Here is a 72,089-nt window from a genome sequence, read left to right as displayed (position 1 = left end):
CAAATTGGCAAAGAGAAATTCTACAAGATAGAAATTCTTAGTGAGAGAGATAAGATTTATGGAGGAGTTAAGTAAAATATAATTTAGTAAAGAGATTATGTTCCATGTGGAAAGTGGAAAAAAAAAGAGGTGTCTTGAATTTAGTGGTTTTATCAAAGATAAGTGTGAATGAGAGAAAAGTATCCAAGAAAGTTTACTCTTTTGGAAAGAGAATAAAATTTAATGTGTTCGAAACTCCTAGTATGGTTTGAAGGCTTGATAAGAGGGGTTACAAGGTATTTGTTTTGGTGTAAAATAAAAATATCTAATGATCATGTGGGACTTTGGGACAATATGTATTAGATGGAAAGATAGCTTACATAGATGATTTGGTATGGAACTTTGTTTTAACACAAGAATCTGTTGTCGAAATAGAAGGTCGAGAAGGGATAAGCTAAAATGGAGTTACTAGTAGCAGTAGATGATTGAGAACTATTGACATGGTATGTTGAGGCTTCATTAGTTAAGAGGTAAATCATTGAGGGCATTAGTAAGATTTAAGGGATTTTGAGTGTATGCTAGTTGGAAACATGAATTAGAAAGACCATCAAGTTGATTGAGAAAAGAAAATAATCCAACTTGAGGTAGATAATAATGGTATATGCACAAAAGTAAGTAACTTGGATCTTTTGATATAAGCATTAGTATAAGGGATAAACTTGGCAATAAAGTTGAGTGGATAGTAAAAAGTTACTAAAAGTGGGTTTGGAGCATTATTAGATAGTATGTATTCTCTTACATGGACAATGAGTTAACTAGCTATAGGGAGTACGAGTAATCCAAGCTAGGACTTATGAATCAAGAAGGTTTTATCGTTAAACAATGAGTTAACTAGCTATAGGGAGTACGAGTAATCCAAGCTAGGACTTATGAATCAAGAAGGTTTTATCGTTAAAAAAAATGACTTCAAGTCAATGACGGTTATTACGAGGTTATGGAAATGTCTTATCAATTGACTGACACTTTAGCATATACGGACTTCAAAACCTTATTTTCAGAGAGAATTTTAGACTCATCCGCAACAGGGTCTAACTAATGATATGTGATTATTTTAAGGCTAAAGAATAATATGAGGATTGGCTCAAGCAAGTTTTATAGCCCATGACAGCATAGAGCCTCATGATGAGTTTCTCATGAATGTGAGACTTAATTAGACAGAGTTATTCTCAGAGATGTAGACCCTAGGAAAGACATCATAGTTGGTGCTTTTAGAGTAGAAGCAGTTTTCAATTAACTAGATTTGTTCTGGTACATATCTTCAAATGACGCATTATATAGTATGACCAGTTTCTTCACTACACATATGAAGTTTTCCCTTGACATGGTAAGCTCAGATATATGTTTTTAGTATATAAGACTTTCTTAACTTCATGACCGTTTTCATAGTTCTCAGCTCTGACGTGTAGAAGTGTTGCTGATTTTCAACATCTTAAGTTTCAAAGTTATTTATGGAAGGGGTTGTTACACCTCTTTTGGTACTAGTTTTAGCTATGTCAAACGATGACCCTCGTTTTGCATCTATTTTTTTATGAGTCTCCATTTAGCATTGGGTACTCGATTGGATTTTGGTACAATTTTTACCCACAGACTGATGGTCAAATAGAATGTCTGAACCAGATATTGGAAGATATGTTGTGTGCTTGTGCACTAGAGTTTTCTGGGATTTGGGACTCTCACTTGCATTTAATGGAATTTGCATATAATAATAGCTATCAGACTGCCACTGGCACTTTGCCATTTGAGGCCCTATATGGTAAGAGTTGCAGGTCCCCTGTGTGTTGGGATGAGGTAGGAGAGAGGAAATTGTTAGGACCTGATTTAGTGCAGACCACGAATGAGGCAATACAGAAGATCAGGGCTCATATGTAAACAGCTCAGAGCAGACAGAAGAGCTATGTCGATGTAAGACGTAAGGACCTAAAATTTGAGATTGGTGTGAAAGTGTTCTTAAAAGTGGCACCCATGAAAGGTATTCTGAGGTTTGGCAGGAATGGGAGGTTGAGTCCGAGATTCATTGGACATTTCGAGGTCTTGGAGCGAGTTGGCCCCGTAGCTTACCATTTGGCATTGCCCCCAGCACTGTCTTCAGTTCATAATGTCTTCCATGTGTCGATGCTAAGGAAGTATGTGATAGATTCGTCCCATGTAGTTGACTACGAGCCCTTACAGTTGAATAACAACTTGAGCTACGAGGAGAAGGCTATAGAGATCCTCGCCAGAGAGGTAAAAATATTGTGCCGCAAGGAAATTGCTTTTGTGAAAGTTCTATGGTAAAATCACCAGTTCAAGGAAGATATCTGGGAGCGAGAGGATGAAATGAAGGCTCAATACTCAGAGCTTTTTCAAGAATGAACTTCCGAGGATGAAAGTTCTTTAAGGAGGGAAGAATGTAACACCCCCGGAGTTTTTTTTTTAAGAATAAACTTTCGAGGACGAAAGTTCTTTAAGGAGGGAAGAATGTAACACCCCGCACATTTTTTTAGTAATAATGTAATTTCAACAACTTTATTATTTAGAATTTCAGTAATTTTCATTAGTTGGGGGGTTTTTTTGGAATTTTGGACTTCAAGTATAAGTGCGGGAATTTAAGTGTTGGCGTGAAAATTATTCAATTTTGAAATTCAATTTGAAAATTAATGGCAGAAATTAATTTTCTTTTGAAAAGCAAAGGAATTAAATAGTATAAAGTGGAATAAGGAAATGATTTAAATATAATTATACTATTTTCTTTTTAGTTATTATTATTATTATTTTATAAAATAAAAAGGGAACTTGTCTTCTTCCTCATGCACACCTCACGCACACCGAAACCCTTTCCCCCAAATTTTTCTTGCCGTTCACGCGCCCTTCAGCTCGCCGCCCCTACCCACGAGAGTTTCACTGCTGCCAGTCCGAGCCATCGAAGACCGTCGGTTCAAACTGCCTCCACCAGCTGTCAAAGCCCGTAGACCGCACGAACCAAGCCAGTCGCCCACGCCGTCACCGCTGCAGCTTTTGACCGCCGCGTGCCACACCAATCTCACCAATCGGAGGAGCCATCTGAGTCGCACCGCTCGATCCATCTAGTTCCGCTGCTGACTGTTCGCCATGCCGCTAGCCCAGCCGCCGATCTCCGTCGGTCACTACCTCCATTCGCCGCCGTTTGTCGGATTTTGGCTTGTGGTGAAGTTTTGGGTAAGATATGAGTCTTTTAGAATTTTCTTGAAGATTTTGGTTACTCAGTTGGTTTTGGCTAAAATTGTTAACACCCATTATGTTTGGGCCATAGATTCAAGCATTGAAGGAATTTTAAGGTCGAAGTGTGTTGTCAGGCATTGTGCAGGATTAAGTTGGGTTCACAAACGGATTTGAGTTTGAAACTAATTTTGGACCAAGCAACATTTTGGTAAGTATATTAAGTCTTGGAAGGATTGAATTAAAATGTTGTTGCTGGAATTTGTTTGAGGTTCTAACCATTATTATTGAATTGCTTAGATTAAGGCATTTATTTGAGAGACTGAAAACAATTTGGAACAAACTACACTTTGGGCTTTAGATTCAAGTTTTGGAGAAGTTTTGAATTTAGACGCAAACGACTTGAGTTTGATTCCAACAAAATTTTGGTGTTAGAACTTTGAAGTGATCTTGGTCAAACCACTTTTGGGTAAGTTGTGCTGGTAATTTAGGAATGATTTAATGTTTAAAAATTGGGCTTGAAGGTTAAGATCAATTTTTGTCCATGTTCTAGGATCTCATTAAAAAGTTGTGGAAAGCTAGAAAGGAGTTTGTTCGCTTGACTTAACTTTTGGACTTTATTTGAGGTGAGTAATCTTACTACTGGAACTGCCCACGGGCCAGGCTTTAGTTGTATGCTAGCATGATAAATGTATGTGGTAAAATGTTAGCAAGATAAATTTATAGTATGATCTGAATCAAAGTATGTTTTGGCACAAGATCTGAATTATCTAAATATGTACATAGACACTTAAATGCTAGTATGAGATGGTATGTGTTTCCATATGATTGTATCTGATCTGCTGATGTGAGGTATACATATATGTTGTAGAACTATGATGTTAAGGTTTACATGTTTGTTGTAGAACCATGCTGTTGAGGTATATGTGTATGTGGTAGAGCCATGGTATTGAGGATTACATGTATGTCATAGATTCGTACAATGATGATTTTGATGTTGAGACCGCGTGAATGTCCTTACTGATTAGTTAGATGCCCATTAGAATTTATGTCTCCTTCGAGATTCACCAGTTTGTGTTTCCTTCGGGATTCACCAGTTTATGTTTCCTTCGGGATTCACCAGTTTGTGTTTCCTTCGGGATTCACCAGTTTTTGTTTCCTTCGGGATTCACCAGTTTGTGTCTCCTTCGGAATTCACCAGAGGTAGTGGGCATACTTAACTACAGTAGGATAAGACTCTTTCTCCTTCTTGTTTCATGTGTATATGTGCCAAAGGTGGGTATCTAGAGGACATAGATGCCCAGCCTGACCCCAGTAGTGGGGTTATTTATTGAGTATTTTATACTCATTCTTTCTCATGTTGTTGTATCAGGTAAGGGTAGAGGTGCACCGACGATGGACAAACGGAATTCGTGACCGAGCCACTGGGACTAGTTTTTACGCTTCCGCATCATGAGATTTAGAGTTCTTTTCATGTTTCTCTTAATGTTAGTTTTGACATTTGAAACTTGTTAGTAAGAATTGTTTTTCATATTTATTTATTAACCTTTATGATTTATGGGTACCCTATTCTTATTTTTAACGTTTGCATTTAATAAAGAACTTTTGAACTTCCTTATCTATTTAGCATTTATTTCAACATAAAGAAGTGTCGTTTTAAGTGCCATGCATGCATGTATTTTAGTAACGGCCTAACTTAAGTCCTAGGGGGTCGGGTTGTTACAATGACGCTAAACGATGAGCTCGGATGCTAGACGATAAGTATAGACGCTAGACGATGCGTTAGGCGCGGGCGCTGGGCGATAGAAGCAAGCGCTACACGTGAGCGTGAGTGCTAGGTAAAGCGCTAGACAATTGGCATTGCACGATAGACGTAGATGCTGGGCGATGACGCTACACGATAAATGGATGCGCTAAACGATGGGCGTGATGCATTAGATGATAGGTGTCAGCGCTACACGATGGAGCTAAACGATAAGCGCAGGATTTATGCGATAGGCTATGCCTTAAACAATGAGCGTCAGCGAGATCGTTATCAGCGAGAGATACGCAATAGCGAAATTGTTGAAAGCGAGAGGTCACTAGACTATGGAACTGTGTGATGGGGCATGAGTGTTATGTGATGGGCTAAGCACTAGACGATTAGCAACAACGAGAGAGCTTGAGGATGCACGACAGCGAGAGGGTAAGATGTTAAGTGACAATAAGAGAATAACTAAACGATGGAGTGTAAGAGCTACACGATAGACTAGACGATGGGCCAAATGCTTAGGCGGTGTTGAGGCTTTTGTTATGCAAGGCTAATGAGTTCACCCAGATAATTGGCTGAACCGAGAAAAGGTTGAGCTTGAGTTAGTAGAAGCTGGACGAATAGAGTTTCATGCAAGGAGGATATATGCATGAGGAAGATAACTCAAACTCCATGCAAGCAGATGAGTGGCATGGAAGTAGGTGAATGGCAAGGAAGAAGGTGTTGGCAAAGCATGGTGCAAACACTCCAAAGTAGGAGGTGTCTTGTGTTAAAGTTTTTGTAAGATGAGAAGGATCGGTTCTTTTGGCCTATAAATACCACCACAGAGTGCCTCTTCAGTTCATAAACCTAAATCCTCTTGAAATACAGTAGGAAGAGTGTTCGAGGGAAGTTTTGGAGATAGCCATGCGTTGATCAAGAAGTTCCAAGAGGAGGAGATGTTGTCAGATAGTGAGGTTTAGAACTAGCATCAACTTGGGACGAGGAGTTCTTCCAGAATACTTGTGTGTTTTAAGTGATTCTAAAGCCACCTGAAAGCTGAGAGAAATCATTTCAAGTAAGGCTACTGGAGAAGAAGATCCAAGGAATCAGGCTGAAGGATGAAGAAAAGACAAAATGGTCGAGCTATCGGGTAAGCTTGGGCCAGTCTTGATGTTTTAAAGATATTGCCAAACCACGAGAAGTTCTGAGCTAATATTTCAAGGTAAGCTTCTTGAGACATTTAAGAACATGTTTTTAGAAGGAAGTATTCCAAAATAAGGCTTAGAACTATGAGTAATCTGAGTTTTAAAGTTGAATCTTGAATTTAGGATTCAAAAGGGAGCCGAGGTAATCAAGAAACTTCTAGAGAGGAAGGTTCCTACCTTACCAAGGTGAGTGGTTAATTTTCCTTTAAGTCTTAAGCATATCTTTATGAGTATATGTATATGGTTGTGTTGTGAGTGAGTAAATATTCGTGAGAATGAAGATATGTGAACGAGATGGTCAGGAGGTCAATAGACTTAGTTCCTGAGCCCGAAAGCAGAACCTTACGGGATGGTCAGGGGACCGAAAAGTCTAGTTCCTGAGCTTGTGGGAGGAACCTCATATGGGATAGTTAGAGGGGTGGCTGGCCTAGCTTCTGAGCCCATAGGAGGGAAATTATGTACACATAAGGTTATGAATGTTATAAATATGAAAATGTTAACTATCTAGAGCTTGAGAATAAACTCATTATGAGTAGTATCAGTTTAACTATCTACCATGCGTGTAGATAGAGTTGAGAACATACTCATTCAAGGCTGATGTTTGAGTATTAATCTCGTAGTTATGATATGCTTGTATTCTTTATGAGTTGAAATAGACTCTAGAAGTTGCTTACCAGTCACTGAGCTTTATGAAAATTCATTATTTTCTTTCATGTTTTTCTTCTCAGGTAGCGAAACGTGAGGAGTTTCAGGGTGCTGCTAAGGTCAAGGTCTGCCACAGCCACAGTCACACTTTCAGGTTTTTAGAATGGTTTATATAAATTTTGTTATTAAGCCTGAGAGTTATATAAACATTGTACTGGTTGTAATATAGGCCTTCTATCCATACAAAATTCTCTGCTTTTTGGTAGCTATCGATACCATATTAAACCAAAAGCAAATGAACTCAAGGGCCACCTCTGAGAGGATTGCCAAAGGGCGTTTGACAAAGTGAAGAAATATCTATTCAATCCTCCCCCGAGCACTCAGTGGATGAAGAGGAAAGCGTATCAGATCAATGAAAGGAGTGGCACAAAGTGTCGCTTCGGGAAACATGGGTATTGAAAATCTTAAAAACCAGTGGGTTCCCAATTTTAAAAGAATTCCTGCTCCATAACGAGTAGATACTTCCGCAGGAGCATAATCGATTTTCTGGAGCGGAAGCTCTCTCTGAGCTTAACCAATCAGTTGTTGTTTACATCTTTGACTTAAGTTTTATGAGAGTAAAGAGGTTCAGATGGGCAGTAGATATCACAAAATGGTGGTATCTGCGGTTCTTCACGCCTCCCCTTGGGCTCAAGAGGCGGGCTTGGGATGGGGTGTGACAATTTGGTCACTAAGTTGTTTTAAACATTTTAAATTTTTACGTTTAGAAAATGATGCTAAGTTTGAGCTAGTTAAATTGACCAACAAAAAGAATTAAAATGTTATTAACTTAGATTAGAGCTTTCAAACATATATAATTCTACACATATAACCTAAATAAATATAACTAAATAATTGTTTGGAATGACTTAGAAAAAAAATATCTTTCAACAATTCATTTTTAATTAAACCCTTTTGATAAAAACTCATTAAAATTAAAAAAAAAAAACATACATGTATTGCAATTCTTTCTTAACAGTGTTTTTATATACAAATTTGTCTAGTTTTATATACTAAGAGTATTTTTATTAATGTTTTTTAAGGTAGGTTCGTGGTAGTCATCGGAAGTGGTAGTCGAAGGGTGGTCAACGAAGCTGGTAGTCGGAATTTTGCCAATGTGGGGTGGGGGGGGGGGGGGGGGAAGGGGGGTTATTGGAGACTAGTCATTGGTGGTTGGAGTCGGCCAGTGGCGACCGGAGGTTGGCCGATGACGGTCACTAAGGTGGCGGCCAGAGTTGGCCAGTGGTGGCCAGAGTTAGCCAATGACGTCACAGGAGGTGGTGATTGAAGTTGGCCGGTGACAGTCATCAGAGGTAGCAGTTGGAGTTGGTCAGCGGCAGTCACCGAGGTGGTGTTGAAGTTGGTCGATGGCATTCATCTGAGGTGGCTACTGAAGTTGGCGTGATGGTCAGTGAAGGTGGTGTCGGAGGTTTGCCGACGTATGTCCTAGATTAAATTAGAGGAAAAAAAGGAGGAAGGTAACCCGTGGGTTTGAATAAAAACACTATTCAAACCAATGAGAAAAGGATGTAGGAATCCAAGTCTTCCTAAATCCATGCCTCAAAAAAGGGTTGGGCTTAGGATTTCTAACTCATCCAATCCCAACCTTTGAAACAAACACTCCTTAAAGTTTTTTTTCCACGTCTTCTTGTGTCTCCCTTTAAGTGGCACAACTAGAACAACTATTATCGATCACTATCCATGTTCATGAATCACCATTTTGGAAAGAAAAAAAAAAGACGACAAAATGGAGATTCTTAAAAATAATTAAAATGGAACAAAACTATTATAAACATCATAAGAATAAATGCACAATGTTTAGTGTCCAAAAAGTCATGTGCCATTTTTCATGTTGTCCATGTGCCTTGTAATAATTCATGTTTGGTGTCCATGTAAGTCCACATCCTACATGCCACTTTGCCTATAAATAGTGGCATTTGGTAGATTTTAAAAGAATGCATATTGGTGAGAATAAAAAGAAATTTTCATATATTTCTTATTTCCATAAAATCATATTTTCTATTCTATTATTTCTATTTTTCATAAAATTATAATTTTAGTTATTTATAATTTAGTTATATTATTATTATTATTATTATTATTATTATCATCATCATCATCTCTATATTTGTTGTGCTTCATTTCACAACAGGTTATCAGCACGAGCTTCTGTTGCTTCCATTGTTGAAGATAGGTCATTTTTTTCCTCTTTATTATAATTAATAAATTAAATATTATTTTTCATATTTAGTACATATTAAATTTCTAATATAAATATAATACTTTGTGATAGTGTTGCTATGACAAACCTTACAAAGTTAGAATTCGCAGCCCTTTACATTAATGGCAATAATTATTTATCATGGGTACTCGATGCCGAAATTCACTTGGATGCTATGAACTTAGGAGAAACAATTAAAGAAAAAAATACGACATCCAGCCAGGACAAAGCAAAAGCTATGATTTTTCTTTGTCATCATCTCCACGAGGGATTAAAAATGGAATATCTTACAATAAAAAATCCCCGTATCTTGTGGAAAAATTTGAAAGAAATGTATGATCATCAAAAGACCGTTATTCTTCCTAAAGCCTGTTATGAATGGATGTATTTGAGGCTATAATATTTTAAATTAGTAAGTGATTACATTCTGCTTTATTTAAAATCAGTTTAAAATTTTTGTTATGCGGAGAAAAAATTATTGATGCTGATATGTTAGAGAAGACATTTTCTACATTTCATGTCTCGAATATGCTCCTACAGCAGCAATATCGAGAGAAAGGTTTTAAACAGTATTCTAAATGATTTTCATGTCTTCTCGTGGCCGAACAAAATAACAAGTTATTGATGAAAAATCATGAATTTCGACTAATCAGAATGTCATTCTCTGAAGTGAATGTTGTAAATTTTAATAATAATCGTGGTTGAGGTCGTGACCGTAGAAGAGGAATAAATAATAATTATTTTTGTGGTGAACATTTTTAATCATTCAAATTTCAGAAAACACACAAAATGATGATCACAAAGGAAAAACTTCACAAGATAAGAGTTCAAAAAGTGTTGAAAAGAAATGCTTCTGATGCGTAATTACTGGGCATTCATCGCGTACTTGGCGTATGGCAAAACTCTTAGTTGACCTCTATCAAGCATCCCGGAAGGAAAAAGTAAAAAATGTGGAAGCAAATTTTGCATACCAGAATAATGATATATTTGACCCATCCTATATGACAAATTTGGATGTGACAGACTTCTTTGAATCTCCTGAAGAGAAGATTGACGTTGTTGATGGAACATAAAGTGTTTCTTTTGATTTTGAGAATACCTAGATTTAATGTTGTTGTTTTCTTTTATCTATCTTCATGGTTTTTTAGTAACTTTTGTATATTTTAAGTGTTGTTGTTCTTATTGTAATTATTTTCTTTTAAGAAGAAATTTGAATCATTTTCATATGTTGGGTGTTTAAAAAATGAGCAAAGAATATCTATATTTAGCAGATAGTGCAATTACACACAATACTTACAAATAAAAAATATTTTTCCAAATTGGTAATGTTGAAAGCAAAAGTAAATCCAGTATCAGGTTTTGCAAACTTGATCAAAAGTTTTGAAAAAGCAAATATTATTTTACCTAGAGGAAAAAAATTTACAATTGACAATGCATTGTTCTCTAATCAATCAAAGAGAAATCTTCTAAGTTTTAAAGATATACGTTGCAATGGTTATCATATTGAGACTGGTAATAAGAATAATGTGGAATATCTATATATTATCTCTATTGTCTCAAATGAAAAACATATATTGGAAAAATCGTATATTGGAAAAATTGTCTGCTTTATTTTTTGGATTGTATTGTACTTATATACGAGTAATAGAAACATATGCAACAATGAATCTGAAGTTCATGAATCCAAACATATTTACAATTTGGCATGACCGATGGGGTCATCTAGGATCTATAATGATGAGGAGAATTATTGAGAATTCAAATAGAAACCCATTGAAGGACCAGAAGATTCTTTAGTCTAATGAATTATCACGTGATGCTTGCTCTCAAGGTAAATTAATAATTAGACCACGATTAACTAATTGGAGACTGAATCACCTGCATTCTTAGAACGAAATGGTGATATATGTGGACCTATTAACCCACAAAATGGACTATTTAGATATTTTATGGTATTAATAGATGCATCCAGTAGATGGTCATACGTGTGCTTATTATCGAGTCGAAATCTTGCATTTTTAAGATTATTTGCTCAAATAATTAAGTTAAGAGCACAATTTTCTGATTATACAATTAAGATCATTTGTCTTGATAATGTTGGTGAATTTACATCTCTAGATTTTGATAATTATCGTATGTCAATTGGGATAAGTGTTGAATATCCTGTAGCTCATGTTCATACACAAAATGGTTTAGCATAATAATTTATAAAACGTTTGCAATTAATTGCAAGACCATTACTTATGAGAGCTAAGTTTCTTCATCTGTATGTGGACATGCTATTTTGCATGCAATGTCACCTGTACGAATTAGGCCAATAACTTATCATAAGTACTCGCCATTTCAATTAGCTTATGGTCATGAGCCAAAAATTTCCCATTTGAGAATTTTTGGGTGTGTAGTATATGTTCCAATTGCTCCACCACAACGCACTAAGATGGGTCTTAAAGGAGATCCAGAATATATGTTGGATATGATTCCCATCAATTATTAAATATCTTGAACCCCTAACGAGTGATGTATTTACAACACGATTTGTTGATTGTCATTTTAATGAGAAAAATTTTTCAATATTAAAGGGAGGAATTAAGAAATTGGAAAAAAAAAATACATGGAATGCATCGTTATTGTCTCATTTAAATACCTGTACAGATCAATGTGAACTTGAAGTTCAGAAAATAATTCATTTGCAAAATATAGCAAATCAATTACCAGATGCATTTATAGATGCAAAGAAAGTAACTAAGTCACATATACCAGCTACAAATGTTCCATAAAAAATTGATATCCCAACACAAAAATTTGTCACTAATGAGGCTGGAACACGCTAGAAGCGTGGTAGACTAGTGGTTCCAAAGATAAAAATTCTCGAAAATGAAAAATAATTAATAGTGAAAAAGACTTGGTTGAGGATGTAAATACCCATGAAAAAATTCTCGACATGACTAGTGAGGAAGGTGAAATACCTAAGATAATAATGAGATTTCAATAAATTATATCATGACAGGAAAAAGATTGAATCAAACTAATGTGTTGCTCTTGATATTATATCTAGAAATAAGGATAAAGAACCAAAATCTGTTGAAGAATGTTGATATAGAAAAGATTGGCTTCAGTTGAAAGAAGCAATAAAGGCAGAATTAAACTCACTTTCAAAATAGCAGGTTTCTGGACCAGTAGTCTGAACACCATAAGGTGTCAAATCAGTGGGATACAAATGGGTATTTGTGAAAAAAAGAAATGAAAATAATGAGGCCATAAGATACAAAGCAAGACTAGTTGCACAACGTTTTTCACAAAGAACTAATATTGATTATGAGGAGATATATTCTCTAGTGGTGGATGCAATTACATTAAGATATTTAATTGACTTGACTGTGTATGAAAGTCTGGATATGCATCTTATGGATGTAGTCACAACATATTTATATGGATCTCTTTATAATAATATTTATATGAGAATCCCAAAAGGATTTAAGGTACCTAAAATATTTACATCAAATTCTTGGGAATGGTATTCAATAAAGTTACAGAGATCACTATATGGATTGAAACAATCAGGACGGATGTGGTAAAATCGCTTGAGTGGATATTTATTGAAAGAAGGATATCAAAATGATCCAATATATCCGTATGTTTATAAAGAAATCACAATCAGGATTTGCTATTATAACTATATATGTTGATAAATTGAATATAATTGGAACTCCTGAAGAGCTTTCAGAGGCAATAGAATATCTTAAGAAAGAATTTGAGATAAAAGATCTCGAAAATTTTACCTTGATTTGTAAATTGAGCATTTAATAGATGGAATATTTCTTCATCAGACAACTTATATAGGAAAAATTTTGAAAATATTTTATATAGACAAAGCACATCCATTAAATATTCCAATGAAAGTCTGTTCATTGGATATAAAGAAAGATATATTTCGACATCAAGAAGATAATGAAGAACTTCTTAGTCCTGAAGTACCATATCTTAGTGCAATTAATGCACTTATGTATCTTACTAATAATACAAGACTAGATATTGCATTTTCAGTAAATTTATTGGCTATATATAGTTCTTCTCCTACAAAAAGATACTGGAGCAGAATTAAGCATATACTCTATTATCTCTTAGGAACAATCGATATGAGTTTGTTTTATTCAAATAAATCAAATTTGATCTAGTTGGTTATGCAAATTTTGGATATTTATCTGATCTACACAAATCTAAATCTCGATCAGATTATTTATTTACATGTGGAGAAATTACTAACATGACGATCGGTGAAACAGACCATAACGGCCACTTCCTCAAATCATGCTAAAATGCTTGTAATTCACGATGCTAGTCGAGAATGTGTATGGCTAAGGTCAATGACTCAGCACATTCGCGAAACGTGTGACTTGTCATTTAATAAAAATCTTCCAATAATATTATATGAAGACAACACAACTTGCACAGCCCAAATCAAAGGAGGATATATTGAAGGAGATAGAGCAAAGCATATTTTCGGAGAAACTTGTTTCGTGGAGTTGAACTTGAGTTGGTGTTGATGTTGATGTTGATTTGATGGGATGTGGTTCGATCTCTAATACTTGATCCTCTGATTCTTTCTCAGTTGGGTGAATGTGCTGGACTTGAAGAAGAAAAGCACCGAACCTTTGTGTCTTCAAGGGTCTTCTGTCTTCGTCTTCTAGGATTGCAGCTTCAGGAGTCTTGGGAGTCTTCTGTCGATGAATTCTCTCTGGGCTCTCTGAATGTAGAAAATTTTGACTGCTTCAAATGAGTAGAGCTTTTCTATATAGGGTTCACATATGGGTTTGGGCTTGGTTGATCCATGGGTCTGACCTTTAGGCCCAATTAGTTGGAGTTTGGCTTGGTTGGTCCATGGATTTGGTCTTTGGGCCCAATTAATCGGATTTAGGCCTAGTTTGACATTTGGGAGTCAAATTCAACCTATTTTTCGGACTTTGACACAAATAATAATACCAAATTAGGCCAAATTAATATTCAACAATCATGATAAAACCATTCAATCTCAATTCAGGACAAATGTCAACTTCTAATTGAGCCCAAATTTAATGATTTGGAATTTCGCATTAATTTAGTAAATGACGTGGCAACTTGTGATTGGTCCAAAATTTCTCATTCAACAAATGTCCTTTCGAGATTTATGCACATATATGGGCGGATAAATCTCGAAAAATATAAAGTTAGAATTAAAATCCAAATATATTGGTTCTTGAATTTGACCTCAATTAATGTGTCAATCAAACTATGAATTTAGTGCATAAGTTTAACTTGAATTTGATAAAATTTGGAATATGCCCAAATTTTAATTTGAGATTTTATACTCAGTAATTTGACTTGAGAATAAAAGTATGGTGATTTAGTGATTTAGATTTGGGAAAAAATTTGGAATATGCCCAAATTTTAATTTAAGATTTTATCCCTAATAATTTGGTTTGATGATAAAAGTATGATGATTTGGATTTTGAAATAAAATTTGGAATATGCCCAAATTTTAATTTGAGATTTTATTTACAATTTAATTGAATAATTTGATTTTGAATAAAATTTGGAATATGACCAAATTTTAATTTGTGATTTTATCCACAATTTAAATTTAATTTTGAATAAAATTTGGAATATGTCCAAATCTTAGTTGAAGGTAAATTTAAGGACAAAATCTAATAAAATCAAATTAGATAGGGAATTTGTTTAATTTAGTTTGAAATTAGGATAGAATCAAATTAGGAAATCTAATAAAAAAATCTAATATTTTGAATCAAATATTTATTTGATTTGGATTTTCTAATTTGTTATGGAACCTAAAAACGGACCCCAAACCCCTCCATTATTCTGATCCCCTCCACTTCCTTCCTCTCCTTTTCCACTTTTTCTTTCAATGTTTTCTTCATTTTGATGTTTGTTTTTTTTAAAAAAAAAAAATATATATATATATATTTATATATATATATATATATATATATTTCTTTCTTTTTTCCTTTCCTTTTTTTAGCAATTTTTTTTTTTTTGCTTTCTTTTTTCTTTTTTTTTCAACACTTTTCTTTTTTTTTTTTCCACATTTTTTTTATTTCTTTTTTCTTCAGAAGATTTTTTTAAAAATTTTTTTTTACTAACTCGCTCTTTTACTATTTTTTTTTGTAGGAGTTATAGCGCAACCAAAGGAGCACAATAAAACAATTTTTTTAATCTCACCGATTCGTCTTTGGTGCACATAAGGACAACCTTGGCATGGTCTATTTATTGATCCCTGTTCGTGCTTCCTGATCGTCATGGGGGACCCGCAAAGGCTTATAACCCCCTCATTTGATCACCGACTACCTTGCAGCGCTGTTCGCCATCCTGATTGTCATGGGAGGGGCTCGCCAAGGCTTACAACTCTCCCATTCGATCACCCTAGGGAGGATCCCGAAAAGGTCTACCTTGTAGCACTGTTTGCACATCCTGATCGTCGTGGGAGGAGCCCCGCAAAGGCTTACAACTCTCTCATTCGATCACCCTAGGGGGAATCCCGATAAGGTTTGCCTTGTAGCACTGTTCGTGCATCCTGATCATCATGAGGGACCCACAAAAGCTTATAACCCCCTCCCCATTCGATCACCGACTACCTTACAGCGCCGTTCATGCATCCTGATCATCATGGGAGGGGCCCCACCAAGGCTTAGACCTCTCCCATTCTATCACCCTAGGGAGGATCCCGAAAAGGTATACCTTGTAGCACCATTTGCACATCCTGATCATTGAGGGAGGGGCCCTGCAAAGGCTTACAACTCTCCCATTCGATCACCCAAGGGGGAATTCCAATAAGGTCTTCCTTGTAGCACCGTTCGTGCATCCTGATCGTTATGGGAGGGGCCCTGTCAAAGCTTAAAACTCTCCCATTCAATCACCTTAGGGAGGATTCCGAAAAGATCTATCTTGTAGCACCGTTCGCATATCCTGATCGTCGTGGGAGGGGCCCCGAAAAGGCTTACAACTCTCCCATTCGATCACCCTAGGGAGGATCTCGATAAGATCTGTCTTGTGGTTGTTCGTGCATCCCGATCGTCATGGGAGAGCCCCACCAAGGCTTACAACTCTTCCATTCGATCACCCTAGGGAGGATCCTGAAAAGGTCTACCTTATAGCACTGTTTGTACATCCTGATCGCCGTGGGAGGGGCTTGCAAAGGTTGACAACTCTCCCATTCGATCACCCTAGGGGGAATCCCAATAAGGTCTACCTTGTAGCACCGTTCGTGCATCCTGATCGTCATGGAAGGGGCTTGCAAAGGCTTACAACTCTCCCATTCGATCACCCTAGGGTTGATCCCGTAAAGGTCTATCTTGTAGCACCGTTTGTACATCTTGATTGTCGTGGGAGGGGCCCCGCAAAGGCTTATAACTCTCATATTCGATCATCCTAGGGAGGATCCCAGAAAGGTCTGCCTTGTCTCACCAGCTCTTGCATCCCGATCGTCATGGGAGGGGCCCCGCAAAGGCTTATAACTCTTCCATTCGATCACCCTAGGGAGGATCCTGGAAAGATCTGCCTTATTATGTTACTCGATCAAAATTTGAAGATAAGGGAAATATGCCATCGAGTATTAAAGATGAGGCGGATATGCCATCAAACTTTGAAGATGGGAAGAATATGCCATCAAGCTTTTGAGCAGAGTCAGGCTGCCTAGAGTTGATCTCGTATATAAGGCGGAGCCAGACGGACCAAAGTTGTCCTCGCATATGAGGTGAAGTCGGATGGACTAGAGTTGTCCTCGCATGTGAGGTAGAACTAGGCAAACCAAACTTGATCTCACATATGAGGTGGAACCATACTAACATTATTGGAATACCTTGAATTTGTTTGTTGGTGCTTCGAACAACCAAGTACGGGGGTATCGATAGTGAACCACGTATATTTGTGTGTCGATCTTTTCTATCTCTACGTTCCTTTTTTGCGTTCTTTAATTATTAACTTTGTAACAAATATTTTTGGAGAGGAATCAAAGCTACACCAACATTTTGGAGAAGGGGTGAAGTTGTACTAACATTTTGGAGAGGAAACGAAACCGCACCACGACTTTGGAGATGGAGTGAAGCCGCGTCATTAGTTTGGAGATGAAGTGAAACCATGCCATCAGTTTGGAGATGAAACGAAGCCACGCCACGAATTTAGAGATGAAGCGAAGTCGCGCCAACATTTTGGAGAGAAAATGAAAATGCACCACGACTTTAGAGATGAAGCGAAGTCCCGCCATTAGTTTGGAAATGAAGCGAAGCTGCATCACGATTTTGTAGATCGAGTCATTGAAGATAGAGTTGAGCCATGCACACCGACCATGAACTTGAAGATGAAGCGGAGCCATGCACACCGATATTGAGCTTGAAGCTGGAGCGGAGCCATGCACATCGAACTTGAACTTGAAGATGGAAGTGGGGCCATGCATGCCAATCTTGAACTTGAAGATGGAACAACATCGATGGAGCCTCTAAACTTGAAGATGGAGAAGCATTGATGAGACCTTCACATTTGTGTTTGACAAAGCATCAGCAAATCCTCTGTATTTGACGAAGCATTAACGAATCCTCTGCACTTGAGCTTGAAGAATCGGTGAATCCTCCGCATTTGAGCTTGAAGCATTGACGAAACTCTGCACTTGAGTTTGACAAAGCGTCGATGAATCTTCACATTGAGCTTGACTTCATGACTTTGAGCATGAAGATGGCATTGCAAAGCCTCCAGACTTGAGCATGAAGATAAAGCATCAATGAAGCCTCTAAACTTGAAGATGGATGAGTATCGATGAAGCCTCTGAACTTGAAGATTGAAGAGCATCGACGAAGCCTCTAAACTTGAAGACGGAGGAGCATCCAAGTTTTATTTTAAAGAGGAAGCGAAGTGCATTCCAAGTTGTGCCTTTTATTTACTGTGCTAGCTCCTTACGAGGGGATGAACATCTTCAATCCATAGTGTTGCCCCCAATAGGGATGAGCATCTTCAATCTGGAGTGTCATTCTTTAACGGGGATGATCAATATCAATCTTGTAGTATCATACTTAGGTGGTTGTGGTACCTTTTCTGATGGACTAAACTTAAATTTCTTTAAGTTTCCTTTGTATCTTTAAAGAAAGGAATCAAATCATAACATAGTTCAAATTTTTTTTTTAACTGGACTAAACTTGAAGTTTATTTCAAGTGCCTACATACCCTTCATAATGATAGGGATCAAGTCATAATGTAGTTAAAAAAGAATGTTTTTTTTATGCGCGACTGAACTTAAATTTCTCTAAATTGCCTATGTATCCTTTATAATGACAGAGGTCAAGTCGTAACGTAGTTCGTACAAAGATTTTTTTTTTTTTTTTTTTTACATTTGTTAAGCGTAAAACTTCTTGAGAAACTTGTCATTGATTGGGCCGACTCTTATCCTGTCTTGATCAACTATCTTGTATGCTCTGTTTGTGTAGACTTATTTGACAATGTAGGGCCCATCCCATTTAGGTATAAACTTATTCCCTGTATTTCTTGTCATGATGATTGGTCTCCTTACGGCGAGCACTAGATCACCAACTTGAAAGGACCGAGGCTTTACATGCTTATCGAAGGCTTTAGACATTCTCGCCTGGTAACATTCCAACGCTTGTTAAGCTTCTAATCATTTTTCATCCAGTGCTTCCAACTCTTGGAGCCGCAGTTTGGCATTTTCCTCTGTAGTCAGCCCTTCATGCACCGCCATTCTTAGCGATGGAATTTTTCTTTCCAAAGGAAGGACAACTTCTACCCCATAAATGAGAGAGTACGAGGTGACTCCTGTAGGGGTACGGTGAGTGGTGCGATAAGGCCACAACACTTCACCGATCTTCTCCTGCCAATCTCTCTTCGACTTGGAAATAATTTTCTTCAGCAGGTTACACAATGTCTTATTAAATGCCTCTGCCAACTCGTTTGCAGCGACATTATACATGGATGACTTGTACTACTTGAATTTGAATTTTTCACATAACCTGTCCATCAAATTGTTGGAGAATTGTCTCTCGTTATCCGTCACGGTCTGATGGAGAATACCGTATCGATAAATGATATGAGTGCGAATAAAATCCACCACGTTTTTTTTCTTAGCTTTCTTTAGAGTGACAGCCTCAACCCATCTTGAAAAGTAGTCAGTGGCTGCGAGGATGTAGAAGTGCCCTGCTGACGATTAGATGTTATAGGGCCAACCAGATCAAGCCCCCATGCTTTGAAAGGCCACGAGGTTATGGTCGGATGCAGAGGCTCGAGCGGTTGTGAATGAAATTCACATGATATTGATAGGCTTTGCATTTCTTTGCATAATCCATCGAGTCCTGGATCATTCCCAACCAATAGTAACCCATTCTTTTTAGTTGGAATTGTATCTTTGGTCCAACTTGATACGCGTCGCATACGCCTAAGTGTGCTTCCTCCAAAGCCTTTGCTGACTCCTCTTTACTGAGGCATCGAAGGAAAAGTTCTTCAAGGGATCGACGGTATAAGACCTCTTTGTAGTAAATGAAATGTGCGGCCCTCCTTCAAACCTCGGTTGTACGGCGGGGGTCGTCCGGGAGCCTTCCATGCTCAAGGTAATCTATGATGGGCTGCTGCCAGTCTTTCTCGTTGGTTAGGTAGACTGATATCGCATTCGTTTCCCCACATGCAGTCCCGATCGGAGGTACAACCCATCTCCGATAAAGCGATATATTAAGGGGCACATTATCTAGGACCGTTAAGGCAGTGGCTAGGTTTGCCAAGGCATCCACTTTCTTGTTCTTTATCCTCGGGACATGCTCCAACATCACACTTTCAAACTTTTCCATCAGCTGGCAAGCATAAGTGAAGTAGGATTTCAAGTCGTCATGCTTCACCTCGTACTGGCATAAGAGTTTATTGATTATCAACTTTGAGTCACCGAAGATCTATACAAGCTACCCCAATCTCTAAGGCTAGTTGGAGACCAATTATCAAGGCTTGGTATTCAACGACGTTGTTTAAGCATAACTCGGAAAGTGTGAATTTATAAGGCATCATGTGCTTTTCTGGCGAAATGAGGACGATACCTGCCCTCACACCACTTTTCCATGCCATACCGTCAAAGAACATGACCCATAACCCTGAGGTTTTTGTGAAGAGAACTTCGTCATCGGGAAAGTCTTCACTAACTCCCAATCCGATGGAACTAGATGATCTGCTAGGAAGTCGCCCAACGTCTGCCTTTTGCAGTACATAAACAATGTCGTACTATTGAAGCATGATTACCCACTTGGTTAAACGTCCTGAGATGATTCGCCTGGACAGGACGTACTTGATGGGATCGACTTTCGCAATCAAGTGGACTATGAAGGCTTGCATGTAGTGGCTTAACTTATCTATGGCGAAGAAGAGCGCAAGACACGTCTTCTCTGGGGAATAATTGATCTCGGATCCATTCATGGTTCTACTCAAGTAATAGAGAGCGTGTTCTTTTCCCTTTTCTCTTACTTGTGCCAACAGCGCCACTAGTGATCTCTCTTGTGCTGCAATGTACAGTATCAACAGCTTGCCCGCTACTGGGGCTCCTAAGATAGGAAGGCTGATCAGGTACCTCTTTGTGCTATCAAAAGCATTATGGCAAGTCTCATCCCATTCAAATTTCTCTCTCTTTCTCATTGGTCTTTGAAAGGGTTGACACTGCCCTGGCAAGTTAGAAATAAACCTCGGGATGTAGGCCAGACGTCCCTACAAACTTCTCAACTCATGTAGATTCCTTGGTCTTGGCATCTTCTGGATGGCATCGATCTTGGATGGTCTATCTCTATCCCTTGATGTCTCACAGCGAAGCCCAGAAACTTTCCTGAAGTTATGCCAAACACACATTTAAGGGGGTTCATCTTTAACTAGTACTTTCGCAGGCGATCGAACACGGTTCTTAGATCTTTCAAATGATCTTATCGTTGCTTGGTCTTAACCACAAAGTCATCCACATAGCACTCCACGTGTTTGTGCAACACATCATCAAACACGTTCTGCATGGCACATTGATAAGTATCGCCAGCGTTCTTCAACTCGAAAGGCATTACCTTGTAGCAATATATCCTTTTTGGGATTCGAAATGCCGTCATTTACTCATCTGCGAGGGCCATTCGTATCTGGTTATACCCGGAAGATCCGTCCATGAAGGATAAGGCCTCATATCTCATTGTCGCATCGACCATGATCTCTGTGATGGGTAATGGAAAATCGTCTTTCAGGCATGCGTTATTTAGGTCGTGAAAGTCTACGCAGACACGAAGCTGTCCATTCTTTTTTCTAACCGGGACAATGTTGGCTATCAATGTTGGATATTTAACTTCACGAATGAACCCGACTTCAATCAGCTTATTAACCTCAACCTCAATCTGGGGATAAGTTCTGGCCGAAAGTGTCGTTGAGCCTGCTTAATGGGTTGATACCCCTGTTTGATCGCGAGATGGTGGACTGCTACTTTTGGATCTAGTCCCGGCATCTATTTGTATGACCAGGCAAAAACATCCCTGTATTCGGTGAGCAAACTCATGTATTCGTCCTTTTCCCCTTTTGAGAGAGACGCACTGATGAAAGTCGGATGCAGTTCTTCTACTGTGCCCAGATTCACCTCTTTTAGCTCGTCCACCGTGGATTGAACACCATCCTCTAGACTTGCGGAGCGTCCTCCACTTCCTCTTCGGTCATACCTTCTTTAGATTCTTCGGTGATGGTGATGTGGTGGCACGAAGTTTCGCCTTCCTTATGCTCTAAATTTCCATTATGAGGATTGGTGAAAATGACGTCGTGCCTCTTTACTTTGAGCGAGCCCTCACTTGTGTTTAGAGCAACGAAGGTTTTTCTCTTCATGTGTGGGGGGACAGTACTACGAATTTCTTCATCACTTCTTGCATCTCCTAATAGCTTTTGGTCTGATGACCCTTCAATGTTTTTAAGGTCGATTCGTCGCCAGATAAACGCTCGGGGTATCGGCCCACTCTTTCTTATAGTCATTTTTGGGGGCGTCAGCGCAGGCTTTTCCTTTCCCCTTTGTCTTACTAGGGACATATTAGTCGAGCGGATCTTCAACCCTATCGTGCTTCAGAAGATAAAAAATTGGAGCGTGGGGTTTTCCTTCACTCTCCTTGGGAACTGCACCTAGTCTCTCAAAGACTGACGGTCGCAGCACCACCAGCGGTTGATAGATGATTTCCTCCTTTCCTTCATTCGGCAAAGTCAACCTTCAAAAGACTGAGTGTCAAGTAGCTCTAGGAATAATATGTGGGCTTCCTCTTTCTGCTTTTGTCATGCTTAACCTCTAGAAGACCAAGCGCGTGCGGTAGATGGCCTAATACGGTCGAAGGCTGAGACTCTTTTATCTTTGCCCTCATTTTCTCCTGTATCATCGACTTTTTCTGCACTGATATGATTGTTGTTGGCCACTTTCCCCTTTGCATTTCTAATTATGCGGACTGGTTCTGACGGCTCATATTTGAGTCTCGCCCTCGACATGGGTATAGCGTGTCCCTCTTGGAAAAGCTTCTTTTGGGTTGACGAGAGTCGGGGTTGCTCATAAATCTACTATTGAACTCAGTGTGAGTTGTGAAGTCATAGCCCACTTTCACCAACAGCTTATAAGCCTTGGGATCGAATCTGTCTTTGGCTTGCCTCTCGGGCAGCTTTAACCCCGTCACTTTCGCCTCCGACTTGTGGACTTCCTGCTTCGTTATCGATGTGAGGGGTGTGACGAAACTTTCCTTTAGAATTCCTATGTCGTTGACCTGCAAACATTTTGAGCATTCCGTAAAAGGTGACTCATTTTTTTTTCATCTCGACAAAGGGACATAGCGCAGAATAAGAGGTTTTGAGGCTTTTTTGCCCCTTACCCGGGGTGTTTCTCCAACACCGAGGGATGTCCTACTCTCTTTTGGGCTGAAGGCTTATACCTTGCTATCCGCCCCTTTCTCTGTTTCTATTGGCGACCTCGACCGGGATCTACATGCTTTCTTTCCCAACAAGGTCTCTGTCGGTATATTCTCACCGGACTTCTCGCTCTTTAGGTAAAACTTTGCATCTGTGAAGTGAGACCCAGCCTCAGAAAACAGATTAGAATCAGCATCAACCTTCTTAATCCCATCATGGTAAAACTTGAAACACTGATTTAGTGTCGATGTAATCACACTATTCTTATGAATCCAAGGGCGTCCCAATAGTAGCTTGTAGGTGATCTTTGAGTCTATCACATGAAACAATGCGTCAGCCTTCAGATCACCAATGAGGAGCTCTAGCGTATCATGCCTATTGCCCTTTGGCTGCCTTGATTAAAACCTTGTTTGATAGCTCTTCCATGAGTATGCCCAACTATTTCATAGTCGTCTTAGGCATTATATTGATGGCGGATCCGTTGTCGATGAGGATTCGACCCACTCTCTATTCTCGAATGTATCCAGAGAAGTACAAAGGCCTATTATGCAATTTAGATCCTAGTAGCAGATCTTCGTCTGAGAAGCCTATGGATGTGCAACACGAGGCACACGTACGTGCTGCAGAGATCGATGCACCAGATGCGTTGGATTCTAACAGTGCCTCAATGAGGTTCGTCTTAGCTTCTCGCGGGAACGAGAGCAGGTCGTCTATGTTGAATGGTGGCAAACTCTTTGGCTCTTCTGTCGATTTTAATGGGCATGGAATGGTATCTTCTTCTTCCATGGTACTGACAGCATGACATGCAGCAGCCTCTGGCATCTCCTCTGAACCCCAATTGTAGAAGTTCTTCGGGAGGAAATCTGCTAACATCACCTATCGCTTGGGACGAGGAACATCCTCGTCTCTCTCGTCAACAGCCTTGGACCTCTGAGCCTTTTTTCTACCCTTCTTTTTTGTGTCTTTCTCCCTTTCCTGTAGCTTTTATGAGAGCGTGACTTTTTTTAGGTAGAGTTCAGTCTTTCCTTCTTACGACGCGCCACAAGCATTCATCCTTCGTTATTGTCATCGTCAGCATGCTCTCCTCTGTTTTGAGGATTTGTGGCTTGGACTTCATGTTGAAACCGCACTACCACAGGTTCGAAGGTCACAATCATGACCTCCTCTATATCCTACCTTTGAAGATTGAGCTTTTATGGAGGTTCGAAAGTCCCAGTGCATACCCTGAACACGCCACAAGCATCAACTATATTGAGCTTTTATAGAGGTCATGATCATGTCTTGCAGTTGTTGGACCGACAGAGAGACCACCGAGGCTGATTGTTGCAGTTGCTTTTCTTCTAACATGGTCTTCCCCTTATCAGTTGCTTTGACCATGGGTGCTTCGTTTGATTCAGCAGCCTCTCGAGACTGCATTTGTTCTCTCAGGGCAGCGATCTCATGGTCTCGCTCCTCGACGACTTTCATCAGAAAGTTAATCTTCATTTCCATTTCTGCCATGGCTGCTTCTGCCGTTACGTTTGCCATCATGACAGAAATCACATCTGGCGGTGAATCTCTTTTTGGCTTTCTGGAGGCGGAAGTGGAGTTGTCAAACAGAGGGTTTTCCTTGATGACAACCCCGCCTTGTGAGGATTCCATCATTTTCCTCAAGGTTGTGGGCGATGAGGGAGCTTTGCTCTTGCTCCTGCGTGACTTCTCTTGAGCTACGAGCCATTTGTGGAGGAAGCTTTGGATGCCATGTTCTTAGTGCCATTTGCCATGTTTGGATGCTGAGAGAGAGATGAGAGGTAGAGATGTCCCACTGGATGTGCCAATTTGCTCGCACGAGATTTTCGGAGAAACTTATTTCGTGGAGTTGAACTTGAGTTGGTGTTGAGGTTGTTGTTGATTTGGTGCGATGTGATTCGATCTCTAATACTTGATCCTCTGGTTCTCTCTCAGTCGGTGAATGTGTTGGACTTGAAGAAGAAAAGCACGAACGTTCTTGAAGTAGAAGTTTTGGAAGAGTTTTTGTGTCTTCAAGGGCAACTTCATGAGTCTTAGGAGCTAGGAATCACAAATAGTTCTAATTATGTAGAGAATCGGTATCAGATACGGATACGTCCAGATACGTGGTAGATAAGTGTCTGATACGTGATTTGAAGTATTTTTTTTTTTTTTTAATTTTCAGATACATGTATCTACTTCCAGATACGTGAAGGGGATACGTGTGTCAAATTTTTTAAAAAAATTTAAGCCCAACCACCTAAAAAGCCCAACCCACAACCTATTTTATTTTAGTGCATGTTTAGGAGTGATTTTAAAATCATCAAAAATCACTTTTTTCATTTTTAAAATCACTCGAAAACATACTTTTAATTACTCAAAATTAATTTAGTTTTCAAATTTACACTTTTAAATGCAATTTTCATATCATCAAAATTAGTTTTGAAGGATTAAACATGTTTCACGGTGATTTTGAAAATGACAAAGGTGATTTTAATCATTTTAAAATCATTTCAAACATAAAAGTCCATTTAAATTGAGCAATTCAAAACAAAATAAATTAAAAATGATAAAAACATTAAAAAAATTTTAAAAAAAACCTGAAACGTAATTAAATATTCATTATTCTCTTTTCTCTCACTATTTAAATCATGATTCACATCCCCCTTCATCTTCAACTTCATTATTCAATATTCATCTTTTACTTCTTTCCTACATTCTACTCTAGTCGCTCAACAATGACTCGACGTTATTGGATTTTTTTTTTCAAGTTTTCACTCTCTTCTTGAATCTATTTTAATCTAACTTGAAATAAGTACTATAATTAGGCATTATATATATATATATATATATAACGTATCTTCAACATATCCGTATCTTAGTTTTTTAAAAGATTAACGTATCGTCATATCGTATCGTATTCGTATCAGTGTCCGTGCTTCTCTATAAATGTAGAAAATGCTGACCCTCCAAATGAGGAGAGCTTCTCTATTTATAGAGTTCACAGGTGGGCTTGGGCTTGGTTGATCCATGGGTCTGGCCTTTGGGCCCAATTAGTTGGACTTGGGCTTGGTTGGTTTATGGGTCTGGCTTTTGGGCCCAATTAATCAAATTTAGGTCGGATCAAATTCAACCTATTTTTAGGCTTAGTTGGACTTTGACCCAAATAATAATATCAAATTTGGTCAAATTAATCTTATTTGATTCAACGATCATGATAAAAACACATGATGTCATCGAAATTTGTCTTCAACTTCAATTCAGGACAAATATCAACTCCTAATTGAGCCTAAATTTAATGATTTGGAATTTCGTCATAGTAAATGACGTGGCAACTTGTGATTGGTTCAAAATTTTCTCATTCAACAAAAACAAAAAACAAATTGATTAACAAACTAGACCTAATATATTTGATTATTTTTCAAGTTCACTTATAAATATTTACTATTTATTTTTTGTCCATCAATTTATAATCAAAATTTCCAAACACTAAAGGCATCATGGCATAGTTAAAAAGTAAACATGGTGACACACGTACCATCAACTTCGAGGTTAGTTTGATTCTTGATCCATATAATGTAAATATGTATATATAAAAAAAAAACATCACGGCACGTGTCTTAGAAAAGAAAAAAGAACGTATGTTATTTATATGGTATTTTTCCTTATGAATTGGGCTGGCTGGCCCATTTTCACCCTTCTCCGAACGGTGTCGTTTATGTAACGGAAACATCCATTTAAATACTGGACTTTCCCTCTTCATCCCAAGTTCATGCTTGAGAGTTTAGAATTCAGGTTTTTCATATTCCACTAAAAAATTCAGAGGAAGTATCATAAACCAGCTTTCATATTCATTTTAGAGCTTCGTCCATCATCATCAGGCTCTCGAGGAATTAAATCATTATCGGGGTTCGTTGTTTCTCCTTTCCTATAATTAACTTGGTGCATTTTCTTGATACAATTTTAGATTTATAAAGAAGTTAGCGAGCAAAATAATAATAATAATAATAATAAATGATGTTCAATTTCATAAGTTCGTCTTTCTGAACTATTTATGACTTCTTTGCGTCGCAATAAAATTTTGAGTATCAAATTACTTTGGAATTCTGGTTCTTGAATCTGTATTGCTTACCATCTATGCGATTTTGCTTTTCGCGAGCCCATTCAGCTGAATTCCGACACTGAATCAAGTCAATGATTTTTCTTTTTTGTTCTCTACTCTATTTTTAACTTGCTCGAAAATCTGTACGAGTATCTGATGATTCACGTTTTATATATACGCATTATCGCTTAATGAAGAAGTTGATTTCAAGGTTAAATGCGGAATCTGAATTTTGAAGTCTGTTGAACTCGAACAATTTATTTTGGATCGAGAACACTAAACTGAAATCAAGACCTGCAGATTGACGATTAAAAATGATTCTTGAATGCTGGAAAGTGATAATAAAACACAACCCTTTCCACATACAACACAGTGGGGATAAATTATTTGTGGGGTCTGAACAATGTGGCTAATTGTTTTGTAAAGTTAGATGAGGAATTGTTCTTTTTTTTTCTTTTGGCATGCATCCAATGGTAGTCATGTTTTTTAGTGTAATAGAGGTGGAGAGATTTGAACCACATACCTCATGATCCCTATTATATATTGTTTTTTTCTTGAGTTATGTTCGTTTTGGCCAATGCACATTGATTGATTTGCCCCAGTCGGAGCATTATTATCAGCAACTGTATTTTTGTTTTTTGGATTTATTCTAGTGTATGTTGACCAAACCAACCCATTGATTGATGAAAAATGAAAAATTATTGGGCTTGCCTTAGTTTTTCTTTAACATTCTTGATATGGTTTCAAAACAGAAGCCTCCACAGAAACTTATGTTCAAAATTTGGAATTCTTTAGGAAGTCGTTGCTGCAGAAAGGGTGTCAATGCAAGTCAACAACCCTCAAAGAAAACCACATATTCTTCTTGCTGCATGTGGATGTGTTGCTGCAGTGAAGTTTAGAAGCCTATGCCACGGTTTTTATGAATGGGCCGAAGTTAGAGCAGTTGCCACAAGGGCAGCATTGTTCTTCATTGACCGAGCATCCCTCCCGAAAAACATCTTTCTTTATGTTGACGATGATGATTGGTTGAATTGGAGGAAAATTGGTGACAATGTCCTTCACATTCAACTTTGTAGCTGGGCTGATATTATGGTTATCGCTCCACTCTCAGCAAACACACTTGGAAAGGTTATATTATATGTTTAATCGTCATTTATATAAGTCTTTCCTTTTAGGCTCTTACTTCAAGCTAAACATGTAGACTAACTACCAACTAAACTTAATTGTTTTGTAGTTAACAGGCAGGAAATCAGTGTCACTTGATGTAATAGAATCTTTATGAATTAGCCCTTTAGTTTTGTGCAGCTTTTAAGGGATGTCCTATAGCTCTTCATTTAACTAAGGCATTTCTGCTAGAACCTGCAACTTTAATTTTGGACTGAGCTTCTTAAATTGGGGCAACTAACATCTCAGAGGGTGATATTGTGCATTTGGCTAATATTTTCTTGTATTTTGATTCAAGTTATTTGGCTGATATTTTGATTCAGAGGGTATATGTCCTATAGCTCTTCATTTAACTAAGGCATTTCTGCTAGAACCTGCAACTTTAATTTTGGACTTAGCTTCTTAAATTGGGGCAACTAACATCTCAGAGGGTGATATTGTGCATTTGGCTGATATTTTCTAGTATTTCGATTCAAGTTATTTGGCTGATATTTTGATTCAGAGGGTGATATTGTGCAGTTGGCTGATCTTTTCTTGTATTGATTCAAGTTATTTGATGAATAACTTCTCTAATAAAAAGTAGAAATCTTGGCATCACTTGAAAGTTCACCAAATATTTCAGTTTCTTTCGTTTTAGAGATAGAGCTGGTCTGAATATTGCCTATATAGTTGATTTGTTATGTCTATTTTCCTGTTTATCTAACATTACATCAATTGGCTTTCAATCCAAGTCTATCTCGTGGTTTTGTAAACTTTACTCGTGTCTATGTTCTTATTAGATTGCGGGAGGTTTGTGCGATAATCTATTAACTTGCATTGTACGAGCATGGGACTACAGCAAGCCTTTATTTGTTGCACCAGCCATGAACACCTTAATGTGGAAAAATTCCTTTACTGAAAGACATCTTGTGTCTGTTGATGATCTTGGAATTACTCTTATACGACCAGAAACAAGTGGTGGGGAACAATGCAACGGCGTCATGGCTGAACCGAGCCACATCTCCGCAACTGTGATTCTATACTTAGAGTTACAACGTAAGAAACAAGAAACATCTGAACAGTAACATAACATGTACCGCGTAAAATCATGAAGATGGTCCATTTTTAAGTGATTGGGAAATGGGATGATTTGGTGGTTTGCATACAAATTACAAGCTGCAATAATATACCTTCCCCTTCCATCTTGTGAAGCCTCTGTGATTGTGTCCTTGTGGTTTGACTGAGATTGGGCTGGGTAGGCTGTAAATGATTTTTGTATTGTTCACTTTTTCTGTTCTTCCCAATTTGATCGTCTCACTTGTAATCTTGCTTGGCATCATTTTGTCAGGTGGATGCCTGGAACCCATACTTTTACACGAATAAAGAGTACTGCGGTCTAATTTTGTATTTGTGTTATTTTGGTGGTTCGTGTTTGAAATTTATTGATGGTTCAATGGCAACGCTTATAAATGTGAAATTAATCTGCTTGTTTTAAGAATATATTTGTACTAAAAAAAATCACTATGAAATATAGAGAATTTAATTCCCAACATTTTTTTTCATGCCAGAATAGTTCACTTACAATTTTAGACTTTCAACTTTGAGATTTGTTTTTAAAAGTACCCCTAATATGTTTTTAAACATTATATATCCTGTATCTAATAAATCCTTAATTTTTAATTTTGTATTTAATAAATTTCTGATTAAGTCGAATATTTTTTAAATCAGTGGTTTAATTTGATATAAATTTAAATTTTATGTCTAATAAAACTATATATATCTTTATGTCTAATAGAACATATATATATATATATATATATTTGTGTTTAATAGATAATTTAAAAAAGTTTAGGTCTTATTTGGTAACTATTTTGGTTTTTGGTTTTTGAAAATTATGCATAATTTCTCCCAATTTCTTACCATGATTATCTTTCTTAAGTATAATTGTTGAATTCTCAACAAAATTTCAAAAACAAAAAAAAGTTTTTAAAAGCTACCTTTTGTTTAATTTTCAAAATTTGGCATGATTTTTAAATAATCGGTAAAATGTAGATAACAAATGAAAGAAATTGGAAGTGGAAGTTGTAATTATAGCTTAATTTTTAAAAACAAAAACCAATAACTAAGACCCATTTGGTAACCATTTTATTTTTTTGTTTTTATTTTTGAAAATTAAGCCTTAGACACTACTCACTTTCAAACTTCTTACCAAATTTTGAGAAATAGAAAAAGTAGCTTTCAAAAAGTTGTTTCTATTTATGAAATTTAACTAAATATTCAATTATTGTATTTAAGAAAGATACAAATCATTGTAAGAAATATTGATGAAATAAACTTAATTTTAAAAAACAAAATGGTTACCAAATGGAGTCTTAATAACTAAATCAATAAAAAAAATTCCAACACCAAATATATATATCATTTTTGTCATTCTAGTCCAACAACTTTCAAAGGTTGAAATTAAGCTCCTATACTTTCATTAAATATCACCTTTTGTTAGGAAAAGGAATAAGAAATGGGGAAAAATAATTTTTTTTCTCAAACATTTTAGTTGTCCAAAACAAAACATTAGTACATATTACAAGAAAATTAAAGTGTTTGATCTATTACAATGGATGGCTTGCAACTTCCACTTAAGTTAGACCCCCCACCCAGAAAAAAAAAAAAGAAAAAAGAAAAAAAGATTGTCCCCGCCCCCATTGTTAGTAGATCAAACACATTATATTCCTCCACCCCTATTTTTTAAAATATTAAAAAACCTTTTAAAATAATCTAAACTACAGATGTCAACTCTGTATTGACAACATTAGCCGAGACCTGATTTTGCTCTTTCGCCACAACCCTCCTCATCTTCATCAACCAATTCATCAACCTCATAACGTTGTCGTATAAACTCATCGCAACGTACACCCCAATCCCACCCACAATCCCATTCGCTATCGAATACGTTAACGGCATCAAAACCATCGTTACAAAAGCCGGCGCCGATTCCTTCACGTTTCCCCAGTCTACCTCTTTCACCACCTTCATCATCATCACTCCGACCATCACCAACGACGGTCCGATCGCCCACGGCGGCACACTCGACAGCAACGGCGTGAAAAACAACGACATCATAAAACAAAAGCTCACCACCACTGCCGTAATCCCCGTCCTCCCTCCCTCTCTAATCCCTGCCGATGATTCCACGTACGTCGCAACCGGCGAAACTCCAAGCATCGCCGCCACCACAGTCGAACAACCATCGACGATATACGCCATGTATTCACCTTCGAAATTTCCTCTTTCGTTCACAAATCCGCCGATTTCCGCCATGGTGAAAAGCGTCCCCGTCGTCGCGAGTACATCGATGTAAAACAGCGTTCCTAGGGCTACCCAAACTTCCGTTCTGTTGAAGCCGTTGAAGCTAACAACACCGGCCGTGGTTTCGATTTTGTGAAAGTCCACCACTTTTTTGAAGTAATTGTACTTCTGGTCACCGAGTGGGCTGTGAGGGAAATACGTCACAGCCGTGCCTCTAAACCAAGACACAAAAGTGACAAAAACGATGCCGTATATCATACTCCCTTTAAAATCCTTCATTAGCCCATAAGCCATTATCACAAACCCAATGGAACCAAGCCAGAACGTTGGGCTTTGCATTTTTCCTCCAAGACATTCTCCGGTCTCTGGATTTGTACGACTACAGGCCGTGAGTGTAACCAATGTAGCCGAATCAGGCCCAATTAAGCCCAATCCTTGGTGGGCTTGCAAGCCCACAAAAGCTATAAAGAGCCCAATCCCAGCAGCGCAAGCGTACCGAACAGAATTAGGTATGAGTTTCGCGAGCTTTGCACGAATCCCCAACGCGGAAACAGCAATAAACGCACAAGCTTCAACCAAGAAAATAGCCAGCGCGGTTTGGTATTTGATTGGGCCGGATCCATGAAAGCCCACTAAATTATAGGCTAAATAAGCATTTGGGCCCATAGCAGGCGCGAGGCCTAAAGGAAGATTGGCAAGAACTCCCATGGCGAACGAACCGATCATAGCCGATAAAATAGTGCCGACCATGAGATCGCTCTTGGTTTTTGAAAGGCAATTTTGGTAGCCGGGATTTGGCTTGAACATGCAATCCGGCGCGGCGGTTCCGTTCGCTGGTGCAGAGCAGTCAGCCATTGAACACATGCCGCCGGAATCGGTGAGGATATTGGCGTTAACGGTGATGATATAAGCCATTGTAAGAAAAGTGGCTAAACCGGCTCGTAATTCCTTAGTGAAACAGGTATTTCGAGCTTCAAGTTTGAAATATTTTCCCACCATGCTGCGTGCAATTGCATCGTTTAAAGCTCTCTCCATTTTCCCCCATGAATTTCGAATTCCACCGCCGCTGCCGCCCATCGGAATCTCAATGTTGGTGGGTGAGTGGGTATAGGAGGGAAAATTTATATAGCAATTTGCAGAGATAAGAAGAAAGAGAAGCGTGGGTCACGCGAGGTTGGGTACGAGAATTTTTGGAGAAAAAGGGAAATTGGTAAAAGAGAAGTTTCTTTGGGAATGGAAAAAGGGCTAAAAAGTGTTTGTTTCTAAGGAGAGTGTGATGATTGTGAATACATGCTTTTTTATTTTTATTTTATTAAAAGAAAAAATGACGCAAGAAATTAGTGGTGTGGTTACATTTCCACCAATTTGCTTTTGAGTGCAGTTATAATCCCACTATTGAGTTCATTTATTTTATTATTTATATGGTAATGTAATTATATTCGATATATATATTTAATATGTATATGGTAATTGTTTCAATACATATATATGGTAATGGTTTAAAACGAGTTTGAAAGTTGACTTTTGACTGAGTTGTATCTTGTAATCATATTTTATTTAGATACCAATCACGGGATTTTTGAAGTTCTAAACCGACATCCCCTAATATTGCTACAATAATTTTCATGTTATTTTATTTTAAGTTTATAAAAATAGGGATGGGGTACTCAATATATATATATATAGAGAGAGAGAGAGAGAATTTACTGTTAGTATAAAATTTTATAGATATCTTGTAAATTCAATTCATAATCGAGAATTTACAAGTTGAATTAACGTTGGTTTTGTATTATCTAAAACAAGTTATAATTTTAACAATAGACATATTGTTCTTATCTATATTTAAATCTCTTTTTTGGTATGTAGTCTCCCATATTTTTCCTATTTTGTGATAAAAAATTAAACAAAATTGTTGATTTTAATTCCTATATTTCTAATTTTATTTCAGTATTTGAACTTTTGGAATAGATACATTAAAAAAAAAGTTATAATTTCAGGTCATAACACCAAATAAAGTCACAAATAATCTAACAAAACTAGTATTTAAATTTGTAGTTTACATTTTTTTTTCTTTTTTATTTTCATCTCTCATTTTCTAATATGATTTTGAGTATATATGTTAAAAGTACTAATGTATCCATATATTAAAATTACGCATGTGTGACTAACAAGACGATTAAGTGAACAAATATTAGGTGGTAATAACAGCAAAATTATCATAATTTAATCATCGTTACTACTCAAATCATTGTTGACTATTATTAATTCTATTCAATGTGGGACTATATTCCCATCACTAACCTTTTTATATAGTTTTCCAAGCCCATTTGATGTATAAAATCAATATTTAAGATTTAAAATAATGAAAGGAAAAAAAAAAAAAGAGTATAAATAAGGAAAGGGAATGTGATTGTTGTAAGATGAAGTTGAGTTTGTTGACCACCGGCAACCATGCGACTACATCGATCCTAAAAATCCCCTGAGCCAAAAGAACTACAAAATTAATTAGGAGTAAAGCAAATACATCTCGATTTTCAAATAAAAATCTTTGAACGGTATTTAAAATTAAAAGCGTAATAATAATTATAAATTTAAATAAATAATGTTTTTTAATAATAATAATTATTGATAAAATTACACACATATATATTTGTTGTATATTCAAAAGGAATCTCGAGGTGGGTGTGATATATATGCGGCTTATTATAATCTTATAAGGTTAACTTGATATTACCAGCTTTGGTGGAATTTGTTTTAATCCACTTCTCGATTAAAACGATGAAATAAAATAATGAACTTCTTTTTAAGGAATAAAATAATTAACTTGCTTACATTTTTTATTTGAGAAGAAAAAAAAAAGCTTTTTATATAGCCAAGTGACATAAGCAAGTAATAACTATACAATACAACAGAATAACAAACTTTTATTATACTAACTCATGTAATAAGTACCATTATGATTTTTTAACAAAATATGAGAAAACTTATATTTTTAGATGACAAACTATTAAATAAGTTAGATATTTTAGAAAATCTAAAATTTCAATTTTAAATAAAGTGACAAAACATGAGAACTTAAAAGACATTTTTAGTTCGAAATTTTACATGTTGGTTGTTGACATTTAACTTCATGTATATCTTACTCAATATATCTGAAGCCTAGTCATCCAAACATACAAATTTTCGCACAATATATAATTTTAATAGTAAGGATCAAATAAATATTTTAAAAAAATTTACGGACTAAAAAGAACGTATTTAAAAATTTAGAAACTAAAATAAAATAAGATTAATTTATTCTCTTCAAAGAGTTGGGTTGAATTAAAAATGGGAAAAAACAGTGGCGCTCATTTACGTAAAACTGATAACATCAAAATTCTGTACAACTAAAATATAAAATATATTTATTTATTTAGTCAGCGTATACATAATCCTAGAGTTTGTACTACTCTCCTCTTTAAAAAAAAATTGTACCATATATATATATATATATATTTTAAAATTATTCCCTAGAGATGTGTGTACGCTGACTAAATAAATAAATATATTTTAGTTGTTTTTCTTGTGTTGTAATAAAGTTTTTAACTCTGATTGTCTAAAAAATACTCTCATTAAAGTATGTGATGAATGAAGTGCCACGTAGGGTACAATCAGAAATGTGTATATGACTTAAAAAATGTTCTAATCAGAAGGGTAAAATATAGGTTCTAATTTTGTGTGGGCAGTCGTTGTGGGCTGTTCGGAGTGAGGTTGAGAGGTCTTGGTGCTTGAGGGCTATCTTGTGAAGTAAAGATAGATTCAAACATCTGGTTTCACTTGATGATTGATGATGGACGGTCTTGTTTTGTTTGGTGGGATACTTGGTTGTCGGGGGGCGCGATTTTGGAATCATATGGGTCTACGGTGGTTTATAATGCAAGGAGTAGTTTGGACGCGCGGTTGTCGGATTTCATAGATGGTGAGGGAGGTTGGAGGTGGCCTGCAGTGTCTTGGGAGCTGCTTGAGATCTAGGGTTTTATCCAGGCAGTGGGCCCTGGAGTGAGGGGAGAGGATTATTGGGTTTGGGTGTCGGATGCTAGTGGTTGGTTTTCTATCGCTAGTGCTTGGGAAAGTATACGTCCTCGTCGCCCTAGGGTGTCGTGGGCTGGTATTTTGTGGGCGGGGGGTGGTATTCCGCGTCACTCCTTTTGTGCGTGGTTAGTAGTGCGTGGTTAGTAGTGAGGGAAATGTTGGGTACGCAAGATTGGTTGAGGAGTTGGGGTGTGTTGTCAGAGGGGGGGTGTCTTCTGTGTGGGGGAGGTGTGGAGTTGCGGGATCATTTATTTTTTTAGTGTGGTTTTGGGAGAGAGGTGTGGTCTAGTGTGTTGCGTCAGTTGGGTTCGACGCATCGGGTGACTGGTTGGGATGTAGAGTTGAGTTGGTTGTACCGAGTGGGGTCGGGTAAGGGGGTGCATAGTAAGTTGTTCCGTGTTTTCTGGTGTGCTTCCATATACTACATCTGGCAGGAGCGTAATCAGCGGCTGCATGGAGGTTGACCGAGGTCAGTGTCTGCTCTGGTTCACCTTATGGTCTCTACGATTCGTGCTCGAGCTACTTCCTAGCGGGTTGACCTTCTTGGTCTTATCTAGTGTATGTACGGATGTTTTTTCTTTTTGAATTTCACGTTATTCTCTGTTTTGTTGTAACCCCTAATTTGTGGGGTTTTGGGTTCTTTTCTCTGTCTTTCACCTTGGATTCTTATCCCGTTGGCTTTGTTTTAGTTTTGTTGCCTTGTCTTTGCTTGTACTTTGTTGCTTTGATGCCTTGATCCTGGGCTGTGGAATCCCTTTTATTGTTGTATAATAATAACACTTATTCTAAAAATATATATATATAGTTTCCAATTTCCAAGTGTTTGAATAAATAAATGAAAATTAACACACAAAAGGAGAGTCGGAAATATATAAATTAATTCCAAAAGTAAGAAATTTTTAAAAAGATGTGTCATTGGAAATGCACGCTCCATTAATCTAATCCAATTGCAGCCTACTGCCTAGGAAGCTTTGGCAACACCGGGGAAATATGCTTTTTTTCCCTTCTTTTTCTTTCCACGTGGTTTTTTACTTTAATGGCCAATCTTACCCTTACTCGATTGATTGAAATATTGTTAGATTTAGATTCTATTTAGTAATTATATGATTTTTTTATTTTTTGTTTTTGAGAGTTAAGTTTATAGATACTATTTTCACTCAAAAATTTCTTCATTTGTTATCTATTTTTTACCAGCCGAATTTTGAAAAGTAAAAAAAATAGCTTTGAAAAACTTGTTTTTGTTTTTGAAATTTGACTCTTATGAAAGATATAAATCATGGTAAGAAATTAGAAGAAATTAGAGCTAATTTAAAAAACTAAAAATAAAAAAAATGGTTACAAACCAGATATTAAGTTTCTCAACTCCAAACTCTTTAAAAATTATTCATTTGTCATTGATGATGGATCTATGAAGGATCCTGGCAACGTGTCATTTTAAATTAAGTATATGTAAAATAACATATAATCATTTAATGAAAGTATAATTATTCGAAATTTGATATAATTGAAAATACATGGACTAAACTTGAACAACTCCTAAAGTACAAGAATCAAAACGATATTTTAACATTATATATATATATATTTCCCCAACTTTCAAGTTATTTGTTATATTTTTGTCTCTAAACTTTTAAGTTTGTTCTATTTTTTTAAAAAATTTTATTTTCAATTACCTATTTTCATTCTTAAACTTAAAAAGTAACTTTTTTATTCTCAATTACCTTTAATATGTTTGTAACAAATTAGTGACAGTTATGATTATGTATACTAATGTCTAATATGTTAATATGAACATAGGTGAGAGACAAGCATTTGATTGGCATATATTAGATAAAAAAATAACATAATAATAAAGCATAGATAAAAAAAATTAATATTTTTCTTAAAAAATGAAGAACTAAAATACAACCGAGATCAAAATTTAAAAAAAAACTAAAAAAAATGTAGAGACCAAAATAAATATTTTGACTGTTGATAGACCAAAAGAGAAAAAAAAAATTGTGGAACCAAAATGATAGTTAAGTTCAATTTATAATTATAAGAAATTAATTATATTTAATATTAGGTTTAGTTGATCAATTTGTAAACTTGAAAAGTCACAAGTTATTGAAGATTGTAGGAGTAATTTATATATACTAGTGTTAATTTTTAAAGAAAAATTGATAATTTTGTCTCAAATAATTTTGATATATTAAAATTTATTTTAATATATTATTACGTATTTTATTCATTTAACATTTTTATATTTATTCGTCGGTGCTACGTGCGTTGCACGTGTTTCATAATATTGAAAATGAAATGTACATGTATAAGTTGAAAAAATTTTAAGCAAAAAATGTGATTTTTAAAAGGAACGTGAAGTATATATTAATTAGAGATAAATTATGATTTTTTAGAAATTTATTTTTTCTTTTAAAAATATAGATATTAGTTAAAGATAAATTTTGATTTTTTTTTAAATGATAATTTTCCAAGGGAAAAATGTATTTTTGGTCCTTCAAATTTAGACTTTATGTCTATTTAGTCCATGAAGTTTTAAAACAGACACTTTAGTCCCTCACGTTTACTAAATACTTTTAAATGGTCCCCGACTTAAGTTGTCATGTGTTGATGTGAAAGTTAATTCCATTTGGTATGTTGATTGTGTGGGAAGAGTTGGAAAATAAATTAAAATTTGACTTAAGAAATAGAGAAAAGTTATTTAAATTATTTAAAAGCTTTTTGGGATTAGTAATTAAGAAGATGACTAATGAAATATTATCGAATTTGTTCAGCTTCCTCCATGTTGAGTTTCACACATGGTCCTTCTGGTTCTTGCTTCAACAGTGCGTTGCTGATGGCTCTAAATGTTAACCACCCTCAGATTTTAGCAGCAAAGAGACAAAAAATTCAATGATCACCATTGTACAAATCAAGATCTGGAATTGGGCAGTATAAAAAACGACTTCGTAGTAGTTTTATTGACGAGATTTGAAGTTAAAATATATACAAATAATTCATTTTAATAAATAACTGATTTTTCATATAAAAAAGGGAAATCCTACTGAGAAGGAGGCTGTGAAGCCCAAGTTGGGGAAGCGAGGAGGGAGTGGGAGTTTCTCATCAATTAGTGAAACTAAAGGGTCATGTTCTACCTTTTTCTTCAAGGATTAGATTGTCATCAACCACACCTCAAGTGGATAACAGTCGACGACTGGGGGACTTGGCCGACAATGGGCAAAGGGCTTCAAATGCAGATAGTGAAACAAAATACGCAGAAGCTTCGTGTTTTGAAGCTTTTCTACTGCAATTACGGCTAGAGGTTTTTTTCCCCCTAAACTTTTAAGTATTTTAAATCACTTTTCTTTATTTTTTAAGTTAAATTTTAATTTATTTCCAACTTATTCAATATAATTGACCGTCACCAAATGCGATTAACTTCCATATCACCACATGAGACCATTTAAAAGCATTTAGCACTATAAAGAAATACCACTTTTAATAGCCTTTCAATATAGGTTTTTATTCAAAGACTATCAAAAAGATGGAAAAAGAAAGGCGTGAATGGAAAAATGGAATAGGCACACGGAAACAAACTATTTTGGAAAAATTAAAAACCCATCGCCCTTAATTTTATTTTATTCTTGCACGGCAAAGTCCAACCACTCGACCGCATGAAAAAACCCATCTCCCCCTATTTTCTCCCTCTGCTTTCTCCCTTGTGATCCTGTTCTTCTCTGGTTTGTAGTTCAAGCATCTTCATGGTCCATCATTCCTACACAGATTTATCATCTTCTGCCATCTGATTCGAGCAACTCCCAATACTGTCCAACTTGATCGTCTTCTAAATGTTCCTAATTAGGTAAATCTTTTGTTCCTTCTTATTTTTTCTCCTTCTTGTTCCCTTTAATTATTTTTTTTCAATCTACCCTTTGAAGGAACTCTTAACGAAGAGCATCCATGAGTGTGTTCGGATCTTTTCGATTTCATTGTGACTAAAATTACCATACACACATTCTATCAAACAGTTATGCAATTTACACTAATTAACGACATGCTTTGATAAATAAAATATAAGGGATTGAGTTCACATATCAGTTGAAGTCCCTCTTCAATTTTGAACTCAACGCAGTGGAAGAACCTCTACTGTATCGCCTAACAAAACAATCGGCTACGGCAGCACGATCGTCTACACGAATGGCGACAACATGAAAAAGCACGAGCAAGCAGGAGCGGGGACGACACCACCACTTAGAGCCTTGGTATTCTCAGAGTGAGAATCCAAAGCATGGTCTTTGGTGAATTTGGTAGAGGTCAGAGGAACGAGCTGATCGTGTAGACGATAAGCAAGTGGGAGAGAATGATATCGTATAGTGGGGATGCTTATTGTTTAGACAAAGCTACACTATCGTGTAGGTTTTACTAAGCGATCGTTTAGTAATAGGTAAACGATCGTTTAGAAAAACATGGCATGTTAGGCGATCGTTTAGGAAAGCTAAGCGATCGTTTAGACACGGGTGTGTGATCGTTTAGATGATGAAACTCTATCCTATAGGCTCTCGGCTAAGCGATCAAGACGTTTTCATACCGATTGCAAATTTTTTACTAACTCTTGCAAAATGAAACAAATTTTCATTTTATTCTTCAGTTACAATAACCGAATACCGATTCTCCCACTAACGCACGATTGAGGAGAATATTTCAACCAATTATATCATAATTAATCAATTTAATTAATAAATGAATATAATCATATTATATTCTTACCCTATAGTTTGATATCACATATCTACTATAGTAATTTCTCCTCCACTTGATATAAATCATATTTATATCTAATTTCCTCCAAAATAATGTATCTCATACATTTAGTCGATTATATCATATATAATTAACCAGTTCAATTATATTATATATAATCGAACTCCCTCTTGTCAATTTGAACATTTCAAATCGACCCAAAAACTGATTCTCGACTTTATCCAAGCTACCTAGGGGACCTTATGGACCTGTGCTCGAAGCTCCAACGGTACATGAATAGCTGACTAAACTCTTTAGCTACGAGATCCACCATCCGTTAACTGCCAGACATTCCACTAAAGACCAACAGCTGAACTTTTCTTGCCACAGATATATTTCTGTGTCCATCGGATATAACCAATCATGAGTACGATGACCCTTCACAGATGCTCGTAAGTACAGTTGGACTAATTTACCATTTTGCCCATATAGTTACATCTCCCTCCTTAAGTACCACTGATTCCTCTAATAAACAATACAATATAGTCCAACTATGTGTGAACACCTCTCGAACTAAGAGAAGGTGTGTGGCGCCACATCGTTCAAGCCCTGGAATCAGCCATTAAGGGAGCTATCTATCTACTTGCCCATGCCTCAGGGAAGGAGTGAATTCCATCTTGTATAGTTGAGTTCCCAACTCCTAAATCAGATGAATCCCCAAAATGGTAGGTTTAAATTGGTGACCTAGCCACTCGCACCCATACAAATCAAAGGACCACCCTCAATGGCAAGAGTTCCCAATTCACTCAGGATTGAGGTCATGTTAACTATGGTCATCTTAGTGAAGTGAAGTCTTTGTCATGAACGATGTTATATAACGAGACTGTTAGGATTGGTGTTCTAATTCTCCCAGAGTCTCGTTGTTTTGTAAAGATACACATTGTTCAATGAATAAAATAATTATTATTTAATTCTAGTATTTACGCATATCCAATAAACAAAGCTCATATCCAATTAAGGTGGGATGTCTGATCCTGATGACACTACGGATACTGTCCGCTTTGTAGAAGTTTGCAAGTGTTGTAAACTACTACAGATGGTAGATCCTAACCATTCATGTGGAGACGTGCGAGCGGGGATGTCCTATACAAAAAGTTTGTATAAGACCTGGACCACAAGATGACTAGATTCTGTATATAACGCCATTGATACTAAAGACTTATAACTTACCTAAACGACCATAAGTGACACGACCTCAATCCTGAGTGTTTTGAGAACTCCTACCTTTGAGGGCGGTCCTTTGATTAGTATGGGTGAGAGTGGCCAGATTGCCAACTCAACATGCCTACCTTTTTGGGGACTTATCTGATCTGGGAGTTGGGAACTCAATCCATAAGATGGAATTCACTCCTTTCCCGAAGCAAGGATAAGTAGAGAGATTGCTCCCTTAAGGGTTGATTCCGGGGCTTGAACATAGTGGCCACAAGTTCTCTTTGGAAGAGAAGACTCAGTCATAGTAGGACTATGACTTATGTTCATTAGAGGGATCAATGGTACTTAAAGAGACAGATGTAACTATGAGGGCATAATAGTTATTGACCCAGCTGTACTTACGAGCAATCTGTGAAGGGTTGTCGCACTGCTGATTGGTTAAGATGGACACATAATATATCTGTGGCAAGGAGAGTTCAGCTGTCGATCTTTAGTGGAGTGCCTGGCAGTTAACGGATGGTGGATCCTGTGAATAAAGAGTTTAGTTAGTTATTCACGTACAGTTGAAGCTTCGAGCTACAGGTCCATGAGGTCCCCTTGGTAGCTCAATGGATTCAGTTGAGGATCAGTTCTTGGTGTTGATTTGAAATGTTCAAACTGACAAGACGTATTTTGATTATATATGATATAATCTGTATGATGTATGGGATACATCTAATGAAGGATTGATGTAAATGAGATTAACATTAAGTACCATGGAATAGAAAAAGAACTATGGTTTATATGTTTTATGAGATGAAATATTAAAACTATAGGTTATAAATATAGTATGATAAGTTGGTTATCATATATATATTTATAATAATATTAATTATTGGATAATTAATTCTTTATCTTTAAATAACCAAATGAGTGGGTGGTTATTGGATTCATGGTAACCGTGAATTTAAAAGGAAAATAGTTTTCCTATTTTCAATAGGATGATTTACAAACGATTGAAAAAGTTTTTTTTTTGAGTTTTTTCTCTCCCGCAAAAGAAACTCACGTAGTCGTCAAGTAAATACAGATTTACTAAACGAGGCTGGGCGAGCTAAATAATTGTGCAGTATTTATTAAACGATCGCATAGTTTTGCTAGACGATCACTTGCCTAAAGTAAACGATCATGTAGTGTCTGTAGGCGACAGACCGAGCTAAACAATCACATAGCTTTTGCTAGACGATCATTTAGCTTTATCTAAACGATTGGACATCGAACTATATGATAGATCTCCGCCATCTCCTACTTGCCCAATCGTGTATGCGATCGGTGTTTCCTCCTTCGTCTGCCTTATACCAAGTCTGAACAGAACCCACCCTCTGGATTCTCACACCAAGAATACCAAGGTAGCCTTGTTGGTGGTGTCAGGCTCAACTCGACACTGTCGAGATTTTCTAGAGGCGTTTGTGGTGCTGTGGAGGCCGTTTATGTCGCTAAGGAGTTTGTGGCCAAGGCGATCGTTGAGGATGAGTGCAAAGAGTTCGTGCTGTGTTGCGGTCGTGTAGATCGAGTGTTCGTGGTTCCTGCTGTTCGAGTGGTCGTGCGCAACGGAGCGTGGAGACGCATCTGCAAATGTTCGTAGGTTTTTCCCTTTGTGCATTTGTAGTTATTCATGCTGTAATTTTTGTATGATTTGTATAACCGCTTGTTAGAAGTCGACTATAATATGTGATGTTCATTCATGATTGTGATTTGGAATTATCTTTCTTTCGCTGCTCATGGAAATCTCGAATCCGATTTCCTTTAGAGACGTTAACACTTCGTGGTCAGGTCTTATACAAACTCTTTGTATAGGACACCCCTGCTCGCATATCCCCTACATGGATGATCAGGATCAGACCATCTGTGACAAGTCACAACACTTGTGACCATTCCACATAGCGGGCCGTATCCGTAGCGTTACCAGGATAAGGTTTCCCTCCTATATCCATATACTACAGACCATTTTGGTTATGACTCAAGACATGATCCACTTGTATGTCACCACATACATGCTTAAGTTACGTACAGATAATCAGGGATTTTATATTTATTAGTTTGTGGTAAAGCAAATAAAACATATAACTGAGCAAAAATAAGATGTGAAGTAAATATCAAATATTATACAACACAAGCGTTCGTACAAACTGTTTACAAACTACAGGACACGAGACTTTACGGCATCAATCCCAACAATCTCCCACCTGTCCTAAAGCGAAGTGGGGTATACATAAAACTAGTACAAAACAATAAACTAGGGTATAAAAGTCCAGTACAAGAAAATCTCCCACTTGCCCTAGTCCAGCTGTGGGCGATCCTATAGACCCATGCTCGGTAAATGACTCTTAAACACTTTAGTCGTGAGAGCCTTTGTAAATAGCTCAGCAACATTGTGCTCTGAAGCAATCTTCGTGACGACTACATCCCCTCGGTGCACTATTTCGTGGATCAGATGATACTTCCGCTCTATGTGTTTGTCGTGCCTATGACTCCTAGGATCCTTGGAGTTCGCCGCTGCCCCACTATTATCACAATAAAGGGTAATGGGCCTAGACATATCTGGAAGAACTTCTAGTTCTATCAAGAACTTCCTGAGCCAGACGACCTCCTTAGCAGCTTCGCAAGCCGCTACGTACTCCGCCTCCATGGTGGAGTCGGCGATGCACCCCTGCTTAGTGCTTCACCACACTACAACTCCTCCGTTAAGAGTAAAAACTGACTCTAACGTGGACTTGCGAGAGTCCTTATCAGTCTGAAAGTCAGAATCCGTGTATCTAGTAAGGATCAAATCCCTAGATCCATACATGAGCATGTAGTCCCTCGTTCTCCAAATATACTTGAGGATGTTCTTCACTGTAGTCTAGTGACCCTGGCCTGGGTTAGACTGATACCTACTGACTATGCCCACAACATAGCAAATGTCTGGACGAGTACAAAGTATCATGTACATCAAACTACCAATGGCAGACGCATATGGGACCCGTCTCATCTCCTCAACCTCTTGAGGCGTCTTAAGACACATGTCCTTAGACAAAGTGAATCCATGCCTGAATGGCAGTAGGCCTCTCTTGGAGTCCTGCATCGAGTACTTGAGCAACATCTTGTCAATGTACGATGCTTGAGATAGTGCTAGCACTTTGTTTTTACGATCCCGAAAGATCTGTATACCTATAACAAACTGAGCCTCTCCTAAATCTTTCATTTAGAATTGGGTCGCTAGCCAGTTCTTAACTGCAGTCAGTAGACCTACATCATTCCCAATGAGTAGTATATCATCTATATACAACACTAAGAAGACTACTGAAGCATTGATGATCTTTTTGTAGACACAAGGTTCATCTACGTTTTGGTCAAAGCCATACGACTTGATTGTAGTATTAAATCGTATGTTCCAAGATTGAGACGTCTGTTTCAGCCCGTAAATGGACCGATTCATCTTGCAAACCTTTTGATTTTGTCCTTGGGCTATGAATCCCTCGAGTTGCACCATGTAAATTGTTTCCTCAAGAATGCCATTCAGAAAGGCCGTCTTGACGTCCATTTGCCAGATCTCATAATTATAATAATCTGCAATGGACAAGAGTATGCGAATCGTCTTTAGCATGGCAACAGGCGAAAAAGCCTCCTTATAGTCGACTCTCTCTACCTGGATATAACCTTTTGTCATAAGTCGAGCCTTGAAGGTCTTTACCTTCTCATCAGCACCCAGTTTGCACTTGTAGATCCATTTACAACCTATAGGTCTTACCCCATCAGGCTGATCTACAAGATGCCATACTGAGTTGAAGTACATCGACTCCATCTCAAGATCTATGGTCTTGACCCATTCATCTCGATCAACATCCTCCATTGCCTTATGATAAGACAACGGATCCTCAACATCGCCCTCTACTACCATAGTAAGGATTTCTGTGAAACCCAGATAGCGAACGGGCGGGTTCGCAACCCTTCCACTACGTCGAGGTTCTCTCAACTCTTGAGGTGGAACTAACCTACTAGATGAACTCCTATCAACAACTATTGCTGATGTAGCAGACTCTTCAACAACTCTTCTTGAAGTTTCAGTAGTTTTATTGGAAAGCTCACGCAACATGACTTTACTTTGTGGATTGTGCTCCCTTATATGATCCTCCTCCAGGAAAGTAGTGTTCGTGGAAACAAACACCCTATTTTTTGATGGATCATAAAAATAACCCCCTCGTGTACCTTTGGGGTAGCCTACAAAGAGGCATAACCTCGACCATGGTTTCAACTTCTTGGGATTAGCCTCAAGCACGCGTGCAAGGCAGCCTCAAATGCAGAAGTGATGTAAACTAGCTTTACGCTCGTTCCACAACTCTATAGGTGTTCTCGCAACACTCTTGGAGGGAACACAGTTGAGTATGTATACTGCAGTCTCCACTGCGAATCCCCAAAACGAGTTCGGTAAGGAAGCGTAACTCATCATTGAACGAATCATGTCCAACAAGGTTCTATTTCTCCTCTCTGCTACACCATTTTGCTAAGGTGTACCCGAAACTGAGAGTTGGAAAATGATTCCATGTTCTATCAAATAGTTCTGGAATCCCGAGTCCAAAAACTCTCCACCTTGATCCGATCGAAGTGTTTTAATCTGTCTATCCAATGCGTTTTCAACTTCAGCCTTGAACTCTTTGAACTTTTCAAAGGATTCAGACTTCCGTTGCATAAGAAAACATACCCGTACCTAGAGTAATCATCATTAAAACTGATAAAATACTCATAGCCACCTCGGGCTCGCACATTCATAGGACCACAAAGGTTAGAATGTAGGGTTAGTTTTTCGATAGGGAAACTAGGGAGTTGGCCAAAGAAGGTGATAGCTCTGTAGATTCGTTCCCATGGTTCGACCTTTCCCAGTAAAACGCGGCGTGTTCGAATTCTGATCGCTTTTACGCGAGAAAGGGGGACCACCCTCTAAGCCTAAGTATTCCTCAATGACCCGAGGTAGCGAACGAGACCGCAAATGGATGGAAATTCTCTGGTAGCCCAAGATCTGTCTCTGATAGAAGAAGAAAGATAGTACTAACTCAAGAGGCTCCTTGGCTCTATAACCTTTTCCAGTAAAAGGTCGTTTAGTCATCTTACCCTTAAGGCAAGACTCGCACACCGGTAAAGAATTTTCTTCTAACTCACTTAGAAGTTCATTCTTAACTAATCTCTCAATCCTATTGAGATTGATGTGTCCTAAACGAAAATGCCAAAGATGGGCATTTTTTTTTTAGAGGAATACGTCGATGTTTTGTTTGAGTTACGACAGTTTTAAAAAATTATGTGTTATGGAGGGAATTAATGGCTAACGACCTTAGCACATATAAATTACTTTCCAGATTTGCTGCACAAATAGTAACGCCATATTTGTGAATAAACGCTTTATCCACATTAAAAGAAATAGTGTATTTACATTGTAATAAGCACTTTACAGAAATGAGGTTCCTCTCAAGTTCGAGAACAATATATACATCATTTAAAACTAGAAACCTATTCTATAAAGCTAACTGGAGCCCTCCCACTGCCATAGCTGAGACGACGTGCCCGGTGCCTACTTGCATCGTCATCTGAAAAGAAGAACAAACGTGATTAGTGGCACCTGAATCAATTATCCAGGCAGAATCATCATTCTTCACTAAACAAGTTTCAAGTACAAGTCATATTTACCTTTATCTACCGTGGCCTTAGCCTTGGCGGCCTTCCTTTCTTTCAGCCAGCGAGGACAGTTCCTCTTCCAATGTCCATCTTGGTTGCAGTGGAAACACTTTCCCTTTTCAACCGGTGGTGGACGCCTTCTTGGTGCGACAGGCGGCAAATTAGCAGGCGCCTTCCCTTTTCCTTTACCACCCTTTTTCTTCTTCCTCTTTATAGAGTTAGAAGTAGAAGGTGCAGACTTTGTTCCTGAGGTTGAACCTCTATGGAAGGTCCTGGAGGATGAAGCAATATTTGCCTCACCCTTCTTCCTCTCCTTACTTTTCAGTAAAGATTGGTAGGTCTACAACTCGTTAGTTGTAAGGTTGTATTTCACTTTGTTAAGAATCACATTGCTAACAAAGTGCAGGAAGCTCTCCGGCAAAGAATGCAGGATTATGCTAACCTGGCTCTGATACCAATTGAAGAAACTCTTAACGAAGAGTATCCATGAGCGCATTCAGATCTTTTTTAGTTCATTCTGACCGAAATTACCACACACACATTCTATCAAACAACTATGCAATTTACACTAATTAACGACAAATTTTGATAAATAAAATGCAAGGGATTGAGTTCACATACCAGTTGAAGACTCTCTTCAATTTCGAACTCAACGTAGCAGAAGAACCTCTACGAACTGTATAGCAAAACAATCGACTACGACAGCACGATCGTCTACACAAACGGCAGCAACACGAACAAGCACGAGCAAGTAGAAGCGGGGACGACACCACCACTTAGAGTCCTTGGTATTCTCAGAGTGAGAATCTAAAGCGTGGTCTTTGGTGAATTTGGTAAAGGTTGGAGGAACGAGCTGATCATGTAGACGATAAGCAAGTGGGAGAGAATACTATCGTATAGCGGGAATGCTTATCGTTTAGACAAAACTACTCGATCGTGTAGGTTTTACTAAGCGATTGTCTAGTAATAGGTAAACGATCGTTTAGAAAACGTGACACGCTAGGCGATCGTTTAGAAAAGCTAAGCGATCGTTTAGTAAAAGGCATGCGATCGTTTAGACGCAAGTGTGTACAAGACATGAGACTTTAGAGCATCAACCCCAACAATCTCCCACTTGTTCTAAAGCAAAGTGAGGTGTACATAAAACTAGTACGAAATAATAAACTAGGGCATAAAAGCCCAGTACAAGAAAATATCCCACTTGCCCTAGTCCAGCCGCAGGAGATCCTGTAGACCCATGATCCGTAGGTGACTCTAAAAAACTTTAGCTATGAGAGCCGTCGTAAACGGGTCAGCAACATTGTGCTCTAAAGCGATCTTCATGACGATCACGTCCCCTCGATGCACTATCTCACAGATCAGATGATACTTCCGCTCTATGTGTTTGTCGTGCCTGTGACTCCTAGGCTCCTTGGAGTTCGTCACTGCCCCACTATTATCACAATAGAGGGTAATGGGCCTAGACATATCTGGAACAACTTCCAGTTCTGTCAAGAACTTCATGTTATCATATGTTGAAATAAGTTATGTTATCATAACTTTTAGGACCACATAAAATGGACTAACTTTGGTTACAGTCCTTTATATAGTTCTTCAATCCACATACAAAACAAGCATTAATCTAATATTGTCATAAATTAAAATTATAGTGATTAATTATAATTTTTTTGAAGTAATAAAACAACATAGATATAGATACAATAATAAAAGTCTAAAGACTTGTAGTAATATTCTATAGTATTGGATTGGATTAAATAGAGATAATCAAATCCATTTCTAAATTACGAACACTTATGACATGTTTGTGAGAAATTCTAGAAGGGTTAAAATCACTTGATACATGTTCTAATCATTTCAAATCAAATTTAATAATGTGAAAAATTTATTTAAAAGTGTAAAATAGTTAAAATCACACTTTTTCATATTCAAACTTCGAAATCACTCTCAAACACATCTTTAAGGATTCAAAATCAATTTAATATTTAGTTACACACCTTAAAACATAATTTCCATACTACTAAAATTGATTTCGAATTATTAAAATTGATTTTGAAATATTTTTTAAATTCCAAATTCCCATTCCACTTCTGTTGCTAATCTTTATTTAGCATTTTTCTTGATGGTGTGGAGGTATGGAGAAATATTATAGTTGATGGATAAAGAAAGTTGTGTTGATGGACCCTTGTAGTAATCTATCTTTTTTTTTTTTCATACATTATTTTCTTGCGATTGGATTGAATTTTTTTTCTCTTTACTTCTTTCATTATTTTCCTTTGAAGCTTTCATTATTGCTAACACTTGAAGAATGTTTGTTAAAGATTGGGTACATCTACATAGGTGCAAAAAATTGAAAGTTAAAAAGTATTTGTGTAATAAGCAATAATTTGTCAAGTTTGAACATTGATATTTTTATTTTATTGTTTAGAGCCATAGATGAGTATATGAAAGGGACATTAGATTTTGTAGAAAAAGTGAAGAAGGATGCAGGAGATATGGAAACAATTATGTGCCCTTGCAAAGATTGTAGGAACATGAGTCATCATACATTTGATGTTGTTTCTGAGCATTTAGTCATCAAAGGAATGGACTCAACATATAAAATTTGGTATCATCATGGTGAGGAAGTTTTTGCAAGGGACAAACTTAAGGATGTATATATGTTTGATACATTTAACATGTACAGATCTGTATATGAAAAAGGAGAAGTGGATAATGTTGATCCTTGCTCATCAAGTATTGATAATGAACTTAATCAAAAAATAGAAGATTCAAAGACACTTTTGTATCCAGAGAGTACAAAATTCACAAAGATGTCAGCTATTTTAGCCTTATATAAACTAAAAGCTGTGAGTGGTTGGTCAGATAAAAGTTTTAATGACTTGTTGGAACTATTATATGCTACATTTAAACAATGTTATCCCAAGATCCATTTATGATGTTAGGAAAATTTTCAAGACATCTGATTTGGGATATCAAAAGATTCATGTATATGTTAATGATTGTTGCCTATTTCGAAAGGAAAATGAGAACTTAGAAACATGCCCACATCGTGATTCATCTAGATGGTTGATGGATCCTCGTACTAAATGAATTAGACAAGGTGTGCCTGCTAAAATTTTAAGATACTTTCCTATCATATCAAGGTTGAAGCGAATGTTTAATACCTACGAAATTGTTGAGAACTTATTATGGAATTCAAACCATAAAAGTAGTAATGGTAAGATGCGACATCTGGTTGATTCAATAGCATTGGAAGTAATCAACAGGAAATGGCCAGATTTTTCTATAGACCCACGTAATTTATGGTTTGGGCTTACGACTAACGGTTTTTAACTCATTTTCTAACTTGAATAGTAGGTATAGTTGTTGGTCAGTAATGCTTGTTACATACAATTTACCCCATGGTTATGCATGAAAAAGGAAAATATAATGTTGGCGTTGCTAATTTCAGGCCCCAAACAACCTGGTAATGACATTGATATCTTTTTGCAACCTCTTGTTGAAAATTTACAAGAATTATAGGCAAGATTATCATGTTATGACATAGTTAGCAAAACGTCATTCAGTTTAAGAGCCATTCTCATGTGAACTATAAATGATTTTCTAGCATATAGAAATCTTGTTGGGTGCACAACAAAAGGAAGAAATAGTTGGGGAAAGTGTATGAGTGGAAAAAACGTGTGATAAGAGAAAGCGAAATACAAAAATCAAAGAAATGTGGAAAAAACGATCAATCTTCTTTGACTTACCTTACTGGAAGGTAAATCATCTCCCTAATCTACTATGCCATATATTACTTATGTTTAGGGATTATGAGAAAGTAAACATTCCTTCAACGTAACTAACTGTTTAGTCTTTTCATCTTGAAATAGGAGCCAGTGTGATGCCATAATGTTGATGTCATGCATATCGAAAAGAATGTTTGCAAGAGCATTGTGGGGACTTTATTAGGCATTGACAAGAAAACTAAAGATGAAGTGAATTCAGAAAAGACTTGGAGGTAATGGGCATAAAAGTTGATTTACATTCTGATGCTTATTTTTATGAAGTGAAATATGGATGATATGAGATGGAGAAGTTGCGTTGTGCACTCAAGTTTCCTCAGCAGAATCCAAGTGTAAATTCTACTGAGTTTCCTGGTAAGTCTAGGGTCAAACTCAGGGACTTGTGAAAATAGGTTGCATTGGTAATTTTTATGAAGAACTTTGTGGTAACCGGATAAATAAATAAATTGTTGGGATTGTTGTTTGCGTTAATAAAAAATAAATAAATGCGGCGGAGTTTGAAAAGAGTTGGTAAACGGAAGATACGATGAGTATGTGGTGAACGGGTTGAGAAAAGTTTTGACTAACACTTCCTAGGATGAGTTCATGCTATGCGATCATGCAACATGCATACAACAGCAAACCACCTTTTGGTGCGAATGCCACGACTTCTAAGGCTATAACGCATGCGATACATGCACTAAGGATCTTTAATTCCAATGTTGGTGGTTCTACTAGGGATGGTTGCGTTGTTTTTCTTTCTTCTTTTTATGTTGGCTCTTCTTCTTGATTTGCGATCATTTATTCCTCCTTGTTTGTTTTTGTTATGATCGCATTACAGGCAGCAACGAATCCGCTGGCATCCTCTTCTTCATTCTCCTCATCAATCTTCTCTTCCTCAATCAAATTCTGGTCATCATCTGATTCATGCAGGTCTTCTTCTTCCGGAAACTTCATGGCACGAATTATGTCAAACTTGAGCTTCTGTCCATTGATACTCAAGGGTGATTTGCCCTTTATGCACATCAATCTGAGCATGACCTATTGATAAAAATGGTCACCCCAAAATGATGGGCACATCTTTGTCGGCTTCGTAGTCTAAAATGATGAAGTCGGCTGATAGGATAAATTTTTCAATGGTTATCAGCATATCAGTCACCTTTCCCTCTGGATGCACCAGAGATCTATTAGCTAGTTGAAGAGTCACCGTGGTGGGAGTAATTTGCCCCACATTCAGCTGCCTAAAGATTGACAGAGGCATCAAATTTATGCTGGCTCCCAAGTCACACAGAGCTTCCCTGATGTACAGTCCTCCTATGGAGCAAGGAATAGTAAAGCTCCCAGGATCGCTCATCTTCGGTGGAATGATTGATTTTAAACTCTGAGTTAGCGTCACCGTGGCAAACTTACCAGCTCCCCTCTTCTTAGTTACCATATCCTTCAGAAACTTTGCGTAGGCAGGCATTTCCTCAATCGCTTCACTGAAAGAAATATTAATATGTAATTGTTTTAACATAGAAAAAAAGCATTGGTACTGTACCTCTTCATTCTTTTTCTTCCTTAGTCTCTATGGGAAAGAGGGTAATTGCACTTTCACGATTCCCGTCTCAGTTGATTTTGAGGTCGACGCAACCTCTGGTTCTACTACCTCTGATTCAATTTTAGGTTCTAACGCAATGGGAGTTGTCCGACTATGCTCCTTCTTTTCTCCCTCCACAGTCTTCCCACTTTGCAATCTTACAACCTGTCATTGCTCTTTACCTGATCCCCCCGGGTTGCATAGGAGTTCTATTGAACTCGACAGAGCCCCTTGCGGTCTACTCTTCAACTCACTCGTAATCTGGCCCATCTGTAATTCTAGATTGCGGATGGACGTAGCCTGACTTTGAAGCACAGTTTCGTTTTTCTCTATGTATTACTTCAGTAAGCTTTCCAAAGAAGAGGATTGCGGTGGTTGTGAGCTACTTGCTTGATTGCTTGTTTGACCGTTGTTGCGTGGGAAGAATCTTGGTGGCCCTTCTTTCTGCGCCACGGGTTGGAAATTCTATTGCTGATTCTTCCAAGCAAAATTGGAGTGGTTTCTCCACCCAGGGTTGTAGGTATTCGAAAAGGGATTATTCTTTACAAAATAAACAGATTGTGGATTTTGCAGGCAATCTTTCATCTCATGCCCATCACTGCAAGTCGCACACCTTGCGGTGTTTTGACTGATTGCGTTGATTTACCCATTTTGCGGTGTTGAGCTGCTCATCGCAATTACCTGGATTAAGTTCATCATTGCAGTCATTTGGTTTTGTAGTGAAGCAATAGCACCATTACTTGCGTCATTGTCTTTGAGTCTCACTCTCTGGTCACTATCTCTCCAATCTTCATGGTTCTTAGAGATGAGAACCAAGATATTCTTCACCTCGTCATACATTTTATCAAGCAGACCACCAGCGGCTGCCGCATTGGCAGCGGTCTGCGAAGCGAGATTCAAACCATGATAGAAAATTTTCATTTGAAGACAGTCTAGCAAACCATTGTATGAACAATCCCTGACCAACCTTTTAAACCTCACCCAGACATCACTGAGCAATTCGTCCATGTCTTCTTCAAAATTTGTAATGAGTTTCCTTCGTCTGGTATTCTCAGTAGGTGGAAAGTATTTCTTCATAAACTTCTCCACGACCTGTTCCCAAGAAGTGATCTCTCTCGGTTTGAGAGAATACGCCCATTTCCTAGCCTGATCACAGAGAGAAAATGGAAACAAAGTTTGTCGAACTTCTTCGGTAGAGATGTTCAGGAACACAAAAGTATTGCAGATTTCAATAAAGCTTCGGAGGTTGGCATGCGGGTCCTCGCCACGCCTTCTTCCAAATTGTCCTGCAGTCTGGATCATCTGCAACATCACCGGCTTCCTTCGAGGGCAGGCCTCATGATTACTGGAGATAAATCATAGAGGTTTGGCGATGCATAGTCCCTGATGGGTCTATTGCGAATCGTTTGCCCGTAGGATTGGATTCGCCATGACATTGTTATCATTTGGTGCTCCATTTCCAGGCTGCTCCGCCATCTCTTCTTTATCTGATTGTGGTCGCTATTGGCGGTCTCTCAGTCTCCGTCTAAACGTTCTCTCAATCTCCGGGTCATAATTCGCCAGAGATTGAGAGTTTGCAAAGAAATAAAAAAATTACCGTTAGCACACTATTTTGTCAAAGTCCCCGGCAACGGTGCCAAAAACTTGATGCTTATTTTTATGAAGTGAAATATGGATGATATGCGATGGTGAAGTTGCGTTGTGCACTTAAGTTTCCTCAGCAGAATCCAAGTGTAAATTCCACTGAGTTTCCTGGTAAGTCCAGAGTCAAACTCAAGGACTTGTGAAAATAGGTTGTGTTGGTAATTTTTATGAAGAACTTTGCGGTAACCGGATAAATAAATAAATTGTTGGGATTGTTGTTTGCGTTAATGAAAAATAAATAAATGCTACGGAGTTTGAAAAGAGTTGGTAAATGGAAGATACAATGAGTATGCGGTGAACGGGTTGAGAAAAGTTTCGGTTAACACTTCCTAGGATGCATTCATGCTATGCGATCATGCAATATGCATACAACAACAAACCACTTTTCAGTGCGAATGCCACGACTTCTAAGGCTATAATGCATGCGATATATGCGCTAAGTCTATAGGACCTACACATAAGCCTCTATTCTTAATTATGCGATGACAAAATGACACACACACAAATAAGGTGACCATATAATATCATTCCCATCTCTAGGATGCATGCGACGCAGGTTGACAAACATAGCTTATCTCTAAGTCCCTACTTCTTGTTTATGCAGTTCTAACCTAGCTCTCTCGAGTCCAGATTCTAACCTAGCTCTCTCGAGTCATTAGGGTTTTTCTTTAGACTCTCTCTCGAGTAGCTCTAAAGGGTATTATACACAGCATAAAACAAAACAATCGTAAGCAATGAACTTCCTAGGTCATGTTAGCTTAGTTCTTCTCAACCTATTCGACTAGTTTAGCTACTCATACGTGCTAAGAGAGTGAACAGATGTAGAAATAGAAATTCCATTGTATAAATATAAAGATGAAGTACAAAATAAAAATGCAAGTATAGAATAAAGGGCCTGGTAGCAATCTCTTGTTGCCTAGGCTTTTACACTGTTTTTCTACTCGTGATCAAAAGATAATCTCGCTCTCGCGAGAGTCGGCCCGCTCTTTACTTCTACGCCTCAAGGTTCTCTCTCAAGTTGCCCTGAGCGATCTCCAACGTCACCGCTCTTTCCTTACTTCGCCTTAAAACGAAAGAAAACTATGAATAAGGACGTATGAACTAATTAACTGATCAACCCCTCTACCGAAGGCTGCCCTTGGTATTTATAGAGCATCCAGGGTGAAAGGTGGCTTCTCTCTCATGATTATACAGATGGTCTAATTCCTGACTGATGTGCCGAATAATTGTCACCGAAAAACTGAATGTACTTGTGATCGTTATTGGCTGTCAACTTAATTCGGATTCGACTCTCATCAACTTTTTGTCCCATTACGATTAATTAGCCTTTCACCCAGATGCGCCCACCATGTTATGTTGACCAAGTTGCGGCGATCCTTCTCGGGCGAATATTTGCGAACACGATCACCACAAAGCCTTGCAGTAATGCTGCGCTAGACCAATGATTTCCTATGATCGTAATTTTCGCCTTGCGTCATCGCATATTCTGTACAAAAATACAAAAATCAACTGTTCTAATGCGAAGAACGCATGCGACCGCAATATTATGAAATTGATGCTTAATGGATGCAATTTAATATGTTTTATCAACACAAGCCAACATTGTTTAAGAACTTAGCAATATGATAACGTGTATTTCTACCCGCTATCACATCCACAACAGAGAGAAAATCAAATATACCTTCCTGCAACCCCACATACACTTTCCAAATTCGAGAAACAATCTTTTTGTAAAATATTGTACAACTTGAAGTTGCTTGATGGATATAGTTCTAATATCTCAAACTACATATCTTTTGATGACTCCAAGATTATGTGATTGAAGTCTCATGATTGTCATATATTAATGCAATAACTTATACCTGTGGCATTGAGTGGATTACTACCAAAAGAGCCAAGAAATACAATAAAGAGATTATGTTTGATGTTCAATAGACTTTGTCAATGCATGATTGATAGAGAGAAATTGATAGAGATGGAAAAAGAAGTTGTCGAAATATTGTGCCTTCTTGAAAGATTTTTTCCTCCTTCCGTTTTTGGCATAATGACGCACTTGGTCGTTCATTTGGGACGTGAAGCTCGATTATGTGGACTCGTTCAATTTCGTTGGATGTATCCATTTGAAAGGTAGTGTGTTGTTTATAATTATATATAACTTCAAGGTAATGTCATTATCTAATTATGATAAACTTATTGACTTAGATACATGAAGGTGCTTAAAGGATATGTTAGGAATCGAGCATGATTGAAAGGATGTATTGTTGACTATTATTTAACAGATGAATATGTCAACTTTTTCAATGGATTTTTTAAAGAGCCACTAGAAGTTTTTCAAAAAGAACATCGCAATGAAGACTTTATTAGTGATTTCATTCTTGAAAGTCGTCCAATATCAGCTGAGACATCAATTGCGATAGATGATGATGATTTATTGAATGCACATCGATATGTGTTATTTAACATTGCTAAAATAGAACCATATATAGGGTAAGTAGTATTTTAATATGATGTATTAGTCCATTCATTTTTATTGTAGAATAAACATTGAACTAAGTGTCTATATAAGATGCATATGAATGAGTTACTTGTCTCTTATGCTTTGGTTGGTTAGCTTGACAAGAATAAGTGTTGACATAACAAGAATTAACTAGACTATTTGGATTTGACAGATTGAATTTGATTCATCAACCACTAAAGATTCAAATTTAGTAAGATGACTTACAAATAGTCCTAAGAAAATATGCGATGACTTACACGAGTTTTATTATTAATGGTCAAAGATTCCACATAAAGAGCATTGAAAGATTGACTCAAAATAATGGTATCTCTATTCAACCAAGTATATTATGTAGATCAAGTTCTAGTGATGAAGCTCAAGTTGTTGACAAGGTCACTTATTATGATGTGTTGACCCAAATTATTATATTAGACTATTATGTACACCAAATTCCCATTTTTAGGTGTGATTGGGTGAATGTTCCAAATAGAGTGAAAGTTGATGATGATTTCACACTTGTGAATTTACATCAAAGCCAACATCAATTTATCAAGGAGTCGTTATTCTTGCATCATAAGCGAAACAAATATTTTATTCAAAGGAGCATGATACATCCAATTGATATGTTGTATTAAAAGCACCACACAGAAGATTTTATGATTTAGAGATATATGATGGACAATATGATACACTCGTTGATGACACAGATTATACTCCATTGGAGAGTGTGGATGAAGGTAACGAAGAATGTTGTTATGTAAGAAATGATTGTGAATGACTCTTGATCTGAAACTTACATTTTTGTTTGAACTACACCTTGTGTTGGGTGGATTATAGTTTTGTGTTGAATATCTCAATTGTATGTAAAATATTTGTAATTGATAGTCGTTGTATTTTGTAAGTAATTTGATGAAATGAAGCCATCCATTTAGCTTGTTTTGATATATATTATATTATATTATATTCACCTGCATTATAGGTTGTTTGCTCATACATGCAGTGAACGTGAGAGACTAAAGTGTATGTTTTGAAACTTCAGGGACGAAATAGACATAAAATTCAAATCTTAGGGACCGAAAGTGCATTTTGTCGAAATATTAGTTAGAGATAAAATGTGATTTTAAATTATTTTTTTTTAATGTCAAGTAGATATTAGTTAGAGATCAAATGTGATTTTATTTATTATATTTTCATTTTGATGATATGATTATCTTCCTAATTTCAAACTTTGATTTTAAATCAAGATTTGTTTTTATTTTTGTGATAAATTCTTTCTTAATTTTTTTTAATTTTTTTTATTGGATGATTTAGGGTTAAGTTCAAGAATGATGTGATTTTTAAAAGTAATGACAAAAATGAGGTACATAGGAAAGAAATTTTAAAAGTAATGTTGAAAGGAAAAGTATTGACACAAATAGGATAGTTTTTACTAAAGAGGAAAATTGTGTACCCAGTACACGATTATGGTTTAATTGAGTCAGCACCCCGTGGACTCTAGATGGCTACCATGTTAGCCATGAGGACTTGGTCAAAAGACCAAACTCGTGGATGGAGTCCACGAATTTCCGATTTTGATTTTTTTTTAATTTCTAACTAACAATTTTCTTCCTTAATAGATTTTAGTATAAAAAATAATTTTGATTATTTTTTAATTGTTTTGTTTTTTATCTTTTATATCATACTCATTTACTAGATTCAGTATCTCATGATAAAATGTAATTTCATTAGTTCTTTAATTTAAAAAATAGAGGTTTACATGAAGTTAAAAGTTTGAATTACAAGTCACTCAGTTTTTTACAGAAGGCCGTCTTCGTGTGCTCTAGATTAGCTTTGCCTTGTTGCCGTAGTCGTCTAAGATGAAATATGTGTTCAATCAGTATCAGCAACATTGATTCATATTGTCTGCTAAATAATACTTTCTACATTTATCACGGTTTGGTTACACATTGAACCTAAACTCTAGTAAATTGTGTTATACTAAATGCTGTTGTACATCTTGGATAAAATTATTTTGTATGATGAAAAAAATTAATACTAAATAATGTTCATATTATATATTTGGGAAATGTAAGATAACAGAACTCTTACCATGCAATAATAATAAGCGCTGTCAGGTGTGATATATCGTCTCAAGATTGGATCGTACCAGGAAAAATAGTCATATGATACAACCGGTCCATTTATTATTTCCCTCTGTGCATAACGATCATGATTTGCACGCTAGTACGATATATATTCTGCGTGAATTTGACACCAATCTTGGTCATGCTTACCTCTCAAATCAATCAGGTGTAGTGTCGAGAGTGTATAGCACCACGAATGTACCATTTGTTGCACACTGAATAGTCTCAAAACATGATATGAGATGCCACTCTACTATATGGAAGCATATAAGAGGGCTAATGGTCAAACAAATGTCTTGACCATCATGATAGTAATCAGGTAGTAATGACCAAATATCTTGTGTGTATGATGTCCAATTAATATGGAAAAAAAAGAATAATTAGACACCCAAAAAGTTTGTAATATTCATTTATATATTAATGATTGTGCATAAGTTGGTCAAATATTTGTTGGTATACTAGCAACATATTTTCTAACTATTCAGAGGCAGCTAATACACCATTATATTTTAAAATTTTAAAAAATATAGTTAAATAATTTCATTACATAAAATGATAACAAAATAAACATATGAATAAAATAATACTTGGCACTGGGGGGACGATGATCTGGGGTTTGTAATTGGACTTGTGGTGCTATAATTTTAAATCTTAAGCTCATACTTGTAGCAGTATCAGTGGCCCCGCTATTCTCAAAGCTTGTGCATTAGTAGCCCGACATAGTTCTTTATAAGGCCATGTAAGACAGACACCACCCCACGAGTACGTACCAGCATGGTCGAAATTAGACAGCAGTGTGAGAAACATAAGACGTACTAGAGTGTTCAACTTGCCAGCGAACAAAAATCCTCCAATAAAATGCATAATATATGCTCGTGCATACCTCTATACACTGATGTCGTTGGCACCGGGAGGCAACTTTGGAAATTAGGAAGCTAACCATGAGATACTCAATCTTGAGCCTCTTAAATCATCTGGTCGAAAGCCCAAAAGATCGTCACAAACAGTTTTATAATCATTGCAATGAACATGTCAAAGGTTCTCTGTCCACTCGTAATCCAAACTGAATAGATACATCCTGCAACGTAATTGTGCATTTCCCACAAGGCATGTCAAATATGTGGATTTCTGGTCTCCAACGCTCTATTAAAATAGTAATGAGGTGCCAATTCAGTTGGATAAATCCAATCTATACAACCCCAAGAAAACCAGCCTGGTGTACATAAGGCATCATATGTGGATCAAATGGGATAGTATGTCATGCAGATGTCCCCTTTCTTCGACAGCCAAAAACTACAGTAGAAGAACTATCTCATATTAATTGTGAACGATGAGTATTTTGTTGATATAGTTGCATACCATGATCCATGATGCACAGACACTAAAAGAGTATAAACTCAAATTACAGAAAAAAAATCTATTACATGACAAATCCAAATCACATAACAAAATCCATTGCATAAAAAAGTCCATTACATAAAAAAATTCATTACATACACAAATCCATTATATAACAAATTCAAATTACATAAAATATCCATTACAATAAAAAAAAAATCAAATCCATTACATAACTATTTCAATTACAAAAAAAAGTCCATTACGTAGCAAATTCAATTATGTAACAAAAAAAGGCGGCATAACATTCATTAATTTCTCCTTTAACCATTGCAAGTGGGAAGTTTTAAATTAGTTTTAATAACTGATGGATAAAAAGTGAAAAGGTTTCATTTCTTCACGAAGGCGACATAACATTCGATCAAGTAAAAAGAAAAACTATACGATAGCCTTTGTGAGAGTGAACGACGAGGCATCGAGTTTACTAGATGACAGCTTCTCGTTTACTAGACGATCGAGTACCCAGTCTATACGATAGACTTAGACATCCTCCCACTTACTCGATCATTTAACTTGATCGTATACTTCCTTTTGCCTTCTACCAAATCCACATAGAGCCCACACCTCCTGGATTCTCACACTGAAAATACCAAGGCAACTGATTGGTGGTGTCAAATTTTTCTGTTCGAGGGTCGACGATCGAGTCTTACTCGTCTGTGTTCGAGGATTAGACAGTTCGAGTGATTCACGTGTTGTTCGTTACGTACGTGCGTTTGATCAAGTTTTGTTGGGATACATGACCGGTGTAGATCGGGGGAATACTCGAAGAAGAGTTATTCAAAGGTATGTCACTCGAGTCCTTTTGTTTTACCATGAAAGCATGTTGTAATTTACTCGATGATGCATAATTGCTCTTGTATATTTGTAAATGCTTTGTTCTTTCACAATGGGTTTGGAACGATCTTGCTTCCGCTCAATGGTTCTCTTGTATAAGAGTTTCTTCAATTGGTATCAGAGCTAGGTTGTTCTGATATTCCAAATTCCATTGATATATTGAATTTCATTTACATTCTTGGTGGGTTTAAAGCATATCTACATTACGTTTAAGTGTATATGTATTTGTGGATGTGAATTAATGAAGTTTCTAGGATGATTGCCTCTGTTTACTACTTTCTTTTACATTTCAAAGTTAATTTGTAAGGGCCCCTATGTTTTTGGGCATATTAACTTGCTATCGAGTCTGTATTCAAAGTGTTTGAGTCTGTAAAAGTCTGATGCAGCTTCAACACATGGAGATGCAATTCACTTCGAAGAAGAAGACCAAGGGTTGGTCAGATTGTGTAGCCCAGGCTAAACGATCGTTTAGATTTTACTAGGCGATTGCGTAGAAAAGTTCTACTCGATCGTGTATCATTTTCTAAACAATCGCATTGTTGATGCTACGCGATTGAGTAAAGAGTTTACTCGATTGTGTTGCGTTGGCTACTTGATCGTGTAAACGATGGGGGTAAATGATCACTGAGTATTGGATACTCATTGCATGGTAGATGCGTGCAATAAATGGTCAAGTAGGCTAGCATGCTCATCGCATAGTCACTGGCTACTCGATTACTGATATGTGCTACTTGACGTTTGCTCCTCGATCGTTTAGACGATCATGCTTCATCACATAGTTGTTGTCTACTCGATCATTTAGGCAGGTGTTATATTCGGTGTGCTGCACGATCGAGTGGCCTTCATGCTTCATCGTAAAGTGAAAGGCATTCGATCCATGCTACACGATCGTGGATACTCGACCAACGTTACTCGATGATCACAAGGAAAAGCTACACGATCAAAGAGCAAGGCTTCGCCCGGGCGTTCAAGACCCGGTTCGCCTGTATGAGCTGGTTGACTCGATGAATGTAATCAATAGTTTTAATTTTCGTTTTTTAGGCAAACCATCCCGGTCCATTAATTTTGGTGAATGTACATGAGATGCATGTTTAGACTATATGTCATAAAGTATGCAATTTAGTTTTAAATCCCACCATATGTTATGCATTTATTCATGCATCATCTTTATATTATAAGAGTTATAATATAGTAACATGATTAAATTACTTTAAAGCATGCTCATGCATCATATAATATAAGATTTATAATACATGCATGCATTAAAGCATATCCATGCATATCTTTATATTATAAGTGTTATAGTATAAGGGTGTATGAAAGCATGTATACTTAGTTCATTACAACTTATATAAGAGTTATATATAGTAATGAATGAACATTGCATGAGGCATGACACATAGGTTAATTTATAAGAGTTATAAATACCTAGTCTAGTTTAGCAATGTGGATGGTTTTAGTTATTTCCTTTTATAAAAGTTATAATGGAAATTAGAACTAAAATCAATAAAAAAAAGACATGCATGAAAACTCAGGCTTGAATCATGATTTAAAAGAGTTTTAAATTTGATTGAGATAGACCTAAGATCACGGTTCTAATGAGATTAGAAACATAAGTTTAGTCTTTTAGTCAGTTTAATAGGATTAAATTGACTAATAAAAGATTAAATATGTACCAAATCTATCTATAAGGGACCTTTGATCTAAGGTAGGTTCTGTCTAGGTTGGGGTACTTAAGCTGACGGAAATTGAACACCCCTGCCTGGGAACGTACCTGGAAAGGTGAATTAGATAGATTTTTTGCATGCATGCAAATTTGATGAAATTATGTTAAAGTGTTTAATGAGACTTGATTCGGACTTGTTTAATTATAAAAAAACAAGAGTTGTTTTTTAGAAAATTAAACTCTCACTTAGATAAAATCAGTAGCCGGATTGTCTAAGTTAATGAATCCCTAGGTAGAACATTCAGTGGGAGGTACTTAGGGTATACGATACTTCACTTAAAACTCTACACATTTCTCCCCAAAGTTCACACCGTGAGATCTATCCCTGGCCTCGAGGCACCCTGGAAGTGTCCCCCTAAAGGATGGTGTTTGGGTAGGTCAATACTAAGGTGAATGGAGAGAATGTTCATAATAAGTGGGAGCGGGACATGTGACAACATATCCTACGGTCTCTCTCATTAGGTTGGATAACATTTTGTGCATCGCCTCAAGGCACCCTGGGAGTGTCCCACTAAAGGATGATAGTTTTGCACGACTCTTTATCTGATCTCCTGAAAAGGATAAGGTTGCTTTAGTCTCTTGTCCTAATCTACTTTTTCCCTATGGTGGGCACATTAGGGCAGGATTCTAGGGCCTAAAATGAGGGGCTACACTTATGCAGAATTGTTAAAGGTTAACAAATTCTGGACCGAAAAATGGTGACTGTTAGAATTAGTTATAAGAGTTGTTTATGTCTAATGGTTGAAAATATCTCATCCTAATGAAAGGGCACTTGATCACCCCACCAGTGACTTTTGTCCTGCCTCGTCGAGGCAACATTGCAAAATAGATGTCATTTCACTTAGGGTACATTAGAACTATTTTGCTAAAACTAGTTTGTTCATTGTTTTTCAGCAACTTTAAAAATGGCAACCGCCACTTTAGTGTTATTATCTGCCGATAAACTGACTGGCGAAAACTATGCTAGTTGGAAAAACAAGATTAACACCATACTAATCATCAATAACCTTAGGTTCATCCTTATGGACGAGTGTCCTCCTATTCCACCTCAAACCGCCGCTTGAAGTGTTCGAGAGGCATATGAGAAATGGACACAGGCGAACAAGAAGGCCCGAGCTTACATCTTGGCCAACCTAAACGAAGTCTTGGCCAAGAAGCATGAGCCCATGGTCTCTGCTCGTGAGATTATGGAGTATCTGAGGGGAATGTTCGGACAACCATCCAGGTAGCTCAAGCATGAAGCTCTCAAGTGCATCTTCAACTCCAAAATTGAGGAGGGTACATCTCTTCGAGAACATGGTCTGAACATGATGGTCCACTTTAATGTGGCAAAGATGAATGGGGCTCGCATCGATGAGGACAACCAGGTTAGCTTTATTCTACACACGTTGCCAGAAAGCTTCATTCACTTTGTCAGCAACGCTGTTCTGAACAAAGTTGATTACACCCTTACAACTCTCCTCAACGAGTTGCAGACATTCCAATCCTTGTTGAAAAGTAAGGAGAAGAAGGTTGGTGAGACAAATGTTGCTTCATCATCTAAGAAGATCTATCAGGGTTTGACCTTAGGAACTAAGTCTGCACCTTCTACTTCTAACACTAATAAATGGAAGAAGAAGGGTAGTAAGGGGAAGGGGAAGGCACCGGCTAACCCACAACCTTCCGCATAGTGGGATAGGCGTCCAATGCCGGTTGAGAAAGGACAATATTTTCATTGCAACCAGGGTGGGCACTAGAAGCGGAACTGTCCACGCTGGTTAAAGGAAAGGAAGAAGGCTAAGGCCAAGGTCAAACAAGGTAAATGTAATTTACTGGTTTTGGAAACTTGTTTAGTGGAGAATGATGATTATGTCTGGATTATAGGCTCTGGGGCCACTAATCATGCTTGTTCTTCTTTTCAGGGGATTAGATCCTAGTGGCAGCTTGAAGCTGGTGAGATAACGATGCAAGTAAGCACCGGGCACGTCGTCTTAGCTGTGGCAGTGGGAGGCCTCCAGTTGACTTTGTAGAATAGGTTTATCATTTTGAATGATGTATATGTAGTTCCCGAGTTATAGAGGAACTTAATTTCTGTAAAGTATTTGATTGAATGTAAATATACTCTAAATAGAGTATTTATTTTGAAAGATGGTGTTGAGATATGTCCAGTTAAACTGGAAAACAATTTGCATGTGCTAAGATCGTTAGCAACAAATTCCCTCCATAACATAGAGATGTTTAAAACTGTCGTAACTCAAAATAAACAACTTAAAGTTTCTCCTAAGGAAAATACCCAACTTTGGCACCTTTGATTAGGGCACATCAATTTCAATAGGATTGAGAGGTTGGTGAAGAATGGACTTCTAAATGAGTTAGAGGAAAATTCTTTACCTATATGCGAGTCATTCGTTGAAGGCAAGATGACTGAAAGACCTTTTACTGGAAAAGGTTATCGAGCCAAAGAGCCTCTAGAGTTAGTATATTCAGACCTTTGTGGTCCGATGAATGTGCGAGCCAGGGGAGGCTACGAGCATTTCATCACTTTTACTAATGATTATACGAGGTATGGATATGTTTATTTGATGCAACATAAGTTAGAATCCTTTGAAAAGTTCAAAGAGTTCAAGGATGAAGTTGAAAACGCATTAGATCAACAGATTAAAAAACTTCGATCTGATCGAGGTGGAGAGTTTTTGGATTTTGAGTTGCAGAACTATTTGATAGAACATGAAATCATTTCCTAATTCTCAGCACCTGGTACACCTTAGCAGAATGGTATATCGGAGAGGAGAAATAGAACCCTGTTGGACATGGTTCTGTCAATGATGAGTTACGCTTCCTTACTAGACTCGTTTTAGGGTTTTGCAGTGGAGACTGTAGCTTATATCTTTAACTGTGTTCCCTTCAAGAGTGTTGCCAGAACACCTTTGGGTTTTGGAATGGGCATAAAGCAAGTTTGCGTCACTTCTGCATCTGGGTTTCCCCAGCACATGTGCTTGAGGCTAATCTTAAGAAATTGGAAACACGTTCGAGGCTGTGCCTATTTGTAGGCTACCCCAAAGGGACACGAGGGGGTTACTTTTATGGTCTTAAGGAAAACAAGGTGTTTGTATCGACAAATTCTACCTTCCCTTAGGAGGATCATATAAGGGAGCAAAGTCCAAGAAGTAAATTGTGTTGCGTGAGCTTTCCAACAAAACTACTGAAACTTCAATAAGAGTTGTTGAAAAGCTTGCTACATCAATAAGGGTTGTTGATGGGAGTTCATCTAGTAGGTCAAATCTACCTCAAGAGTTGAGGGAACCTCGACGTAGTGAGAGGGTTGCGAACCCACCTGTTCGTTATATGGGTTTAACTGAAATCCTGGCTATGGAAGCCGATGGCGAGGTTGAGGATCTATTGTCTTACAAGAAGGCAATGGAGGATGTTGACAGAGATGAATAGGTCAAAGCCATGGATCTTGAGATGAAGTCTATGTACTTCAACTCAGTTTGGGATCTTGTAGATCAACGTGATGGGGTTAACCCTATAGGTTGCAAATGGATCTACAAGAGGAAACAGGGTGCTGATGGGAAAGTGCAAATCTTCAAGGCTGGACTTGTGACAAAGGGTTATACCCAGGTGGAGGGAGTTGACTATGAGGAGACTTTCTCGCCTGTTGGCATGTTGAAGTCTATCCACATTCTCCTATCCACTGCCTCATATTATGACTATGAGATATGAAAAATGGATGTCAAGATTGTATTTCTGAATGGTAATCTTGAGGAGACCATTTATATGGTGCAATCCGGGGGATTCATAGCCCAAGGTCAAGAGCAAAAGGTTTGCAAGCTGAATTGGTCCATTTATAGGCTGAAACATGTATCTCGATCTTGGAACATAAGGTTTGATACTGCGATCAAATCTTACAACTCTGACCAAAACGTTGATGAGCCTTGTGTCTACAAGAAAATCATCAATAGTTCAATAGTTTTCATAGTGTTATATGTAAACAATATCCTAGTCATTGGGAATGATGTAGGTTTACTAACTTTAATTAAGAACTGGCTAGCGACTCAATTCCAAATGAAAGATTTGGGAGAGGCTCAGTTTGTTCTTAGGATTCAGATCTTATGTGATCGAAAGAACAAAGTGCTAGCACTATCTCAGGCATCATACATTGACAAGACGTTGATCAAGTACTCGATGTAGAACTCCAAAAGGGGCTTTTGTCTTTTTGGCATGGAGTTACTTTGTCTAAGGAGTATTGTCCTAAGACACCTCAAGAGGTTGAATAAATGAGACGGGTCCTATGCATCTGCCGTTGGCAATTTGATGTACGCGATATTATGTACTCGACCTGACATCTGCTAGACTGTGGGGATAGTTGGTAGATATTAGTCTAATCTAGGACAGGGTCACTAAACTACCATCAAGAACATCCTCAATTATCGTCATAGATCTAAGGACTATATGCTTCGGACTAATAAGGATTCTTAGAAATCCACTTCAGGATCAGTGTTCACTCTTAACGGAGGGGCTGTAGTATAGCGAAGCACTAAGCAGGGGTGCATCGCTGACTCCACTATGGAGGTCGGGTATGCAGCGGCTTGTGAAGCTGTTAAGGAGGCCGTTTGGCTCAGGTAGTTCCTGGCTGATCTGGAAGTTGTTCCAGACATGTCTAGGCTCATCACCCTTTATTGTGATAATAGTAGTGCTGTGGCGAATTCCAGGGAGCCTAGGAGCCACAAGTGCGACAAGCATATAGAATGGAAATACTATCTCATCCACAAGATTGTGCATCGAGGGGACGTGATAGTCATAAAGATAGCTTCAGAGCATAACATTGTCGATCTGTTTACGAAGGCTCTCATGATTATAGTGTTTGAGGGTCACCTTAAGAGCATGGGTCTACGGGACCATTTGTGGCTAGACTAGGGCAAGTGGGAGATTTTGTATTGGGCCTTTGTGCTCTAGTTTATTGTTTTGTACTTGTACTTATCTTATACACCCCACTAGCTTTAGGACAAGTGGGAGATTATTGGGGTTGATGCCCTAAATCTTATAGGGTTTTGTAGTTTGTAAACATGTGTATGAGCAAACATTTGTGATGTGATAATATGAGATATTTTATTCACTATTGTCTATGAAATATGAGATATTTTAGTTGCATTAATCACATACCAATGAACTAAAATCCCTGGTTATCATTGTAACTTAAGCATGTAGGTGGAGACATATAAGTGGATCATGCCTTAAGTGATAACCTAAATGGTTTGTAGTATATGGATAAAGAAGGGAAACCTTATCCTAGTGACACTACAGATATGACCTGCTTTGTAGATATTACAAGTATTTTAAAGTGCTACAAATGGTCTGATCCTAACCATTCATGTGGAGAGATGCGAGTGGAGGTATCCTATACAAAGGAGTTTGTATAAGACCGGACCACGAAATTTTTAGTCTCGTTATAAAACGCCGTTCATGACAGAGACTTTCATTTCAATAGGATGACCATAGGTAACATGACCTTAATCCTGAGTGAGGGTCATCGTACTGTTGATTGGTTATATCCAATGGACATAGAAATATATCTGTAATGTGAAGAGTGCAGTTGTCGGTCTTTAGTGGAATGCTCGACAGTTAAGGATGGTAGATATCGTGATTAAAGAGTTTAGTCAGTTATTCACGCACCGTTAGAGCTTCAAGCTGATGGAACGTACCATCATGCATCGGAAGTGACTGGGATCCATAAGCACTTTAATTCTTTAATTTTGGCAGAAATGAAAGCATGTTTCAGCAGAAATAAATGGGTTTCGTGACATACCTTTGTAAAACTTCCTTAAAGCTTGAATTCCAGCTGCTAATCTCCTCTAAATCTTGTTGTAGACCACCCCAAGATCTTCCCTACTATCCTCTTAGTGCTCTAGATTGAGTTGTAGGACTTAAAATAAGCCTAAATTAAGGGAATTCAAAGACAAATTCACTGCAGGAACTCGAAAAAGAACTCCTTTCTTCTCACGAATATTTCAGAAAAATTTGATCCATTGCATTGCCTTTGAATTCACTCCAATCTCTTCAAAATATTATAGATAATCATGCAAAGAGATTAGTTGCATGAGATGCAACTCATGCTTGGAGTTAATGAAGCTTGAGAAGTGGGTTGTTAGTGAACTACTTGAAGAAGTAACGGAAAATGGCAATTTTCCATTTTTATGATTTTTCCTTCTTTTTCAATTTTTCAAATATTGATTTCATAAATCAATTCTTTTAATAAAATTGAAAATAATATTATTAATTTTACAAAATTAATTCCACAAATTAATTTTCTTAATAAAATTAATAAATAATTATTTAAACAATTTAAATAATTCTAATTAATTTAATATCAAATATTAAATTAATTTTTACACAATTCCATCTTCAAATATTTAAATATTATTTCTCCAATTTCGTGTAATTCTAATTTGAACATTTCAAATTAACTTATCACGCTGCTCTAGAGCTAATCCATTTACGAGCTAGTAGAGGGACCTCGCGAACCTATAGATCATAGGCTCCAACGATCCGAGATTAATCGGCTAAACTCGTTAGACCGAACTAACCTTCATTCGTTAACTAATGGGTGATTCCACTAAAGCCCATAGCTGAACTCCCCTCACTGTAGATATATTATGTCCACTCAATATAACCATGATTAGTAAGTTAACCCTTCACAGGTTGTTCGTAATAACGGCTGGGTCGAATCTCTATTTTATCCCCAAAGTTACCTCTTATTCCTTAAGTCCCACCGATCCCCTAATGAACAATTGATTTTTGTTCCAATTAACAAATCGAATCCCTCTCGGGCCAATGAGAGGGTGAGGCCTCTTGTTCAAGACCTAGAATCAGCAGTTGAAGGGAACAACCTTTCTACTAACCTTAATCGGGTAAGAGTGAATTTTGTCTTGCACCCTATGTCCCCAGCTATTTATCTGGCCTTATCCTAAAAATGGGAGGCTTATTGAGCAGAGATATTGGTTTACTCTCACCATTTGCAAATCAAAGGATAATCTCGAATAAACAAAAGTTCATAGTTAGCTCAGGATTAAAGTCAAGTTCCCTAGGTCATCGCTTTGAAATAGTCAGTCTTAAACAGTAAACAGTGCTATAAAATAAGAATGATTGGTTTCATGGTCCGATCTTGTACAAAACTCATTTGCACAGGACACCCCCACTCCTCATGTCATAACATATACGAATTAGGATCACATCGTTTGTAGCATTTTACAACTCTTTGTAACAACTACAGAGTAGGCCGTATCCAATAGTGTTACCAAAATAAGGCACCTAACCTTATTCATATAATATAGATCATTTTGACTATTTACTCGAACCTGATCCACTTGTATGTCTCCACATAAAGTTCAAGTACTCATATAATAGTCAATGGACTTTAGGTTTATTGGATTCCGAAAAAACAATATATTCAATAACAACTTATTGAATTTTCAGAACGAGTTCTATTGTTTACAAACCACGAGTTTTAGGACATAAAACTCAACACAAGCTACAGGTTCATAAGGTCCCCTTAGTAGCTCAATGGATTCAAGTTGAGAATCAGTTTTTGGGTTAGTTTGAAATGTTCAAATTAACAAGAGGAATTTGATTATATATGATATAATTAAATTGATTCAATTATATGTGATATAATTGATTTGATGTATTAGATACATTAATTGGAGGAATTAATATAAATAAGATTTATATTAAATGCAATAAAAGAGAAATGAACTATGGTTTAAATATTACATATGATGTGATATTAAAACTATAGATTATAAATATAATATGATAAATTAGTTATTATATTTATTTATAATTAAAACAATTACAAGATAATTTTTTGGTTGGTTATTAATTTCTCCTTTGACTGTTGCAAGTGGGAAGTTTTAAATCAGTTTTAATAACTGATGGATAAAAGTGAAAAGGTTTCATTTTTTGACGAAGGTGGCATAACATTCGATCGAGTGAACAGAAAAACTATACGATAGCCTTTAAGAGAGTGAACAACGAGGCATCGAGTTTACTAGACGATAGCTTCTCTTTACTAGATGATCGAGTACCCAGTCTATACGATAGACTTAGACATCCTTCCACTTACTCGATCGTATACTTTCTACTACCCTTTACCAAATCCACACAGAGCCCACACCTCCTAGATTCTCACACCGAGAATACCAAGGCAACCAAGTGGTGGTGTCAAGTTTTTTTGTTCGAGGGTCGAGGATCGAGTCTTACTCGATTGTGTTCGAAGATCAGACAGTTCGAGTGATTCACTGGTTGTTCGTTGTGTACGTGCATTTGATCAAGTTTTGCTGGGACACGTGACCGGTGTAGATGGAGGGATACTTGAAGAAGACTTCTTCAAAGATATGTCACTCGAGTCCTTTTGTTTTAACGTGAAAGCATGTTGTAATTTACTCGATGATGCATAACTATTCTTGTATATTTGTAAATTCTTTGTTCTTTTACTATGGGTTTGGAACAATCTTGCTTTTGCTCAATGGTTCTCTTCTTATAAGAGTTCCTTCAAGGACAACAGATGCTAACCCTCTTATGACACCCATTGTCTATCTAGTACCTGTAACCTGTCTTTTCGCCTTTTGATGATGGAAATTTAGATTACCAAATCGTCGAGGACTTGATAACTAAAGTTCCATGGACGCGATATGTGATGCACGTTCTTAAGGTATGCATTGATTATCATGCGTCGGTGGTGATGCGTTGGAATGAACTATGTTTTAACGAATATATGCGATGACTGTGCGTTCCTGTCACAAGTTTTTTTGCGTTCACACCAAGTATAATGCGAACACAAGTTTCTCAGATGATCCGAGGTCGAACTTAGGGACTTGTAGCTAGATGTATGTGGTAATGTGCATACGACGGTTGAATAAAAGAATGATGGGGGGGGGGGTTCTATGCTAACACTACTCCTACTCCTAACTAACAGACAACGCAATGAGAATATGAATGAGAAGTAGAGACATGACAACTATTGACGGGAAGTAAGTGGATGGAAAAATAGATAAAATGTGGAGATGTCTTCATCGCAACACTGAGCTTGACTGCAAGGGAAACCTCAGCCAATGCAAGCTATGCGATCATGCTACACACACTTGAGCCTAATTCTAGGACGTATGCGATGTGTATGTGATGTATATACGATAGTGTCGGGAAGCCTATGCCTGCCTAAACCTCTATAACCCGCTCACGTGCTCTCGTCGCATGAGCGTGATAGCCGCATATCACCACCATATCCTACTTCCTGGACGCATGCAATATCCTATCCGTAAGGTGCATACGTTGTGTGATGGCAAACGGAGCTTATTCCT

At 37.3% G+C, this 72,089-nt stretch overlaps 4 protein-coding genes and 1 long non-coding RNA gene across 6 annotated transcripts; 2 read left to right on the top strand and 3 right to left on the bottom strand.

The window, feature by feature from the left end:
• Positions 1-18,707: 18,707 nt before the first annotated feature.
• On the bottom strand, positions 18,708-19,016 carry LOC150037648 (uncharacterized). The gene has a single exon (XM_090310967.1). The coding sequence runs from the start codon at positions 19,014-19,016 to the stop codon at positions 18,708-18,710; it is 309 nt and encodes a 102-aa protein (XP_090167093.1).
• Positions 19,017-19,599: 583 nt separating this feature from the next.
• On the bottom strand, positions 19,600-20,713 carry LOC150037647 (uncharacterized). Its single transcript, XM_090310966.1, has 3 exons — positions 20,324-20,713; positions 19,997-20,278; positions 19,600-19,938 (listed from the first exon to the last, which is right to left on the bottom strand). Exons 1-3 carry the CDS (start codon positions 20,711-20,713, stop codon positions 19,600-19,602), a joined length of 1,011 nt encoding a protein of 336 aa, XP_090167092.1.
• Positions 20,714-26,729: 6,016 nt separating this feature from the next.
• Positions 26,730-29,602, top strand: LOC120071812 (phosphopantothenoylcysteine decarboxylase HAL3-like). The gene is made up of 3 exons (XM_039024199.2): positions 26,730-26,866; positions 27,855-28,187; positions 29,003-29,602. Exons 2-3 carry the CDS (start codon positions 27,882-27,884, stop codon positions 29,285-29,287), a joined length of 591 nt encoding a protein of 196 aa, XP_038880127.1. The 5' UTR covers positions 26,730-26,866; positions 27,855-27,881; the 3' UTR covers positions 29,288-29,602.
• A 1,116-nt stretch (positions 29,603-30,718) lies between these two features.
• On the bottom strand, positions 30,719-32,836 carry LOC120071965 (adenine/guanine permease AZG2-like). The gene has a single exon (XM_090310688.1). It carries the CDS (start codon positions 32,580-32,582, stop codon positions 30,975-30,977), a length of 1,608 nt encoding a protein of 535 aa, XP_090166814.1. The 5' UTR covers positions 32,583-32,836; the 3' UTR covers positions 30,719-30,974.
• Positions 32,837-38,653: 5,817 nt separating this feature from the next.
• On the top strand, positions 38,654-57,617 carry LOC150037646 (uncharacterized). Of its 2 annotated transcripts, XR_016527537.1 has the most exons (3): positions 38,654-38,877; positions 39,304-39,417; positions 51,062-57,617. It is a non-coding gene; the product is annotated as an uncharacterized LOC150037646 (long non-coding RNA). The 2 variants fall into 2 exon arrangements; XR_016527536.1 differs by lacking the exon at positions 38,654-38,877 and having other exon boundaries at positions 39,211-39,417.
• Positions 57,618-72,089: the final 14,472 nt, after the last annotated feature.

The sequence above is a fragment of the Benincasa hispida genome, chromosome 2, assembly GCF_027475165.1.
Source record: "Benincasa hispida cultivar pf3 chromosome 2, pf3_genome.v1.1, whole genome shotgun sequence".
Lineage (NCBI taxonomy): Eukaryota > Viridiplantae > Streptophyta > Magnoliopsida > Cucurbitales > Cucurbitaceae > Benincasa > Benincasa hispida.
Note: the sequence above shows the minus strand (reverse complement) of the source record. Positions and strands in the feature narration are given on the sequence as shown.

Bases quoted from the DNA above. Each gene is read 5' to 3' on its own strand.
- LOC150037648 (XM_090310967.1), bottom strand. From the start codon at position 19,016: ATGTATAATGTCGCTGCAAACGAGTTGGCAGAGGCATTTAATAAGACA.
- LOC150037647 (XM_090310966.1), bottom strand. From the start codon at position 20,713: ATGAGAAAGAGAGAGAAATTTGAATGGGATGAGACTTGCCATAATGCT. The intron at 20,279-20,323 runs GTAATCATGCTT...GTACTGCAAAAG, and splicing joins CAGGACGTTTAACCAAGTGG to GCAGACGTTGGGCGACTTCC. The intron at 19,939-19,996 runs GTAGCTTGTATA...CTCTTATGCCAG, and splicing joins AACTAGCCTTAGAGATTGGG to TACGAGGTGAAGCATGACGA.
- LOC120071812 (XM_039024199.2), top strand. From the start codon at position 27,882: ATGCAAGTCAACAACCCTCAAAGAAAACCACATATTCTTCTTGCTGCA. The intron at 28,188-29,002 runs GTTATATTATAT...TGTTCTTATTAG, and splicing joins CAGCAAACACACTTGGAAAG to ATTGCGGGAGGTTTGTGCGA.
- LOC120071965 (XM_090310688.1), bottom strand. From the start codon at position 32,582: ATGGGCGGCAGCGGCGGTGGAATTCGAAATTCATGGGGGAAAATGGAG.